This window comes from Nicotiana sylvestris, chromosome 8 (genome assembly GCF_000393655.2).
Source record: "Nicotiana sylvestris chromosome 8, ASM39365v2, whole genome shotgun sequence".
In the NCBI taxonomy this organism is placed as follows: domain Eukaryota; kingdom Viridiplantae; phylum Streptophyta; class Magnoliopsida; order Solanales; family Solanaceae; genus Nicotiana; species Nicotiana sylvestris.
The window spans coordinates 38,211,883-38,283,971 of NC_091064.1; the positions used below are offsets into that span (position 1 = coordinate 38,211,883).

A 72,089-nucleotide genomic window follows, 5' to 3' on the forward strand; every position below is an offset into this window, starting at 1 on the left:
TTTCTGATCTTTCCAACTTCTTACTGGCGCTTCAGAGGCTTTCTTCATCTGTTGAAACTGAGCGCGGAGAGTTTTATTCTCGCAAATCAGACTCTTCTTTTCACCTTTTGCTTCTTGTGCTTGTAAGTTTTTCTCAAAATTGAGGTTCCTCGGGCTTTCTTCTAAGGCATGAATAGTTGCTTTGTACCCCTTTTCCTTTTCACCCCAAGCCAACCGTTCTTGAATTTTGTCATCAAAGGCTTGGATATGCGGTCTTTTTATGGGCCTTCTGGATCGGGTTCTGGTGCACGAGATTTATCCACACGAGATCTTTTTTCAAACCACATAGCATAACCTTGATCTATCTCACCTTTTGCAGGATCTGGAACTTGGGTATCATCTTTCAAGTATCGACAACCATTCCAAATCCGCTAGATTAAAGCCTCAGGGAGTGTGGCTTCGGGGTGTAGCTCAATCACTTGCACACTCAAATTTTCATCATCAGGCACCACTTGGTATCTCCCTAGCTGTCTTAAAACTCTCTGTGGCGCATACGGTTGGACACTCTTCAAACCCAACAGTAACAAATAACTCTTTAAGGCCGACATGTGTATTACCTCTTTTACCGGGAGCCATCCCAAAGTCCACTCAATTTGACTTGCCATTAAAGATCTTAAATGGGATATCCAGGCTTCCACCCCTTCTGGAGATTTATAATCTTTTATTCTTTCTTCATAACTCTCAATGAAATTGTCCTTGCTTGGACCATACTGCATGAACTTGGGGTGATGTCGGAGATGTTCAGTCAACCACATTTGCAACAAAATATTGCACCCTTCGAAGAATATTACCCCAGACTTTCACAAAGTCAACGCCCGATAAATATCTAAGAGAATGATCGGGACAAGAGTGTGATGTTCTTTGGTAGTGAGGACTTGTACGACTCTGACTATGCGAATATCAATCGTCCGCTCTTTGTTTGGGAAGACCATGATTCCCAGAAAAACCACCATGAAAGTGAAGCGACGGTGAATCTGTCAGGTGTCCTTGTTTTGTTTGTTAGTAAGGCCCTTTTCATGAATTTCAAATCCATCCGGCTTTCCGAACCTTGAATATAGGAAGTTGAAATAACAACACCCTTTGACAACGTTGCTCTTTCTGATTTGATTACTGATATTCAGAAGACCAAAGAATCGATGTACAGAGGGAGCTTTTGGGAATATAAGATTCTGGTTTCTCAAATCTCCATCAAAACCGAAATATCCAGCTATTTCTTCTAATGTGGGAGTAAGCTCGAAATCAGAGAAGCGAAAGAAATTGTGAACAGGGTCCCAAAAAGTCACTAGTGTCATAATCAAATCATCGTGTGGTTTAACTTTCATAATATCTGTGAGACCTCCCAAATACTTAATGACCCATTTCTGACCATCTCCTCCTAATTCATACCACCACATCTGAAGCCGAAATAGAAACTCTTCTACATCTATGAATGGTGGGTTTTGGATGGTGCTCATTTTGTACCTGTGAGTGATTTTAATTTTAAAAACAAAAATCAAGACTCATTTTGAAAAAAATAATCATCAATATTTCTAAAAAAATTCATAAAAAGCACTTCGATGAAGAAGATTTAAAAGTTGTGTTTGCTAACCGGCCAAATTTTTTTTCAAAACAAACGACCAAAGGCGGCTGTTCTTGCAAAAACGGCCTTCCGGTGCCCTTTTGGGGGCATTCGGCATATTTTGGACAAGAATGGCATCACCTTACTTATGACAACACAACGACATTTACATACCCATGTTTTTATTTATTTATTATCTTTTTCTTCTTTTTTTTAAAAAAAAATAGCTGGGCCCGATGTGGGTTGCCTACGTATCTCACATCCGGCGAGAATCAAACTTAAGTAGTTCATAATAATAAAACTATTTAAAAAAAACACACACACAAAATTTCCTTCTTCTTTTTTTCAAAATTTCGGTAGTATTTTAAAATATTTTGGAAATTTTTTTTTCTTTTCGGAAACAGCTAATTTTCTTTCTCGGTCCTCACATTGATTTTCCTTCTCTAACTTTCCCTCTATAAGCCGGTCAACATGCAAATCCGAAACAAATAAATGCACAAGTAGCAAGTAAGATGCATCAGGATGGTCTTTTCGTTTCGGGTACACTTGTCCTAGACAGACCCAACCCCTGTGTTGAGTCTCCAAAGTCAAATGCACATGATGCAATCAAACGTTCCTACTAGGGATCTGGCATGAAGCTGAGTTATTCTAAGTGTAAAACCCAGGGTATATTGTTCTAAACCCGGCTTACCCAAGCGGACAGCTCGAGCCGAAGTGGAGGCTATGTATTGGGAGCATGAAAGTTTACCCAGCCTAGTTACTTGACCCAACTTCGTTCTATTTGGTATGACTTCTAACAAAAAGGTGGGCCACGACACGTGTGCACCATAAATTCAGAAGACTCAGAAAGAGGAAAGGTTTCGTAACAGTTTATATACAGTTCACCAATATCAAAGCGGTAAAAAACAACACTTAGCATATTAGGCCCAATCATGTAAATAAAATCAGATAATAAATAAAGCCAATATAACAGTTATTTTGAGCTCGAATTCTGAACCCTGAACCAGAAGTTCTGGGTTCGATCCCCAGCAGAGTCGCTAGAGCTGTCACACCTCCTTTTTACCTACACTCCCCGAGAGGGGTATAGGGGAGTTTTTTCCAATTTAAGTGACAATCAAAATAGGATTATTTATTTTATTCAGAGTCGCCACTGGGGATAATTTATGGTGTCCCGAGTCACCGGTTTATTTTACATCCCAAATCGAGGAAGGTTGACTCAGTTTTAAGTCTGCGAAACCAGAAGACCGGGTAAGGAATTCTGTTAACCCGGGAGAAGGTGTTAGGCACTCCTGAATTCCATGGTTTTAGCATGGTCGCTTAACAATTTATACTTGGCTTAAATTATTTAATATCCTACATGCATTTTACCTTTACCGCTTTTTTTTAAAAAAAATCACTTAATTATTCGTAATTAAAGAATTGAGTTACGCGTATGTATACTCTTTTGTTTTGGAGCGTCAAAAATCATGTCACGCGTACGTGTCCATAATTAATAACGTTTATTTATTTAAGAAAATTTTAGTTCAAGCTGAGCGAACGCATCCCTCGAGTCCTTTTTTTAGAGTTAAATTTCCAATTATGTTACGCGAGTGTATACATAATCACAATGCTAATCTAAATCGAGTCTAAAGCAAACTACGATCGTTCAAAATAACAAAAAAAAAGTTTGCGGAGGCCATAAAAAATTCAATTGATGGCACACCCCGATTTTAAAAGAGTTAGTATTAATTATCTGAGGGCCATGTGTTATTTAATAAAAATGGCAAATCTCAATTTCTAAAGAGTTAAAATTAATTAAGTGAGGGCTATGGGTTTTGGAATTTTATTCAACATGGCACACCTCATGCTATGTGAACTAATTTTAGTTAACGGCCCATTAGCACCCACTTTTATTATTAAGAAGGTTTGATTGAGGTTGCGCGAACGCATACTCCAAATTGGTTTTTAGAATCGTAATTATGTCACGCAAACGTGTACACAATCACACTTGATTTGATTTGCTTAGGAGACATAGTGCAACAACAGTAGCCCATAATTGCATCTCTCTTGAACACTCATTTGCAACAATACAACGTCTAACAATTTTATGCGTTGAGAACATATGCAACTCTTTCACCTATTAAAATGCCTACTGAAGTGCCCGCATACAGGTAATGACAGACCGCTTCACATATTAAAATGGATACTTTCATAAGGAATGCTTTGTTGGATATGTACTGTAAATGAAAACACTTATCACAAAATTTGATTGCAAGTTTTAAAATATTCCAACAAAAGCTTGAGGACAGTATTGTGATACTCCCCTTTATGACCAAAATTTAGTTAAATGAACAAAGAATCATGTCTCCAAAACCATTTCCAAGATCATTAAGACTAAAGCCACAACTTAATTGGATACTATAATTTCATAAGGATGTTAACATGATCATTAGAACCTATGTGCACCTAGCTTTGTTAAAATTCGAAACCCACCTCCACAGTAAACTTTATAAACCCAAACAAAACACAAGCTACTAATTAGGAAGTTTAAGATAGACAATAAACCCAAACGTCCGTTTCTACAACATTATACGTAGTCATTAACATCGTGACAAAACCAAAACCAAACGGAAACAGAACACACGCAACGATAGAGAACTCAACCGAACTAGTTGCTATTTGAAAACTGCAAGCCGTGATTAATGACACTCAGATTCAACATAGAAGCCCAAAAATCGCAGGTTCAAACTTATATTAAACTTGCCCAAAAAATAAGCAAATCCACCAGAAGCTAAAGAAGATGCAAGTAACCACAGTCACATGAATTTACCAACCACAAATTAACAAACACAACTGATTACATTAGAATAAAGAGAAAATAACATAATGAACCTGTTGAGGAGTTACTTTAATAATCATTACCGACAGCTGTTCTAATATAGAATCTCATACAATCACAGTATCTATTTTAACCAAACTTGAAGCTAAAGTCATATATTGAGGAAATATACTGTTGTAGTCCCTGACAGTTCCAAGTTACAACATATTTAGCTACCGTAGCCTAAACACAAAATTATCTATTAATTCATGCTTGATCAAGTTTTTTTTTCAACAGTCCATAATTCAATTACAACATAATAACTTAGCCAATCTAATTAAAACAACTAAACTATATTGAATCAAATGGCCAAGAATATAAACACCATGTAAATAAACAACACAGGTTTGATGTCATATTTCAAACTCTCATTTTCATCTTTATTATGAAACCTACATCCATCAGAATTCAAGAGACTATACCTGGAAATAAAGGAAAACAGGGGATGAAGTTCAGCAGTAGTTAAACAGCAAGAACAGCCCAGATGTTTAACCAGGAAAACAGTGAGTAACTCCGGATGAATCAATGTAAATAACAATCAGGAAAATCGCATAGTAATGCCTAAAATAACAAATAATTAAAGAAAAGACCTAATTTTGGGAATTCTTTTGGAGTAATTCGTGTGAGGAAAAAATCACGTGCTCACAATATATATATAATTTCTGTCGAAGTTTACAAATCCAAAACCCTCTCATTATTACTGATCACGCCCAACTATGCCTTATAAAAAGGACTAAGCGATCGTTGCAAATATAATCCGATTAACAAGTCCGGAGTCGAATCTCACAGAGAACTAAGGTTTAGTTACAACTGTTCACTCTCACCAAGAAGACAAGCTTGAACAATTCCTAACTAATAGATATTACGATTCTTGTGTTTAACTAATTAACTAATAAATTAAAATAGTAAATTAATAACTAAAAATACTAAGAGTTAGAGACAAGATTAAGGAGGTCTAGAGTTATGATTTTTCCAATTGTCGGAATTCTTCCCGCTACGTCTTCTATAATTTTGCCTAAGTATTCTCTACCGATCAGGAGTACTCAGACTGTCGTAACTCTCTCCCGAGTAATTACCACAATATACTAGACATATTCTCTCGAATTACGCTAGCTGGCCTTAAGTACAGCTCACTCAGATCGCACCAAGGTTTCGATATCCCTAATCCCACATTTAAACCCTCCGTGTTGGTCCCTCATATACGTTAGGAGTGATATTGTTCAACAACTACCTACATATGCACTCTCTTTGGAGTAACACACTAAATTGGTACAGTCGATTGAGAGATCTTCAACCAACCACAATAATAACGTAGTTGAACAAATAGAGAAAATACTACGACAAATCTATATTAACGTAACAAGAAAATCATCCTTCAATAGGTTCCATCAAAACTCTAAATAACAAATTAGCTATTCATAATAGTATGCATAACTACAATACTGGAATTCATAACCAATAATGAAATAGGAAGAAGGAAGTGAAAAAGTTGTAGAAGAATCCTCCGCCTTGCTCCCAATGTGTTCTTGCTTCCTTAGGTCGAATCTCTCTTCTCCTTAGCCTCCTTAGGTCTAAATTATGTCAAAAGTCCTCAAAATACTATTTTTCCATGTATATATACCAAGTATGGTTGGGCCCAAATAATTATACCTTCTCCTACGCGAAAACGAACACTTTCCCCAGACAGACGTGCACGGCCGCGGATCAACCGCGGATGGGCCGCGCATATTGACCAGTGTTCTGCTCCATTTGCGCGGCTAGTGCGCGGCCGCGCACTTGACGCACACTTTTCACCCTATTCTGTTTGGAATTTGGAACAACGTAAAACATGTAAGTTGTATCCCTTTGAGTTAGCTTTCCAACCATATATTGTAGATCCCAATTAGAGTTCTGAGCAAAACGTTATGTATATTTTACTAGACAGTGTACAATATGCCTATTCGATTTGTTGTTCGTTCTTAACTATCATCCATTGATTTTCGAACACGATCCCGACTGAATTTATTGGTCTTTTACTCAGACTTCAAAGCTCTAAATCACTTGAATTCATTCCATAACATCTACATAGCTCGGAATCACTCCTACAAGGCATAAAACACACAATTAGTGCAAAACACTAGTGATTAAAGCTCAAACTCAATTAAAGTACAGTAAATTAGAGTGTAATAAGCGACTAAAATACGTATTATAGCCTATCATCAACACCCCATACTTAAATCATTGCTCTCCCTCGACCAATCAAACTACACTTTATATAGACACGACATTTTAAAACAATTCTCCTAATTTATCACACCAAGAATACTTAAAATAGACTAAGCACAAAAGCGTAATATCTTCACCTCAAGATTTGACTCATAAGTACCACGCATTATTCACAACTTTACCACTTACTCTGATATAGAGGTCAAGGATTACCTTTCCTTCATGAATCAAGTGCCCTCACACAACAAAGAAAGTAGTTCCACACACTCACAAATTTAAGAACACTTAGGAATTTTAAATAGAGAGAATTCACTCACTCTCAGAAACAACATTCATATGCCACAAAATATGCACCATAGGCCGCTCGTAGTGTACTACTCTACTAATCGAGCTCATTCAGTCTAGGATCAAGTAGGACTTTATTTGGTTGTAATGTAGGCTGCGGGACGGGTAGGATATATTTGTATATAAGAGTGACTACACCTCCCTAAGCACTTTAATACATATACTTTAACATGCAAGCCTATGCTTATGTCAAACCATGACTCCACCTTCACATCAATATACATCAACTCCCAAATTATTTAAGCACAATTACATCAAGAGTTACCACTTGTCAATGAATATCTGCACACAATACAACTATTTTTTCTTTTCTTTTTCAATTCAATTGGCTTTTATTTTTTTTCAACACAGTGCACCTTTCTTCTTATTTCCTTAGTTCCACTCAAAAGCCAAACCAACTACCCCACACTTTAAATTTTGCATAGTTCATAATAATTCAAGTGCTCGTGAGAGGTTAGAGGGTTCAAATAGATGGTTAATTCAAACAAATGGCTAAGACTTGTAATGTGGTTACCAAAGAAACAGGATTATAGGCTCAAAGGGGTTAACTATGATACATAACAATTAGGCAGATAAACTATACATATCTGGCTCAACAAAGAAACGTTTATATCACTTCCAAGACTGAACAAAACTACTATTTCGCTTTGCACACACACAGGGCAAGTTCTAGGCATCAAATGCAATGCATAGAATAACACAAAACCTCACATACACACATGGCACATAACTCACTCAAGATTGGATTCATCAAGACACTCTAGTCAAAGCAGTTAAGTAAATTTAAAATCATACAATTTAAGGTACTTATACAAGAGTCAAAAACTGAGCCTAAGCATCACAACCAAAGTACTAACTATTCTCAAGGCATAACAAAGTCAAGAGATATTGCTTCAGGTCAAAACACAACACAATGGCTCCTACTCCAAAAAAAAACTAACTACACCCAGTTCAAAAAAAACCCTTGGAAAAGAACTGCGGCACAAAGAAAAACCAAGGGGTAATTGCTACACTATTTAACAAAAGAAAATCTTTTTTGTCTTTTTTCTTTAGACTTAAATCCCTCAAGAAAATTGTCTAATAGATCCATCGTCGGGAAAAGTCCAATCTTTTAAAAAAAATATTATTAATTAAACTAACACAGCTAAAGTAGCATGAAAAGTCACCCAGATAATCTCCTCGCCCCACACTTAAAATTGTACATTGTCTCCAATGAACATCATAACTGTAAGAGGGTAAGAGAAACTCCCTGGCAGGCCAAAGGCCGAAGCACTAGCAGCTCATGGGATACTCAGACTTCTTCCAGGCTTGGTCATTCGTGCGGGTACCTCACACTTAGTTCCAACCATCTGGTTTGTTGTTGCATCATTCCAATAGCTTTGCTTTCCATTCTCCTAAAAAGTCAAAAATCGACATTACAAAAATAATACAATTAAAAAAATAATAATAAAAATAAAAGAAAGCAATAAAGTTGGGTTGCCTCTCAACAAGCGCTTGATTTAACGTCGTGGCACGACGCGAATCACTTTTTGCTTCCACCTCGAGCTTATGAATTGAACCCCCAATTTGGCATCAAGTTTTCGGCTATGCTCTAGGGGTGGAGGAACAAATCTAATTGGCCCAAGCAATTACTATTCTATACTTCTTGGTTTTTAGATGAGGTATGTAGTCCTGTCTTTCTGGCAAGAAAAATTTCAGAATGTAGGCACCTTGTTCCTCATTCCTTGACTTCTCAATCAGCTCGGATGACTCTATTTCCATATCGTCATCCAAACACAATGTAGAAAAATGTTTGGAGTGAGGACCAATGCGCTCACTCACATGAACAATGTCCTTGGCTAACTCTAATCTCACTTCTACAATATCGACATCCTCAAATTGTAGTTGGCTAGGTTGTTGATGTTCTACTCTGACCTCATCAATTAGCACCTCAAATTCACGCTCTTCTTGGATCATATCCTCAAAATTGGCTTGCTGAGCATTAAAAGCTTCAACCACTTGACTCACTTGAGCCTCCAAGTTGCGAATAGTTGCCCTCTTGCCTTTCTATCTGCAAATTATTTCTTATTGTTTTGTTCCAGAAGGCACTTTAGCATATCCTTGATCTCCTTCAGGTCCGCATTCCCAGGTTCTTTGTTCCTATTAACTTCACAAGAAAAGGTAGAACCATCATAGTAAGGGGTTGGGGGAAGATAAAAAATATAAGTACAACCATGAAAGTGACCATTTTTACCACCACACACATCACACACATTCCACAAATAAGATTTAATTTGGTGCACATAACTCGCTCTCGGAAATATTTTGATAATTTTGATACGGGCGGTTTCCTTTCCAATATTTATGAGGATCAATAGTAGAATTATCTACACCTAAATTCCCATAATTCCAAGATGTCATGTTTCTCAAATCAATGGTTATAATAAAATTAAAAAAATACAAAAAAACAAAACAAAATAAAATAAAAGTTCAAACTCGCAACCTAGCAATATATACAGCTACAACTACACCGTTAGTTCTCCGGCAACGACGCTAAAATTCTATCTCGCCCAACTATGCCTTATAAAAAGGATAAAACGGTCATTGCAAATATAATCTGGTTTACAAGTCCGGAGTTGAATCCCACAGAGAACTAAGGTTTAGCTACAACTGTTCACTATCACCAAGAAGACAAGCTTGAACAATTTTTAACTTATAGATATTAAGATTCTTGTGTTTTACTAATTAACTAACAAATTAAAATAGTAAATTAACAACTAAAGATACTAAGGGTTAAAGACAAGATTAAGGAGGTCTAGAGTTACGATTTCCTCAATTGTCGGAATCCTTCCCGCTACGTCTTCTATAATTTCGCATAAGTATTCTCTACCGATCATGAGCACTCAGACTGTTGTAACTCTTGCCCGAGTAATTACCACAATATACTAGACATATTCTCTCGAATTACGCTAGCTGGCCTTAAGTACAACTCACTCAGATCGCACCAAGGTTTCGTTATCCCTAATCCTACCTTTAAACCAATCGTATTGATCTCTCATATACGTTAGGAGTGATGTTGTTCAACAACTATCTAAATATGCATTCTCTCCCGAGTAATACACACTAAATAGGCACAGTCGATTGAGAGCTCTTCACTATGTTGAAGTTATTACTTAAAGATGCTCTAGATCAATTCTAAACATTATCCTATGTGTGCACTACCTGTCACATGCCTATGGTCCAGGAGGCTTTGGACCTACTATTAGGTGGTTTTAGATTTTACTTAGGTTACTCAAAATGATAAAACTAGGTGACATACAAAATAGATAGGACATCACATAAAAACAATTAAGGGTTCAAAGTTAGCCTCCACACATAAACAACAAATGCACGCGAGCAGAATAGGCAATATATAGTTTTAGAATTAAGATGCATTAGAGTTGTTAAATCCTATAGACATGGTTTCTATGCGATTCTACTTTCTAGTATAGTATAAGCAGTGCTGCAACGTTAGACAGATGAACTCCCGATTGAAAAAGTTAAAACCCCTATAGGCATGATCTCTAAATTGTTCACGCAATGAGGCAATAAGACTGTTCGAAGGCTTAGAGTTAACAACGTTTGATTTATAGACATGTTTTCTAGATGGGTGATAATATCCTATAGTTAGGATTGACAATTGAACTTGATTTTATAAAATTTTGTCCTTATAGGCATGTCATCTAGGCGGGGTAGTGTAACGAAAATAACAGAAGTAGATTATTAAAATCCTATAGTCATGATATTTAGATGACCATTTAGTGAAGACATGTATTATCATATCCTATAGGCATGTTGTCTCATAATTAATCAAGGCGTTTGATTCCTATAGGCATGTTATTTAAGAGCGCACAGTAGTAGACGGAAAATCAAGTATAGTGATTTCTAACATGCTTGAGATAATATACGAGTTTTAGACAAGTTAGGTGAAGTGTGCGGGATTCCTATAGACATGATTTTTATTAGTGTGCAGAAATAAAGCAAGTTAAACAAAGTAGCAAATAAAGCACGTAGACCCTATAGGCATGTTTTCTGCCCTTTTATACCAGAATAGAGCACGCCCTTTCCCCCAATTTCACTAAATCCCCATTGTTTGTTTACAAAATTATTACAGGCCGAGAATGAAATAATACATACTTAAAGAGGACCAAATACAGGCTGAAACAAATACATGCCTCTAAAGCAATTGTAGGCCCAATATCAAAGTAAACCCAGGGTATTCCCAGGCCTTCAATAGAATTAGTCCCCAGACAAACAACAGGACCAAACTACAGGCTCACCAGGACAATACAATACTCCTAAATCTAATGCACATGTGCAACAACACATATGGTCAAACACCAGGCCCAACGAATAACTTACTTACCCAAATGGATGCCAAACTTAGCCATACATATGTCAAAAGTCCTCAAAATATCGTTTTTGCATGTATATATACCAAGTAGGGTTAGGACCAAACAATTATACCTCCTCCTATGCAAAAAAAGACACTTTTCCCAAACAGACGTGCGCGGCCGCGGATCAACCGTGAATGGGCCACGCATATTGACCAGTGTTCTGCCCTATTTGCGCGGTCAGTGCGCGGCCGCGCACTTGACATGCACTTTTCACCCTGTTCTGTTTGAAATGTAGAAAACGTAAAACATAAATATTGTAGCTCTTTGAGTTAGCTTTCCAACCATGTATTGTAGAGCCCAAATGGAGTTCTGAGAGAAAAATTATGTGCATTCTACTAGATAGTGTACAGTATACCTACTCGATTCGTCGTTCGTTCTTAACTATCATCCGTTGATCTCCGAACACGATCCCAGCTTAATTCCTTGGGCTTTTACTCAGACTTCAAAGCTCTAAATCACTTGAATTCATTCCATAATATCTACATAGCTCGGAATCACTCATACAAGGCATAAAACACACAATTAGTGCAAAACACTAGCAATTAAAACTCAAACTCAATTAAAGTGCAGTAAATTAGAGTGTAATAAGCGACTAAAATACGTAATTATAACCTATCATCAATTACACATATGCCCTCCTCTGCGTGGCGTGCTACTAATGCATCTTCAAGGACTAGAAACCTCTTTGACAACATATATACTACTGAATGAAATTGAGACTTGGATGCTAATATATAGTGTATTTGATCTTTCTTTATTGAGTCCTCCATGTTGTATTCTTGGCTTAAGATAGACGTTACATAACTCTCTACAAACCACCAAATGGTATTGTAATTGCGCCACATGTCACTCAAGAATTTTTTTGCAATCAAATTGTCACTGAATTCATTATATGAAGATCAACACCAAGAATGAAATAAAGAATTGTTAAATTACTGGATCTTTGTACTAGAATTCAATGTGGATTTTCAAGGAGTATGTGTGTATCATAATTATGGCACTTTTGTTGCTTCATGTCCATTTTTTCTCAATTACAATTTATTGAAAAATCCCTATCTGCTAAAGCTATTTTCTTAATCAAAATATTGAAGTTTATTATAGTAAAGATTAGAAATTCAAGTTAAACCTCTCATACGAGCCTTATCTAATTCTTAATCCATGGGATAGTCGATTTAATTATACATAAGTATAGCATATGTAGAAGTCGATGCACTAGCTGTTTTTCTCTTAATTAGAGGCAAGCTTGTAATAATTACTTTTTGGCATGTCTAATTATCTTTCTAATTCCAGAAATCATTCAAGAAATTAGTTTTCATGTATGAATATTATTCAAACCATGTAACTATTATGATCAGTGAATCAGTTTATTAGCTTAATTTGTGAGTGCCCTCTTTATTTTATCTTCTCCTTTTCCCCGTCCTTTTTCAAGTAATTGAAATGGGCCATTGTACTGGTTGAAACTGAGAATAGGAAAATACTGATTCACAACTATAGGTGTCAATGAAAAGTATCCAACTCTCCTTTAAGATTGTGCTCAAAATCAAATGGATGAGAAGCAATAGGGTACGCAACAATTTTTGTAAGCAATATCAATATTTGAAAATATGAGCAAATAAATATATTATTATAACGACAAATAGTGTCATTTTCTTTATTTATATTCAATATTTTTATTTTTCTTATTATCTGTACATACATATTTACAAAAAAAATTGACGAATCGATGTCACGTAACACCACCTAAGATAAAGTGCATGCGCCCCTAGATGAGAGTCGTACATCTTTACTTAGATGTTTGAGCTCGAATTTTGAAAACGATAAAAAAAGTAATAAGGAACACTTTCCTTTTTAATGAATTTTAATGACACATATTTAAATTAGTCGAAACTTCAATACTAATACCGAACAGGGCCAGAAAAAAAAAAAATACCCAACTTCATCACAAACACGCAAGAACTGCCTTAAAAAATGTGGTTGCCTACCCAACTTAATGGCTGCCACATACATGTATGTACTATATAAGTTTCCTAATTTATGAAGGAATCTCAGCATTTGAAAAACAATAACAAAAGGAGGTTACCTTACTTTCAAGCAATGTCTTTCTTTAGAAATCTATTTACGTACTAGTTTTAGGTCTTGCGTCATCGTCAAAAATGTATCAACTTGATTTGCATGGCTCTTGGCAATAATTTATCATTCTGTTAATCATTAGAAGAGTTAATTTATCTTTGATATCACAAATATAATTAATTTTTTGAATTATTTGTATTTTAGTTCCTTCAATTTCCAACAACAAAAACAAAGTTGATGCAAGAAGATATTATTGTCAAATGAAATTTATGTAAAATTACCTTTAGTCGCTCTCTTGACTGCACTAAAATTTGAAGTTTCACATTTCTTAATTGAAAAGACTAAGGGCCCGTTTGGCCATTGAAAAATATTCTTTTGTTTTTGTTTTTAATTTTTAATTTTTTAGAAATCAATGTTAAATCATGAAATTTTCGATTTTCACTTAAAGATGAATTTTAGAATTCTTTAAAAATTTTAAAAATTCTAGAAAGCTATTATTCAAAATTTTCACTTTAGATCACTCACAAAAATTCAAAAACAGCCCAAAATTATATTCATCTCCAAACACAACTCTAATTTTTAAATACCATCTTATGTCCAAACGCCCGCTAAAATAGAATGAACAGGAAGCTAATGTTCACATAACCTTCTAAAAAGGGGAGAAAAAGAAATTGATAATTATAAGTTGCCAAACTTCTAATAACCAAGTTATTCATAAAGAAATAATTTCCTGAAGCCAAACTAATTGGTGATTATGATTAAAATTCTAACAGAGATAAAATATGATTAGACAATTTCTTTAATCATGTTTAATTATTAGTGGTAGAGTTACCTAGTATTTATATTAATGAAAAATAATAAATACACGGTGAAATAATTGAAATATGCACGGATCCAGACATCATTAGTATATAAAATTAAAATATCATATGATTGCCCAACTTTATTTGGCAGGATTATCAATAATGTAACCCCATTTCAAACTATCATTTGTACACTATAGTAGTAATAATAAAGAATTTACTAGAATTAGGTCATGGATTAAAAAGTGGAAAGAAATAAGAAAGAGATTGTGACAAAAGCAGACAGATGAGAATCTTGAATATGGCTACCATCTAAAAATTTAACAATCCAAATATATAACATAAATATTTTAATGAACAAAATCACAAATATTATCCCTCTTCTTCTTCCTCTCTTCCCATGTCTGAACTATCTTAGTACTTCTCTGACTTGTACAAGTAACTCTATTCCTTATTTCTGTCTTCAGAAATCCCTCCCCCCCCCTCCCCACCCCCACTCCCCCCCCCCAAAAAAAAAGAGCTAAAAATTCAGGAAAAGATCATGTCTTCACCAAGCAAACGGAGAGAAATGGACTTGATGAAGCTGTGAGCTGTCTAACTAATTCTTTTTTGTGTATAAATTAAGTTTATTAATTTGGGGTTATTATTTGGTTTAATTTTTTTAGTTTTGGTTTCTTGGATTAGGATGATGAGTGATTACAAGGTGGAAATGATCAATGATGGCATGCAAGAATTTTATGTGCATTTCCATGGACCTGCTGAAAGTAAATATCCATTCTTTTTAGCCTATATATTAAAAAATTTAGCTCTTTCAGGTGTTTGCTATAAAGGGTCTTTGTTATTTGGTTGGAATTATTTATATTTCTTATGAGTTCTTGTTCTTATGTCCTAAAGGTAGTTTCTTTTGGTGTCTATCTTATTTCTTCAAGGGGAAATTAGACAAACAAATGGAAATTAACTTGGGTAAAATTGAAATGAGATATATTTGGCATAGTTAATGTGTAGTTGTGCTTTTTGGTTATGAATCTACTTAGGTTTCTCTGTCAATCTGGAATTACTTTTGAGTCCTTATGTTGACGTTGGATGTGTGAACAAAGTACCACATTGGTAGCTGAAAAGATTGAGAATTTACATATAAGGTTTTACATATAAGGTGTAGGGATCTGTAATGGTGTGAGACCTTTTGGAGAAAACTGTGCGGGTTTGACCCAAAACGGACAATATCACACTATGTTAAGAGTATCATTGGGCCGTTTTAGCCCAACAATTGAGTAGTTGAAGGATATCTTGTTATATATTATCTTTTTTCGCGTTTCTGCCGATTGGTAGTTCACTAATAAATCTTGAGGTTACATCTGCCTTTTAGTATCATTTCAATTGGATGTATGAACGGTTGGGGTGGGGGTTGGGGGGTTTGTTTTCTTCAGATTCTGTTTTTCTTGTTTGGACAATATTTGGTTGAACTTGAGAAATGTGTATTTGAAGTTGAAGTTAAAAAAAAAAAAAAGAGTATTTGGAAGCTTATTCTGGCTTTTGCAGGTCCTTATCATGGTGGAGTTTGGAAAGTGAAAGTTGAACTTCCCGATGCCTACCCTTATAAATCTCCATCAATTGGCTTTGTTAATAAAATCTATCATCCAAATGTTGATGAGATGTGAGTTGTAAAATTCTTGATTTCTGTAATTTTGTGTAGATAATTTCATCATTCTCATTTTGTTTAGCCAAAGTCTGAAATTTCCTGGATTATCATTTTTCAGGTCAGGCTCAGTTTGTTTAGATGTTATCAATCAGACTTGGAGTCCCATGTTTGGTAATCGGATTTAAGAATATGATTAATTCTTGAAATTTCTATGGCTTTGCCACCGATTTCGTCTTCAGCAATTATATATGGGTTTGAAACAATTTCCGCAGATTTGACAAACGTGTTTGAAGTGTTTCTTCCACAACTTCTCTTGTATCCTAACCCGTCGGACCCTTTGAATGGGGAAGCAGCTGCCTTGATGATGCGAGACCGAACTGCGTATGAACAAAGCGTTAAAGGTAAATTGAGTCATATCAGATGTTTATATGTTATAAAAATCAGTAGCAGCTTCAAGAGGACGAAAAAAACTTTTAGATTTGTTGAATTTTTGGTACTTTGTATGGTCTGTGCTTACTGCTTAATCTCTTTTAGGCATGTCGGGAGTAGGCTACTCTGATAGAGCTACAATCTAACAATTTTGTTTTGGTTTCTTGGGAATTGGTTATCCTTTGTTTGCTTGATATTTGCAGATTAATATATGGTTAGCATTCTATATTGGCAGTGTGCTCTGAAGTTAGCTTCCCTTGAAGATTTCATGGTTAGAACCGTGTGAGGTTTAATGAAACATATTGAGGTTACTGACTTTTAGTTTCTTTTCATAGGCACGTTTCAAATATTGGGAAGTTAGTTTTTTTATGCTATAAAAGTGATTGTGTTCAAATTGAGGTCTTGCTTAATTGTTCTTAAACCAATTTAAGAGAAAATTCTGTATTAGAAAGGAAGTGAAGTGGTTGAAAAAAAGGAAGTGAAGTGCAAGAACCAAATGAGATCCCTAGCCAAAGAACTATGAAGCAGATAACATGTCGCCTAAACGATCAATTATTCTTCCTACTTGGCACTTGCGCCTAAAGCAAGGTTAAACTTCAATTGGGACAGATCAGCCTTCTCATTTTCTCTGTCTTGTCCTTCGTATAATTTCTTAGTCTGTCTCAATGAAGATGTCCATTCGGTCTACAAGTATGGTTTAACCTGGTCAGGGGTCCTCATACAGCGTCTGGCAGATTTGCCCACATATAATGTGGAAAACTTTCTGGTATACGTCCACTTAGTGGTGACTTTGGTATGCATTATCTTGAGAATGAAGAGAACTCATAGTGAACCTGTTTCTAACGTTCCAACTAGCTAGTAGAGTCTGACCATCTCTAATCTGTTTTGGGTTGCTTCTAATCTGGTGCCTATGGTGTATATAACTGGAAACAGCTCAAAAAAACAAAAAGAATAGGGGGAAAAAAGGGAACCTCCAGCTGCCGCCGGCTTAAGTTAGACCTGCCTTCACTTTCTTTCTGGAGAAAGGTAACGTATAAGCAGAAGCTCACCCAACTGTGGCATCTTCTTGAATTGTTAAACCTCCCAATGCTACATTAACAGGCCCTAGTTTTTGACGGAAATACAATTAGTTAATTAGCTTTTTTACTTCATTTATATGGGACCAGCAAGTCAGAAACTTCAGCAGCAGCATCCACAAACTCACCTTACAGAAAGCAACTTTTTTCTTGGGGAAATTTACCAATAGGAAGTAGAGATGAAATAATGTCAGTCAAAACTCAAAAGAGTAGCAGAGCGAAACAGGTTGTGTTTAAATGATTAAATCTGCTATCCCAATTGTGTTCTCCCATGTCCTTCAAAAGTGTTGCTCTGCACCTACCCTACTTAGCCAGAACACTCACTGGGAGGAGGTTAGCTGAAGAAATTCTCGGAGACATGGCAGAACTTTCTCCTTTTTTTTAACAGTAGTATCCAGGCCAGCTTGCACACATCTCTACTAATTCCACGGGGTACCTGCCACCTTCCACCAGCACAGATATTAGTAACTCTGTCCACCAACGGTTGGACAGATAGGAAGAAACTACTTAGAATTTTGCCTCCGCTGGGATTTGAACTTGAAACCTCATGGTTCTCAACCCACTTCATTGAACAACAAAACTTTTCTTGCTTATGTAGGAGCAAACACATTTTGTTCTTCCGAGCTAAGATCTGTCCCAATAAATGCTAAGTATCTGCAGCCCCCAGGGCTTTGGTCTAGTGTAAGACCGTAGCACGTGATGTGTGGGTTAGATGCACGTCACGAGTTCGAACCTTGTCCTAAACAAAAGCTTGGTATTTAAGGAGAAGGGTAGAGGGGGAAGCCAATTATCCACCAAGTTTTCCGAACTGTGCACCAGTTGGCCCTTAGGGATTTATCCATTATAAAAAAATTATAAATACATATATGCTAAGAATCTGCATCTCTCTTCCTTTCATCTCTATCAGGTGGGTATTTTGCTGAGAAATTTGATAGGGGCAGAAATACCATGTCTGAAGAGCATAGATGAAAAAGGGGAGACTTTGATAGTATGCAGAACATAGTGTGCAACCCTAAAATCCTTGATGCCAATGGGCACATTTCCTGAACAAATCAATACATAATTATGGTGGTTGGTGAACTTAATTAGTCTGATCTGGGAGGTTATTTCAGGTAAGCTTCATTCCCCTTTGTGGTTTAGTTGGGATACGATCTGAAGCACTTGATGCTTCTAGTGCTTTTGCCATATCCTTCATATTTTTGGTCTCTTTGTAGTAACATTATTCCATGTGTCAGGATATCCAAGTTAGAAGCTATATTGCTACTTCTAATAGAATGCCATTCTTTCACACTTTTCTTTGCTTTCGTAAGTGCAGGCCATTTCTTCTTTCAGCGACTAGGCTACATAAAAATTGTTACCTGCATTCTAACATGAAATAGCAAAAAATAGGATGCCATCACATTCTTTAATGATGCATAAAATTGTAGATATTATCTTATGGAACTCTTCTCTCCCATCTACAAACTTCGTGATTAACGTTCATCACTTTTTTGCATTTGAGCTTTAACTTCTATTTGCTGATGGTATATGAGGTTATCTAAGAGGTAATTACATGTAGTATGTGAATTAATAACTCAAAACATAAGACAGGTAACCTTCAAATAGCAGGTTAAATTGCACTGATAGTGTAAAAATTCCATTGCGCTGTTAGTATATATAACTTAAATCCTGTCGCATTTCCTTGAGAGTTCTGCATATAAATTAGTACTAATCTGAAACATACATGCTTCTTGTCCAGAATATTGTCAAAAATATGCCAAACCAGAAGATGTTGGAGCTGCCGCAGAGGAGAAGTCAAGTGATGAGGAGTTAAGTGAAGCTGAATATGACTCGGATGATGAGGAAATGGCAGGCCCTGTTGATCCATAGTAATACCTTCATTTCCATTACTATCTGTATGTGTAAATGATGTTATTTATCCTGTTTAAAATCAAGTTAAACTTCATAGTTAAAGACTATTCATTGCAAGGGGGAAGAAATCCTATAAGAAGTTCCCCTCTTCTGTAAGTTTAACATCAATGTAAATAGTTTTTAATGTTTAATTTCCTTAATGATCTTTTCTGTTTGCTCCTTTAAAAGCACAGGCTATTGTGCTTATTTGGCATGATTGCCTTAGCCTAGATAAGGTACACTTAAATATCAAAAGCCAGTGGTCTTGGTTCTGTCTAGAAAAATATTTTAAGTTATATATACGGAGAGGGTAAAATTTTGTACATCATCAGTGCAGTTTAACAACGGAGAGCCTTTGGTGCAAATGGTATGAGAGTTGCTGACTAGTGACCACGAGGTCATTGGTTCAAGCGGTGGAAAAAAGCCTCTTAATGTAGTCCACATCCTTTGGTAGATCCCGTGCATAATGGTGCTTAATGCATCAGGTTGTCTTTTTATCTATGTACTTTTAGCATGTAGTTGCAAGTAAGCTCCAACATTTTTACAAGATCACACCAATAAGAACTTTATAGGTGACCTAATTGTGTGAAAAAATATATCGTCAGTGTAGAGAACTTAAACTCGTCTAAACAATGCAAATGAGTAGGAGCAGTATTATGACAGCTTCTGATTCTCAATCAAGCACTTGAACCTGGAAAATGCCAATCTCAGATGAAGGTAGGAGTGGCAAACGAGCGGGTCGGGTCGGGTGGGATATGAGCGGGTTAAAAATAGGTAATACAAAGACAGATAAATTATCCGACACAACCCATATTCAATGCGTATAAAAAATGGGTTAACTGACGGATAATATGGATATATCTATTATCCATGGCTTCTTGAATATGATGATCACTTTTGGGATAATTTAAACTCATTAGTTATCCACTGGTTATCCATTTTTTAAGTGGATAATATGGTTCTTATCCATTTTTTAATGGATAATATGGATGGATAATTGTTTTCTTTTAGACATTTTACCACCAGTAGACGAAGGCATTAATAATGGTAGACATTAAGAGCAGTGATTAACATCTGTTAATCTTCCAAATCATACTATCATACAAGTAGAAATAAAACTATTACAAATTGGTGTTAATAAATCACACTAAATGTTGCATTTCACCAAGTAACTGAAGTTAAGGAAAAGAAACATGTAGACTTTCTGCCCAAACTGCGTCAAAGCGAAGCATTAAGAAGTATTCTGATGATGAATGAAAAAAGCAAACAAACACAGAAAAAAATGAAAAAGGAAATCCGACCTACCGGATTCGAACCAGTGACCTAAGGATTTCAGCAGTACCACTACAGTCCTCCGCTCTACCAACTGAGCTAAGGTCGGTCTTGTGAGAAGCACTAATACCACAATTAAATATATAATATTTTCTTCCCAACGGTGCATCCATATTCGTATTAGTATTAAGAATGAAGATTTAGAGAATATTAAGCAAACTATCACTTAATCACGGTTGCTCACCTTATTCTTTATTTATTTGATACACCATCAAACTCGTTGATAGATACAATTCTTCCACCCTTAGTCAGAGATTTTAGGTTCGAGCTTTGAAATGATAAAAAAATCCTGGTAGGGAGCTCTTTCTCCTTTAATGGGCCTTATGCTGCACGAATTTGAATTAGTTAGGATTCCAAAGCAGATACCAAACAACGGATTAAAAATAATAATTTCCTTGGAGTTGTCCCCCACCCTCCCCCTCTCCCTAATGTTTTGGCATATAGGTCGGGAGTTCAAGCCGTCTTTTGACCCATTTGTAGTCTATTACAGTCTGCTTATGAAACTTTAACTTATTTAAGAGCACATAACATGATAATAAATCAAAGCCAACTTCCAGACAATAATGAGAAGTAATTTTGAGCCTCGGCGAATATGTTGAAATGGAGCTCGGTATATATGTGTAATGTGTATGAGGAAGAGGAAAGGGGGTTTGATCCTGAAATACCATTTGAATGCCAGCAGATTTTGCACATATGATGTCCGCCTATTGTCGCAATTCAGCTTCTAAGTAATTTGGATTTGGAACTGTAGTTGATTTAAGGCTTCACTTCAAATCTCAAATTAATATTTACTTTTATTATTTTTAGTGCGTACATACAACATTTTAAAAGAATTTTATTTTATACAAATAGAATGAACTTATTTGAGGGGCGACCCTTCCATAAAGCAAGTAAATCAACTGTTTTAGGCCCCATATTTGTGGGGGGGCCATTTTTGTTACACCTAATAGGCTATGTATAATTTTAAAAAAAAGGTTCTGTAAAGTGAAAAAGTTTGATTTCTTTCTTTAACAAATATAGAGAAGAAGGATTTGCAACTGCTATGATTTCTGCCAAGAAAATTGCATTTAAAATGAATATCAAACTCGAATTTCGTAAGAAACGTATGATATATAGGAAGTAACAATTTGATGAGAATGTTGATACTAAAATCTCAAAATCTTTCGAAGAGTCCTTTGGAGTTGATTACTTCATACATAGTAGACAATGCTATTTTTTTCACTTCAAAATAGAATTGAACAAATATGAAGCATATGTAATATTTTCGGTTTTCTATTTAGCGATAAAAATTAAGATCACTAGATGATGAAAATTTGAAAAAATATTGCATTAATGTTGAATGTTCCTTAAAGAATAATAATTAATTCGATATTGATGGTTTAGACTTATTTTCGGAATTAAAAATATTAAGAAAAATAGTACAATTAGAATATAGCAGTTTAATTGATATACTCGGTCAAAAAAAATTGATTCTTTTTTCAATGCCTATATTACTTATGGAATAATGTTAATAACTTTTGTTTCCATCGTTTTAGCAGAAAGAAATTTTTAAAATTCAAATTGATAAAATCTCACCTAAGATCAACGATGTCTCATTAAAGGTTTAATGGATTAGCTATATTGTCAATTAAGAAAGACTTATTAGGAGCTACTGATTATTAGAAAATTATAAATAACTTTGTATCTAAGAAACGTTAGAAAAATAGATTTCAAATAAATAAATAATTTTTTTCTTAAAACAAAAAGTTAAGGCCCCTCGTAAAGTTTGGCTTTAGGCCACAAAACTCGTCGGGTCACCCCTGACTTATTTGGAAGCGCTGCAGATTTTAGTTAGGAATTTTTACCCATTATAGCAAAGGTTAACACCTTATTTATTTTAAATAAATACCATTTAAAAAAATTATATTCTATAGATATCTTTTAATGTTTATAGCAAAATATCTAATTTTGGTTACCTCCTATCCTTAAGCCACTAAATACGCTATTCAGTTACACTATTTTCTTTCTCTATCTACTTTGATACATGCCATTCTCTTCCCCCATTCCCTGAACACATGATGCTCAAGACTTTGAGTGCTTCCAAGCAATAGCGTTGCTGATCAGGCGACAGAACCACTCTTTTCGGAACCGAATCGTCGGAGAAATCAAAAGGCTTAGTGGCCGACGACGACAGGAGTTTACCGGCAGTATCCATCGCCGATCTCCGCCTTCGATTCTGAATGAAAAGTCCGCTACCTTTGGCTCCGGATTCGCCTTTTTTTTTTGCTTTGTCTTCTTCTATTTGGGAATTTAGAGTTCTTTTCGACAGAATCAAACCAACTTCATCAATCCAGAGCAATTCCACGTGACATCAGGCCAGAACTTTATCTTTCGCAATGATGAAGAAAATTTTTGTTAATATATTTCAATGTAATTTCAACGTATTATACTGTATTTCATGTATTTCATTGTCTTTTTTTCCATTGTAATTCAATGTATCTCGCTGTATTCCATGTATTTCATTGTATTCTCTGTCTTTTTTTTCATTGTATTTCAATATATCCCGTTGTATTTTATGTATTTCATTGTATTCACTGTCTCGCTATATGCCATGAATGTATTCATATATTTTTTTAATTAATATAATTTATGTATTCAGATGTATTATATAATTTCTCTGAAGATTGCTATGTTTTTGGGATATTTTTCGGTTGAGAATCTTTTTTATAACTGAAAATATAATTTTTGTGTGTTATAATTGAGTTTGTTGAGTTATATTAGGAGTCTATTATGTTAATTGATTTACTTTCCGTTTAAAAATAGTGTAATCCCATGTTTCACGCCGTGAATATAGTCGAATACAATAATCTGTCCAGCTGTAATCCCATGTTTCACGCGATGAATACAGTTGAATACACTCGAATACAACAACTGATTAGCTTGACTTCCCTGATTCACGCCTATTTTTGCTATTGTATTCATGAATACAGTAGTTTAAATACATCTAATACATCTTATAACAACAGAAAACGTATCTACAATCCGTTGAAATAATATTATACTCGATGATGACAATATAATTACAATGAGGTAATTATAGTAATACATACAAAGGACCAATCTAATTTCCTTGAAGATAAGTGCAACAGATAACTACAAAAGATATATACAAAATATTATGTTTAACACCCCCTCAAGCGATATGTTGGTAGGAATAACACAGAGCTTGTCACGGAGAAGCATTAACCTTGGAGAGAGAAGAGGTTTTGGTTAATAAATCAGCAAGTTGATCAGCCGTATTTACATATTGAACTTGCAATGCACCCGAAGCCACCTTCTCGCGAACAAAATAAATATCGATTTCTATGTGCTTGGTACGAGCATGCTGAACTAGATTATGAGATAAATAAATGCTACTAATATTGTCACAGTAAATAGTAGCTGGTGATGAAAGAGAGATGTGAAGATCTCGAAGGAGAGAATACAACCAGGTAATTTCAGCAGCAGCATGAGCAACATAGCGATATTCAGCCTCGACACTTGAGCAAGAAACAACACTTTACTTCTTAGAAGACCAAGAAATGAGGTTTGCTCCAAGAAAGAGACAATATGCGGAGGTAGAGCGGCGCGTCGTAGGACAACCAGCCCAATCCGCATCACTGTAACAAGTAAGTTGATCCATAGAACCACCACGAATGAACAAGCCATGAGATAGTGAGCCATTCAAATAATGCAATATGCGTTTAACAACTGTATAGTGAACTTCTAACGGAGTGTGCATGAACTGGGACACTTGATTGACTATAAATGCAATATCTGGACGAGTAAAAGTGAGATATTGAAGTCCACCTACAAGACTCCTATATAGAGTGGGATTAGAAAATGGAGGAGAGTCAGATGTGTGCAACAGTGTTTTAGAAGAAAGGGGAGTAGAGACAGATTTTGAAAATAAAAGATTTGCACGACGAAGAAGATCTTGAATATACTTGAACTGATAGAGAAAATAATTAATCAATCCTAAATCATTCATAGCAAATTCAGACTTAATGGATTGAATTAAAGAACGAAGTAAAGAAGAAGAGGAAGCAGTGAGAAGAATGTCATCTACGTATAAAAGCAAAATAGCAATTTCTGTTTTAGATTTATAAACAAAAAAAGAACAGTTAGACATACTATTTTTAAAACCAATTCGGAGCAAAAAATGTGGCAAAACGATGGAACCATGCTCTAGGAGCTTGCTTTAAGCCATAAAGAGCTTTGTTCAGCCGACAAACATGATGAGGAAAGTTTGGGTGAACAAGACCAGTAGGTTGTTTCATATACACTAGTTCGTTAAGACTGCCATGCAAGAAGGATTTTTAACATCTAGTTGATGAACTAGCCAACCTTTGGAGGCAGCTAGAGCAATAACAGTACGAATGGTGACAGGTTTCACCATAGGACTAAAAGTTTGATCATAGTCTAGTCCATATTGTTGAGAGTATCCTTGCGCCACCAAACGAGCTTTAAAGTATTCAATTGAACCATCTGAACGTTGTTTTACTTTATATACCCAATGACAACCAATAATATTAGCATTAGGAGGAGGTAAAACTAACTGCCAAGTGTTGTTGGCCATGAGTGCATTATATTCTTCTGTCATTGCCTTTCTCCAATTAGGATCCTTATTAGCTTCCTTGAATGAGGTAGGCTCGGATGGAACAGATATGACATGTCAGTTAGATGTATTGTGGGATAACAGTGAGGGAAGAACTCGAGGCTTAAGGTTTCCAGTTTGAGAACGAGTAACCATATTATGAAGTCTAGAAGGAGTAGGAGTTGTGTGAGGTGAGTGACTTAATGTAGGATAATTAATTAAAAAGGGAGAAGGATGAGATTGAATAGCTTGCGGTCGAGTCTTTAGAGGAGTAAAAGAAGATAACAAATGAGAAGATGGTGGAGAAATATTATGAGAAAAATATAGGGGAATAACCAACTGGAATCTCATGAAGATAAAGAGAAAGAATAGTCCCAAAATTATTTGAATTAGAAGTTACGAGTCTAGAAGATGTAGAAGGATGTAATTGCTGGACTCTAGGATTGATACGTGAGCACAAATAATATCTACTTGGAGATAGACCTGAGGAAGTTAAAGGTGATACTGAAAACATTATTCAAGGGAGAGAAGCATGAAGTAGCTGGAGACAACCTAGAATCTAGCATGTTTGGAGTTCTCACGTGAAGGTGTTGGAGATACACAAGAATTCAACAGCTTTTGGACTTGGAGATTATTATCATCTAATGATTGAGAGGTCCTAGATGGATAAATATTAGGAGAAGATAAAGGAGTTGTTGCAGTACCAAACGGATAAGAAATAACAGGAGAAGTAGTTGGATTACGCAATAGATAATTATCTCTAGGATTTAACATTGAAGGAGTGGAAATAGGCAATGGATAAGAGTTGAAGTCTGTTGGAGATTTAAATAAAGATTTTGAAACACAAGGAGGAGAGGGTGATTGTAGAAGAGAGAGGTATGGAAAGGACTCCTCATTGAAGCGGCCATGCCTGGAAATATAAACTTTATTAGTTAATGGATCAAGACACCGAAATCCCTTATAATTTAACGGATAACTAAGAAAAACACAATGCTTAGACCGAGGACTTAATTTGTGACTTAATTTGTTACGTGAATAATCACTAAGATTAGGATAACATGAGCATCCAAATACACGTAGATGATCATAGGTAGCAGATTTTCCAAAAAGGATTTCATAGGGAGTCTTGAATTGAAGTTTGGGAGATAGAAGAATATTCAAGAGATGAATAGTAGTGTGGAGATCTTCGACCCAAAATTTAGAAGGAAGAGAGGCCTGAAAAAGGAGAGTAAGAATCATATTTGCAATAGTGCGATGCATCCGTTCAGCTTTGCCATTCTGCTGATGAGTATATGGGCATGATATGCATAAAGATATCCCATTTTCATTAAGAAAGTCACGGAAAATACCAAGTTTAATATATTCTGCACCTCCATCACATTGCAAAGCTTTTATCTTTGTGGAAAATTGAGTTGAGACATAAGAATAAAATGATTTAAATTTTAAAAAAGCTTCGGACTTCCGTTTTAAAGGAAATACCCATGAGAATTTTGAAAAATCACCAAGAAAGAGAATATAATAACGAAAACCTGTAAAAGATGGTACAAGAGAAGTCCATATATTACTATGTATCAACTCAAATGGAGAAATAGTGAATGACTTAGAATCCATAAAAGGTAATTTATCAAGTTGACAAGCACTACATAAGAAATCTAATTGTTTAAAAGAAGTACAAGAAACTTTATTTTCTCTAACTAATCTAGCAAGAATGGCAAAACTTGGATGGCCTAGTAGTTGATGCCAAAGATTCGGAGAGCGTCGCATTGCTGCAAAAGCTTGATAAACTGCACGATCCCTGGAAGAAATGGAATAAAGAGGACCTTGGCTATTGCACGTAGAAGAATTTGTTTCGTCTTGAAGTCCTTAACAGAGAAACCAAAACCATCAAACTCAATGGAGTAGTTATTATCTAAATTGAATTTACAAACACTAAGCAAATTACTTGAGAGATCAGGAACAATAAGAACATTTTAAAGATAAAAGGTATTAGAAGAAGTAGAGATAGTACCATGACCAGTGTAGGAAATGGGAAGTTGAGTACCATTGCCTACAACAACTCGATCGCTACCATTGTAAAGAAGAACTAAGGATACATTACCAGGATTAGGGGTCATATGAAAAGATGCCCTAGTATCAACGAACCATTGTGCATCACCAGACATTCCACAAGAATGAGTTGAAGCTGATTGGAGGTCAAAAATAAATGCTTTGGAACTAAGAGATGGACAATCACGAGCAGTATGATTATGCTGAAAACAAAGTTGACACTGAACAGGAACATGCATCGGGGAAGAAGGGAAAAAAGAATAAGGAGCATGCTCGAGAATAGATGCAGAGCGAGGGTGAGGGCGTGGAGAGAAGTTTTGAGACGGGAAAGAAAAATTCTTGTTAAACCCAGGACCGTTACGGCCTCTACCACGACCATTATTAGAGTTTCGATCTCCATAATGGTTCTTACCATGACCACGACCATGAGAAGTATAATGTTGCTTTGCAACAAGAGCAGTAGCAGAAGAGTCTGCATTTGAGATTGAGAAATTAGTTAATTGAGCCTCATGCAGAAAGAGCAGAGAATGTGTCTCCGTAAAAGAAGGAAGTGGTATTCTAGTAAGTGCTAACAGATATATAATCAGGAAGAAGGCCAGATAAGATTTGAAGAACAAGATTAGTTTCGGAGATTGGATTTCCAATGGAGTTTAGAGAATCTGCAATAGTTTTAAGTTGGAAATTGAACTTTAAGTTGAAGAGTTCGAGAACTAACTTGATCATGAAACAAGCGCTCAATTTATAGCCAAGCTTCTCTAGAAGTAAGAGAGCAATTGGGACGAAGAATAACTTGAAGAATTTCTCGAGAGATAGTTGCTTAAATCCAAGATAAGACTATAAAATCAAGTTGAATCCAATGTTAAAAGGCAGGATTGACAATAAAAGTACCATCTTCTTTGATAATGGTAGAGGATGGACAAGGAAAGCTTCCATTAATGAAGCCATAAACACCATGGCCCTTGAAAACTGGTAAAAAGAGTTCCCTCTATAATAAATAGTTGGTGAAGTCGAGTATCGTAGGTATTAAGTTTTTGATATTAGAGACTGAAACAACAATGTTGGGCGAGGGAGACAAAGAACAGTCAGTAGAGACTGGTGACGAAGTTGTGGAAACTGATGAAGCAGAAGAAGACATGAATCTGATTAGGGAAGATAATGTTGGAGGAAAGAAGAAGCCTAACAGCTTGTTTGGATGGTTGTTACCTGTTGTATCGTATCGTATTGTTACTTTAAATATAATGTTTATTTTAATTGTTACTTAAATTTTATTGTATCGTATCGTTAAATCTGTCGTTACGTAACGATGAAATGTGCCACTTTATGTAACGACCGATTTGATGTGGTCGCGTCATTTCCTTGTATTTTTCCCTCAATCACCTTTCATTATTATTAAATAATTTTATTTTATCATTTACCCTACCTTTTTATATACCGTCTCATAATTTTTGTTTATAATATTGCAAGTTTATTCATCATATTACTGGTGTGTGATACCATAAAACGACAGCAAAACGATACAATCCATCTAAACATTGTATTCATCAAATAATACAGTACAGTACAATACAATACGATACGATATATTATGAAACGATATGTAACAATCATCCAAACAAGTTGTAAGCGTCTGATACCATGAAACAATATTATACTCGATGATGACAATATAATTACAATGAGGTATTTATAGTAATACATACAAAGGACCAATCTAATATCCTTGAAGATAAGTGCAATAGATAACTACAAAAGATATATACAGAATATTATGTTTAACATCCGTAATATAGCAAATGGTATCTATAGATAACTAATTGCCACTAAAAAATTATGCTTTATGAAAATTTCTCTTTTAGTTACTAAAGAGTGTCTTTACAACTAAGTGTAGACCAAATACATTATTTACTTGCAGTTGAGCTGTTAACACAGGCCAGTATAGCTTACATGCTACCATGACACAACACCAATATGAGCACAACCAAGATTCACAAAAAAATTAATTCCCATTATCACTTGTTTTTCGAGGCGGATCAAAAATTTGAACTTTATGAGTTCAAATTTGAAATTCTACCATATCGTGTCTAATTTACTCGGTTCAAACTCTATCTTTTATACTCATTCCATTTCAAATTAGATGAGCTACTTTCTTTTTTAGTCTATTTCAAAATAAATGACACATTTCTAAATTTGGAAATAATTCAACTTGAAACTCTTCATTTTACCCATTTTACCTTTAATAAGAAACTTTTATAACCACACAAAAGCCGTCAAAATGGGCTTAGCCCATGAGGCCAGCCCAACCCAGCCCGCTAGTTAGGTAGGGTTGGGCTAGAATTTTTTTAGCCCATTTAAAACTGAGGCTTATAACCCCGACCCAAGTCAGTCCGCTGGCCCTTGAGGCTTGACCGAGGCTGGGCCTGGGCCGACCCGTGGGCTAAAAATTAACAAATTAATTAACTATTAACTATTAAATATTGAAAAAAGTAAAAACTAAAAAAAACTATTAACTATAATCCCTATTACCCAACCCTAGATTGCTCATTTATCCTTCCATATCAGCTAGAATTTACATTTTCGACATGCATGTAATATGACAAAATTAGATTTTCTTTTGCTTAATTAATAACGAACTCGAAAAGTTTTAGCAATAATAATCAATTTTCAAAAGAAAATATTACTTTAAGTGGCCAATGATCAGTTTGGATTACTTTAATATACTATTAATATTTAAACTGCTCTTTAGTATAGAAGAAGATTATTTTTGAAAAGGGAAAATTTCACGTAAGAACAACTGAACTCCCTCCTTTTTAATTTTATAGCCCATATTTTAATTTACAACCAACTAGCCCAAAAATAATAGGCTAAGATTCAACATCCAATTCCAATAGATTCTAGAAATTACTGTTTAATTTTTAAAAAAGATTGCTCAAGCTTTTAAGTTAATTTTTGATTCAGTAACTGTGACTCAAATATTAGTTTAACAAACCAAATCTATTTGGATGGTGAAAATTAAGTTTTTAACAAGATTAAACATGTGAGTTTAAATTTCGAATTTGATTTTGTGAGAAATTTGAAGTGAGTGTTATTTAGACTTGTTAGAAATAGTATAAGGAGGTTGTATATAAAATTTGAAGTCACTTAATGGAGATTTGGACCGGTTTTGAACAAGAATTGCAACTAAAAATCATGGAAGAAGTTCGTCTACGGACGCTTGTATAAAGGTATATAAAAGTGTATAATAGTGTATAAGATGTGTTTATACACTCATATACACTATTATACAAGATTATACATAATTATACAAAAAACTGACTTCGTCTTCTTCCTTGCGTCTTTTCTAAAATTTAACTCAAATCTTGCTCAAATCTACTCCAAATTACTTCAAATTTAAATTTTGAATCTTTTTTGATATTTTCAATCAATTGGAACAACACTCAATCCAAACAACTAACAAACTCAAAAAATCTTATTTTCGAAAGCAAAGCTTTGAATGGCCTTCAATGGTGGACTTCTACTTTTCAATTTTCTTACATTGCAACTAGATGACACAAGGTAACAAGCATCAATGGCGGACGACCCTTTGAAGCATATGTAGAAGATGTAAGAAGAAGAGAGAGTGAAAGCAATGGTTGTGAGAATACATATTTAACTCCATAGCTTTTAGAAGCAATGACTGTAAGAACACAAGTTTTGAATTTGCTAGTGCTTTCAAAATATGTACAATATGAGCTAGGTTGGGTAAAACTTAAAAACATGAGCCATTTTTTGTTATGGTGTGAAGTCATGTGTATTTTCTTGTAATTCTTTCTTTTGAAAACACCAAAAAAAAAAATTGACCACTAGCAAATTTCAGGAAATTTAAAAATTTTATGGTCTATAATGATGAAATCAGCAAATGATATTAATCCTAACTTAAAAAACCTCAGTATTTAAACTTATTGAAGCAATCCCTGAATATGAGAAAAATGAAAGAAATTATCTAAACAAACAGAAGTTATTTACATGATTAATCGATTATGTCACGAAAAAATATTTACGGATTTAAAGAAATTCTTTTTTCTTAAAAAAAATTGAAGGGCCGGCCCGCCCTAGCTCGTGGCCTTCTTAGGGCTGGGTTGGGCTGGCCATTTTAAGGCCCATTCATGTGGCGGCCCGGCCCGTCCTAGCCCTCCAAATTTAAAAGCCCGCGAGGCTTGGGCTGACCCGTTTTGACAGCTCTAGTCATGGCCCCACAAAGCGTTTACCCCTTAATGTTTTAAGATCACAAGTTTCAGAAGTCTTTTTTTTTCCTTAAAGACCATATCGAATCAAACTAGCTCGTCTAAATTGAAACAGAGGGATTACTTATTTAATTGAATTTTCAGCACATATACACGAGAAGAACCCGTAGCTTCTTCGTTGGCTCCGCCCCTGCGTTGTTTCAGTGAATGCTCACAGACCAGAAAACTGACGATAATCGTGGGTTGAAATTGTGCAAGAAGAGGAGAGCGGCGAGAGTGGGAGATGAGAGAGACGACTAATTTTGACTCCAGAGCAAAAAAGTATTAAATGAGTCTGAAAACCCTTTTATGAAGTTTTAATCCTACACCCTGAAGTTTCTAAAATTCTAAAAAGGGCGTCGACCTACTTTATTCCCGCCATTAGCAATTTCACGCGCCAAAAAAAGTACACATACTACCATGTCCATGGCACAACACCATTATGAGCAAAAACAAGATTCAGAAAAAAATTGAATTTCCATTATGCAGAAACATTATTTCAGTAAATATTTCCAGGTTAATACATATATTTCCTTGTACCAGTTTGACTACTAGTATATATCATTGTAAAAGGACATTAATCAACTGGAACAGGTTGCATGTTCTCTGCCTCTTTCCTAAGCTCTTGATACAAGACAGATGACAAGTACCTCTCTCCAAAACTTGGATGTATAGTCTGAAATTCCAAACCAAGAAATTCAAGACAATCAGTTAACATATGAAAATTGAGAGAAAGAAAAAAAGAACATTGAGTAAAGTGGATCAAAGTAGCTTATATAATCATACCACAATGAGTTTGCCTCTGTTTTCTGGTTTGTTGGCGAGTCTAAGCGCTGCTACTGTATTAGCTCCTGATGATATTCCAACCTATCCGACAAAGGTTCATTTTCTATAACATAAAGCAATCATAACAGACTTGTACTACTCATACTACAACAACAACTACTACAACTATTATTACGCCTCAATCCCAAGTAAGTTGGTGTCAGATATATGAATCGTCACTGACCATGTCGCTCCATATAAGCTCATCTACTTGTACTATTCATATGATGCCATTTAATACGGAAAAAAGATCCATCACATTTCATAAAAAATAAGAGAGTGATATAGCAGAAACTAATTTACCATTAGCCCTTCCTTTAATGCCAATTCCCTAGCCATATTTACTGCTTCTTCACTTGAAACCTGCAATACACCAAACATAGTTCATGTATCAATTACTAAAATGACTATTTATAGTCAGAAGCGGACTCACGATTTAAACTTGATTCATTGTACTTCTAATTATGGGTTTAGAATTTAATATTTGTTGAAAGTTTTGTTATCTTTCACATATATATCTATGTTCCGACCAGAAAATATTGGATTCAGTTGAACCGATATCTATCTGGATGTAGTTCCATTTAAGCAAAACTCTGAACCGCTATCCGCTATGCATGGAATGAAATTAAGAACTCAACATACCATTAGAACTTCTTCCATTACATCCATGTCTAGGATATCTGGCTTAAATCCAACCCCATTACCAGTTATGTGATGAGGACCTGTATAGAAAGTTATAGAACATTTAGAAATCTTTCTACAACAAATACTACTCATATGCCACAGCAAATGAAAAAAGTTATATAAAAGAAAGGGGCAGAATTTGTTTCTGAAATGTTATTTGCAACCACTTTCTTGTTATACTCCCCTCTTGAGTATGCTGAATAGCAAAAGATAGAAAGTCAAGTAAATTACCTGGTTTTCCACCATTCAATACATTGCTTTCTGTTGGCTCAATTCCATATATCTAGCAAGACAGGAGAATATATAAGTATGATGGTACACTACTGATTAAGCTCATAGGAGCATTCACAAATAAAAAGATGATATATATTTACTTTGACATTAGGATTTTTGGATTTCAGATACTGTCCAACACCAGAAACAGTGCCTCCACTTCCTATTCCCATGACAAAAATATCAACATTACCCTGAGTATCTTCCCATATTTCGGGGCCAGTTGTCTCAAAATGAACCTGTGTACAATGTCAATGTTGAAATGGCCTATATTAGTACAATGTCTCTAAAGTTTCGTTAACGTCAAGACATATATAAGATGATTTGCTAACGACAAGCTATGATTGACACCAAAGTATAACAGAAGGTAAAGGCAGCTTGGTGCACTAAGCTCCCGCTATGTGCGGGGTTCGGGGAAGGGCCGGACAACAAAGGTGTATTGTACACAGCCTTATCTTGCATTTTTGCAAGAAGTTGTTTCCACAACTTGAACCCGTGACCTCCTGGTCATATGGCAGCAGCTTTACTAGCTACGCCAAGGCTTCCTTTCATGTATAACAGAAGGTAGAAATAAGACATTTCATATCGTAAAGGTGGCATTTTTGAACATTTCCTTTAACAGAAAATTTAAAAAGCAGATTTGAGAGCAAGTAAAATGGAGAGGTACTTGGGTATTAGCAGGATTGGAGAATTGTTGAAGCATAAAAGCATTAGGTGTAGATTCCAAAAGATCATAAGCCTTCTTAACAGTTCCTCCCATTCCTTTAGTTGGATCTGTGATTACTAAATCAGCTCCAAATGCTCTCATACAGACCCTTCTCTCCAAACTTGTGTAGGAGGGCATTGTTAAAACCATTTTATAGCCTTTCATGGCCGCCATAAACGCCATACTTATTCCCATATTTCCTGATGTTGGCTCAATTAGTGTTGTCTGCATATTATACATAAAATGGATAAGAAGCAAAATCTATGCAAACAACAACATCAAGTTAAACAGAATGATTGACAAACTAATGTATAAGCGGAAGTTCTTGTTTTCTTCTACTTTTGGTCCATATTATCTGCCTTTTAAGATTTATGTATACATCAAGTTACGCTGAACGATTGACCAACTAATGTATATGCGGAAGTTCTTGTTTTCTACTACTTTCGGTCCATATTATCTACCATTCAAGATTTCTGTATACCCATTTAAAGAAAGCCATTTAATTAATAGTCTTAATCAATGAGTTTGTCTAAAATACCGATGGTGTTTGAACAAAAGTAATAAATGCTTCTTGTTCAAATATTTTGGAACCAATTCAGTTCGAAAGAAATGACTAATATTTGGGACTAGAGAAGTACTTAACACTCTCTTTACTTTAGAAATTCCCAAAATATTTGATACATGCTACATTTTCAAATACTTAACTAAACTTTTCAAGATTTAAAATTTTGATGTGAGATTCCCTCTAAACTAACTTTTTAACTATTACATGTATTTTGGTGGACTAATCATTAATATAATATACCAGTCAAACTAACATCCTGAACTTCGTAGGCAAAAATGAATGAAGTAATTTTGAGAAGAAAAAAGGAAAAAAAGAAGAAGCATGTTTACTTACTTTCCCAGGTGAGATTAAGCCTTTCTTTTCTGCATCATTAATCATAGCAAATGCCGGTCTGGTCAAAATGGAAAAAGAATTTTAATATCAAAATAAGAAAATATAGAAATGAAAGAGGGCTTTTAGTTGTCTGAAAGTCACAAGCCCAAAAATTTACCGGTCCTTAATGCTAGAAGTAGGCTGCATCATCTCTTGTTTAACAGCAATATAAGCACCACATCCTTCACTCACTTTGTTAAGATAAACTAATGGTGTTTTCCCAATGAGCTGAATTGCAAAATATATTACAAATCCATCACATAAGCTTATCATGAAAAGAAAACAGTTCCATCACATAAACAAATGATGTCCTCACTTTCTATTTAATTGTGGGTGGAACTGCATCGTCCATAGGGGTTCAATTAAATTCGTTTCATCAGAAATTTATACGCTAAAGTTGGAGCCTGGGAGCAGTATGACCTATAGGTCACGGGTTCGAGCTGTAGAATCAGCCACTGATACTTGCATCAGGTAGACTGCGTATATTACACTCCCTTGGAGTGCCACCTTTCCCCCGACCCTGCGTAGACCCACGAATGATATTGCATGTTTAAGACCATTAATTTCAAAAAATTTATAGTTACACAAGTTATACTCTTGTCATATCAATTGATATAAACATTCTTTCTTTTTAAGTCAGTCCAAAAAGAATCACATCTTTCTATATTTAGAAATAATTTAATACTAAAATACCAATACAATCATTTTATTATGATGTAGTTACAAAAGTACCCTTTTTGACCCGAAATATGTAACCGGATGCAGCTCTCACTCTCCCTTGTTAATAGTAGGAAAGTGATGAAAACAACTTAGCTTAAAAACTAAAATACAAAATTGCCAAAACTGACCTACTGACAAAAATTGACAAAGAGGAAAGGAACAATTAATAAAAGAGAAAAATATTAAAGGAAACAGAAAAATCACGTAAAATTCAGAATGAGAACATTGGAAGATAGATGCAAAGTTCCGACAAAGCGCGCCGAACAAACACAACCACCTAATTCATTTGTTTTCTGTAATATTTTATTAGAATTATTATTTATTGGTCATCTGAAAAAGAATAAATTAACTGCTAAAACATACGTATAAAATTACATCAAAATATAAAGTTTTTTTTTTTCAAATTATTCCTGCAATTTACCTAAATTCATAAATAGCTCATCTGTCCAAGGTCGAGTCATTCATAGCCGTGGATTCTACGGGATCACATTATTCATAACATAATAATTTCAAACAAAAATAGAGTGCGAGAAAAAGAGGAGAAAAGAGAATTGGCTTCCTCCCCTTTGTTTCAATAGCAAGTAAAGTGAATTGACTATACTTTCACCACAAAAAATTATGGTAGGATCAAGGATGGATAGGCTCTTAATAAGAGGTTCCAATTCGAGTATTTAGAATTATTTGATAGGAGGTATTTTTTCTTAATATATTTTACGCAATATAAATTAAATTAATTAGGGCTCCAATATAATTATCGAACAATACGTTTGTGAAAGCCAAAAAAAAAAAATTGACAATACTTTCATAAATTTTAAAAACAGGAAAAGCGGTGGTGTCATCATTTGGGCGAGAGATCCAAGAGAAGGAACACCACATGCTCACAAGGACACAAAATGTGAGAAAATTTTATTTTGTGCCAAATATTTTTTTTCTCTCACGGTTTTGTGGATCCAAATTTTTATAGATCCAAAACTGTAAGATTAGGGTCTATAAATTTATGAAAGAAAAAAAATCTCACATAACTAATGTCAATTGCACGAGACACACAATAAAACTTCTCCAAAACATGGGAGAGTGGTGTCATCATTTGGGTGATTTTTCAACTGTAACTTTATCCCTCTCATTTTATATGGGAGAGTGTGTATGACTGAACATATTATTTAATTAAAAACAAATAATATTTTTAACATAAATTTAGTTCAAATTTAAAAAAAATAGATAATTAAAATTGTGTTGAAAAATAATTTTTGAAAATAAAGTTGTATTTGGACATACATTTTACTTGAAATCTAAAAAAATTCTCAAATTTAAAAATGATCAAATTCCAAACAACAATAACAATCCAATAAAATTCACAAGTGCGATCTGGGAAGGGTAGATTGTACGCAAACCTTATTTCTACCCGAATAGATAGAGAAACTATTTTCAAGAGACACTAAGCTCAAAAATGACCAAGTTGGATGAACAAACATTATCTTCAAAATTTTTTTTTAAAAAAACCAAATTTTATGTCTAAACCGGAGCTTAAACAAACTTGTAAATTATCAAAATAATCTAACGACTAAAATTAAATCGGTTAGGTAAGAGTTACGTACCCATTCGCAATTTTTCATAGAAATAATGAATGATACTTCTCAATTTCACTTTGTTTGTTATAATTTAACTCACTACGAAATTTCAGAAAGAATAATATTTTTTAAAAAATTGTGATCTAAAATATGTCTAGTACGACTATAATAGCTTTATGGTACGAAAATAATATACTATCACATTCTTTTTAAACTGGACTAACAAAAGAATATTGTCAAATAAAATGATACTGGACTAACAACAACAACAAATCCAATGGAGTCGTACTAGTAGGGTTACGGGAGGGTATTTCCGATAGGCTCTCGGCTCAGGAAGATAAAATGATGCGGGAAGAGTACATAAAATTGAACAAAAACCAGAAAGAAGAACAAATAATAATTCAAGAAATTTGCAATACTAACTTGAGAAACTTCACTTTTGATATTGGTTCCAGGAAGGTGCCTGGGCAGATCTCTGAGTCTCTGAACAAATGATGATTGAGAATCTGTTGCTAAGGCCTCTGTTGAAAATAATCTGTTGTTAGCTTTCATTACATCAATAGATCTTCTCTTGAGGAAGCACGCCATTGATGAAATTCTCAATACTTGGAAACTGTGCACTTAATACAAACAAAGTCTGTCAACAACTTTGTCTATGCACCTCAAAATTTGAAAGATGGGACACCCTTTTATAGTGGACAGATGGACTCTCCTTGGACTTCTTTTGTTTTTCTTTTCTTTCTTTTTTCTATTTTTAGTAAAAATATTTATAATACTTCATAAAATCAGACTCAGAATTTTTACTTGTTTAGTTATTAGTTTTTACATTGTTAATTTTAATATATGAAATGAATTTTTAAGCTAAATTACAACGTTTAAATCAAAGTCATTAAACTTAATGGAATCGTATCTTAGTCTCTAGCTCTACCATGCTTAAATTTCATTTTCATGATGAAATTCGACTGTCCCTTTTTTAGTGATGAAAAAAATTAACATTTCTTAAATTTCACTTTTCATTATGAAGTTTGACGGAAAGTACATTAAGAACTTTATTGTTTTGAATAGAGTTAATACCCTAAATCCTCCTAAACTATCATATTTTTGTCAAATTTTTTAAATTATTCGGTGTTCCCAAAACACCCTGAACTATATTGACACATTTGGATTTAACACATTAAATTAAATATTACTTTGGCGAAAACTCCTAAAATTAATCAATCATCCGAGAGTAATACATCATGAATAAACATAAGATAATATAGTTAGACAAACGAACCTTTAAAAGTCCAGCATGAGATTTTAATATATAGGGGGATATAGTTCAGGGGGATTTTGGAGATACCAAATAGTTTAAGTAGGTAACTGACAAAAAAGTAATAATTCAGGCAGGTTTTAGGCTAAGTTAAATAGCCACGTGTAGTGCTACGTGTCACGTTTTTAAATAATTAGGAGCGTGTACTACACGCACCTCTAAGAATGCAATGAGGGCTTTTTAATATGAAGGAAAATATAGTTCAGATGGGTTTTGGGGACACCGAATAGTTTAAGTAAGAAACTGACAAAAATATGATAATTTACGGGGATTTTAGGGTATTAACTCTTTTGAATAGAATTAATATCCTAAAACCTGCCTAAACTATACAACCTTTGTCAGTTATCTACCTAAACTGCCGTCTGTCCCCGAAAACCCCTTGAACTATATCCCCCTTCAGAATAAAACTCTCTTATCGCATTCTAACTAGTGCGTATAATATATGCTCCAAATTATTTTTAAAATATGCCATGTCGCAATCTACATGGATATAAACAGACTTAATTAGAATTTTATTTGGGTCAACAGTAAAAATAAAAAAGGGGCTGGGTTAAAAATAGTGAAAAAAACTTATTTTCTCTTTGTTCTCATCGGAGTATGGCTACACCTTCTCTCAGTAGCGATTTTCTCCATTAATCTTGGTTCTAACCTCAATTGCTCTGTCTATTCTTGCTATTATTCGAAAGCGGTATAGAAGATTAGGGAGCTTTGTCTTTCAGATGAAAAAGATAAAAGGGGAGAATTTCAAATTGATTCAGATGAAGAAATGGAGAAGAAAAGGAAAAAAATGGAGAAGGAAGGTTAAAAAATGAGGAAGGTGAAATATAAAGAGAAAGAGGAGAAAATAAAAAAGAAATATAAATTTTAAAAAAAAATGGCTAATTAGTTGTTAGACACTGTTAGGTTGCCATTTTAATGGATTTTTTCGACATTCACACGCTCTTTAGCGATTTATTACACATATTATACCATATAAGCAACAAGGGGGTTTAACTATGAAGGGGAATATAGTTCAGGGGGTTTTCAGGAACAAGTTATAGTTTAGGTCGGTAACTAACAAAGGTTGTATAATTTAGGAGGGTTTTAGAGTATTAACTCTTGTGAATATGTTATTGTATTCTTGTAACTATAAATATGTGTCAACAAAAATAATAACAACAATATCTGTGATGACCCAAAAAGAACTGTGATGACCCAAAAAATCATCACTTATTTTAGAAATGAATTATGCGTTCCGAGGTCTTAGAAACCTCTTTCAGCATTACTTCGATTTGCGTGCGCAATCCGGTCGCGTAGCCGAATAGACATTATGTGAAAATTTGTGAAAAAATGATGAATTTTGATAGTAAAATAAATTAATTTGACTTCGGGCAACATTTTGGGTAAACGGATTCGGATCAGTGATTTAACGGTTCCGGAGGGTTCGTAGGAAAATATGGGACTTGGGCATATGCCCGGAATCGAATTCCAAGGTCCCAAGCCCGAGAAATGAATTTTTGAAAGAAATTATTTTGTTGAATTAATTATGAGTTTTTGAAAGAGAAATGTGTTTGAAACCATGGGTATCGGGCCCGTATTTTTGTTCCGGAGCCCGGTACAGGTCTTATATATGATTTGAGTCGAGTCTGTAAAAATTGGTAAGAAACGGATTTGAAATGATGTGAATCGGACCTTATTTGAGAAATTTGGCAAGTTTGAAGTTCTTAAGAAATTTCATGATTTTGATGCTAAATTCATAGTTGTTGATTTTATTTTAGCGATTTGAATGCACGATCAAGTTCGTATGATGTTTTTAGGTTGATGTGCATGGTTGGTTTGGAGCCCCGAGGGCTCAAGTGAGTTTTGGATAGGCCACAGAGTGGAATTTTGACTTAGGATGTTGCAGATTTTGAACTGATGTATTGCAGGCCTACAGGCTTCGCATTTGCGAAGGCTATGTCGCAAATGTGAACTAGCCCAGGCCAGCATTGCCTCGCAAATGCGAGGTCCCCATCGCAAATGCGATTCCCCCCAGCTACTGCCTTAGTCGCAAATGCCACTCTTGTATCGCAAATGCGATTTCGCATTTGCGAGAGGTCTATCGCAAATGCGAAGAAGACCGGAAAATCTACTTGGTCGCAAATGCGACATTTTGTTTGCAAATGCGAACATAGCAGAGGTCGGGGTTTGCAATTGCGAACCCTGGTCACAATTCTCATATCTGCAACCTGCAAATTTTATACTTAGCCGAAAAGTTTTCATTTTTCACACTTTTTCAAAACCAAAACACTTTTAGGCGATTTTTCAAAAACAAGTCTTCTTCTAAATCAATTGTAAGTCAATTTTAACTCGTTTTCTTCAATCATTAACATCTTTTCACATGATTTCAACTCAAAATCAATGATTTTTATGGGGAAAATTGGGTGTTTTAGGTAGAACCTAGGTTTTTAAAAAAATGGGGATTTGGACCTTGATTTGAGGTCCAATGTCAAAACAAATTATATATTTGGGTTCGTGGGGGAATGAGTAATCGGGTTTTGGTTCGAACCTCGGGTTTTGACGATGTGGGCCCGGGGGGCGATTTTTGACTTTTTTGGGTAAAACTTTGGAAAACTCATTTTCATGCATTGGAGTTGATTCATTTAGCGTTTATTGATGTAATTAAGTAACTTGTGGCTAGATACGAGCAAATTAGTGGTGGAATCACGATTTTACATGTTATTTTGATGATGTGATCACACGAGTAGGTCCATATGATATTTTTGAGTTAGTATGCACACTTGGTTTGGAGTTCCGAGGGCTCGGGTGAGTTTCAGGTAGGTTCCGGGATGTCTTAGGCTTAAAACCAGAAGTTGCAGGTCTCTGAACCCACCAGTGCAGTCCACAAGAAAATGTGTACGACCGCGAAAGGGGCCAGTACGGTCCGCGGTCGACCTTATGCGGTGCACGGTGGAGGGCTGTGCGGCCGCAGTCGACTTTGTGTGGTCCGTACAAGGGCAGTGGACTACAGTATCCTCAGGAAGGACTGTGCGGCCGCGGTCCATTTTTTGCGGTCCGCACAGGGGGTCTGAGAGGGGTATAAATAGACGGAATTTTCAGTTATTTTTCATTTTTCAAAACCCCAAAAACATAAAAGGCAATTTTTCAAACAACCTTTCTTCTCCAAAACGTTGGTAAGTGATTTCTAACTCATTTTCTTCACTCCTTAACATCTTTTAACATGATTTCAACTCAAAATCAATGATTTTCATGGGGGAAGTTGGGTGTTTTGGGTAGGACCTAGGTTTTTCAAAAGTTGAGGATTTGGACCTCGATTTGAGGTCCGATTTCAAAATAAATCATATATTTGGGTTTGTGGGGGAATGGGTAATCGGGTTTTGGTTCGAACCTCGGGTTTTGACCATGTGGGCCCGGCGTCGATTTTTGACATTTTGGGTAAAACTTTAGAAAACTCATTTTCATGCATTCAAATTGATTCATTTAGTGTTTATTGATGTAATTAAGTAACTTGTGACTAAATACGAGTGAATTGGTGGTGGAATCAAGGGGTAAAGCTATAATTGAATCGTGATTGTGTTCGTGGCATCGAGGTAAGTGTTTGGTCTAACCTTAGCTTGAGGGATTAGGAGTTGAGTCTTAATTGCTATGTGGTAATTGTTGAGTACGACGTATAGGCATGGTGACAAGTATCTATACGTTGGTGTCTAGCATACCCGTGAGTCTTTATATTGTGATTATCATGACTCCGTTGTATCTTTCATGCCTTAGTGATGGTTTCTAATTGTTGTAAAGTTTGTGGAAAGAATTGTGACCTATGAACATTGAGGAGCGTTGGCTCAAGTTGTATAATGAATTGTAAATGTATAAGTGACAATTGAACTTTTAGAGCATTAGCTCGAGTTGTGAAATGAGTTGTGAAGGTATAAGTGATAATTGAACTTCTAGAGCATTGGCTCGAGTTGTGAAGTGAATTGTGAAGTAAAAGTGATAAAGAGAAGAGATCATTATGTTGTCACCCTTGCTGGCTGTTGTTGATTTATTTGTTATCTCCCTTGCCGGGATGTAGATGTTATTGATGTTATTCCTTTGCCGGGATTTAATTGTTGACTTGTTGCTCCCTTGCCAGGATTCTATTGCAAATTTCCTTTATTTTCTTGCCCTATTATTTGTGATTATTGTTTGGGTGAGGAAGAGAGTTAAAGCACGAAGGGTGATGTCGTGCATTGTTTGTATTATTGTGAGGAAAGAGGGTAAAGCACGAAGGGTGATGCCGTTCCGCACGATGTACCATTCTGTGCCTATTATATTGATTTCATGGTGAGGAAAGAGTGTAAATCACGAAGGGTGATGACGTGCCGCATGATGTACCATTCCATGCCTATTGTATTGATTCTTATGATGAGGACGAGAGTAAAAGCACGAAGGGTGGTACCGCGCACTTGTCCTTGATTTCCCTTATTCTTGCTGATAATTGAGTTATGTTGTCCTTTACATTTATTTACTAATTTTCTGTTGTTATTTGATTTTATTTCGAGGTTATACATTCCCTTACCCTATTTGCCTTGTGATTGTTGTTTGGGTGAGGAAGAGCGTAAAATACGAAGGGTGATGTTGTGTATTGTTTTGGTAAGAGAGTAAAAGCACGAAGGGTGATGCCGTGCATTTGTCTTTGATCTCCTAATTTTTATTGATAACTGTGTTATGGTTTCTCTACACTAAATTGTTGGTTTCCTGTTGATACTTGTTGTACCCCGCAACATGATTTTCCCTTACTATTTTCAATTAAACTGTGGTGATCCTCATATTTATTTGTTGCTCTTCTAATACTATTCGATGTTTCCCCACATCATGTTTTCCCCCTCCTATACTTGACTTATATGACTATTTCTTTCTGTACTTATTTTCTGCTGTATATAGTTAAATTGCACAGGTTTATTTGGTAGTCTGATCCTAGCCTCGTTACTACTTCACCGAGGTTAGGCTAGGCACTTACCAGCACATGGGGTCGGTTGTGCTGATACTACACTCTGCACTCTTTTGTGCAGACCCCAGTGTTGTGGACTTCAGACTGCAGTGAGATTGCTGATTCTTGATCATCAGACGACCCGAGGTAGTCCTACAGGCGTCTGCAGGCCTTGACATCTCCTTCTATCTACTATTCCTGTTTTTTCATGCATTTCTAGAGACAGTGTTGTATTTATTTCTTTCAGACCCTTTACTTGTAGTATTCTGAGACCGTATGTGAAACTGTGACACCAGTTCTGGGTAGTCGAGGCTCAAACCATTGTATTGGATTCCTGTTCAGCTAGCTTATTGATTTTTCTTCCGCATATGTTAGATTCCGCTGTTTTAATATTATTACTTCGCAATTGTTAATTAATATAAAATGGGTGAAAAAGGTATTGTTCAGACAATTGGCTTGCCTAGCTCACACTAGTAGGCGCCATCACGACTCCCGAGGGTGGAAAATCTGGGTCGTGACAAGTTGGTATCAGAGCTCTAGGTTACCTGGGTCTCACAGTCCACAGACAAGCTTAGTAGAGTCTGAAGGATCGGTACGAAGACGTCTGTATTTATCCCCAGAGGGTACATAGTTAGGAACAACTTCACATTTATTATTTCCTGTCGTGCGATTTTGTTCTCTCAGTGCTAAATTGAAACCCCTACTCTTGTCCTTTCGCGAATGGCGAGGTCACGTACCGCTTCTTCAGTTGAACAACAACACATATCGGTTATAGATCAGATAAGTCTTCGGAAGCTTTGTGAAGGTTGGATAGGTTTCACCAAGCTCTTCACTACTTTCAGCGGTGCATCTATTGAGGATCCCCAAGACTATCTAGATAGCTGTTATGAGGTTCTCAGGAACATGGGGATAGTTGAGACCAATGGGGTTGATTTTGCTACTTTTCGCTTGTTTGGATCCGCCAAGACCTATTGGAGAGATTATTGATTGGCTATACCAGTTAGGTCATCAACTTTGACTTGAGAACGGTTCACACAACTATTTCAGGAGAAGTTTCTCCCCATCACTCAGAGAGAGGTCTATCGGAGGCAGTTTGAACATCTCTAGCAGGGTTCTATGACTATTACTCAGTACGAAATCATATTCATCGACTTGGCTCGTCATGCTCTTATCATACTTTCCACCATGAGAGAGAGTAGGGAGGTTCATTGAGGGACTCGTCCAACCCGCTCAGTTAACTAGAGGTGGAAGTAGAGGTACTAGAGGTGGAGGTATAAATATTAGAGGTGGACGTAGAGATGCTAGAGGTAGAGGTAAAGGTATTAGAGGTGGAGGTGGAGGTACTTTTTTGGTTTGTGGTAGAGAAGCTTCGGTTTTATTTTGCGCCATATCTGATCATGCCTAGTGATTCTTTGAGTGATCCTATTTATGTGTCTATGCTGGTGGGTGATTCTATTGTGGTAGATCGAGTCCATCGTTCATGTATAGTTGTGATTGAAGTCTTGAGACTCGTGTAGATTTGCTTCTTTTGGACATGATCGATTTTGATGTCATATTAGGGATGGATTAATTATCACCTTACCATGCCATCTTGGACTGTCATGCCAAGACTGTGACCTTAGCTTTGCCAGGTTTACCTCGTTTAGAGTGGAGAGGGACTCCTGGTCATTCCACCCGCAGTGTTATCTCGTATGTGAAGGCTCGGCGTATGGTCGAGAAGGGGTGTTTGGCCTATTTGGCATATGTTCGTGATTCTAGTGCTGAGATCCCTTCTATTGATTCTGTGCCCATTCTTCGTAAGTTTCCTGAGGTTTTTCCTTCAGACCTGCCGGGTATACCGCCCGAGAGGGATATTGACTTTTGCATTGATTTGGCTCCGGGCACTCAGCCCATTTCTATCCCGTCGTATTGTATGGCCCTGCCTGAGTTGAAAGAGTTGAAAGAGCAGTTGCAAGACTTGCTTGAAAAAGGTTTCATTAGGCCTAGTGTTTCGCCTTGGGGTGCGCCGGTGTTGTTTGTTAAGAAGAAGGATGGATCGATGAGGATGTGTGTTGATTACCGGCAGTTGAACAAGGTTACAATCAAGAATAAGTATCCATTGCCTAGGATTGATGATTTGTTTGATCAGCTTCAGGGTGTCAAGGTATTTTCGAAGATTGACTTGAGATCTGGCTACCATCAGTTGAGGATTAGGGCATCTGATATCCCTAAGACAGCTTTCCGCACTCGGTACGGGTATTATGAGTTCTTGGTGATGTCATTTGGGTTGACGAATGCCCCAACAACTTTTATGGATTTGATGAACCGAGTGTTCAGACCTTACTTGGATTCATTTGTGATAGTCTTCATTGATGATATTTTGATATATTCCGCAGCCGGAAGGAGCACGAGTAGCATCTTAGAGTGGTTTTTCAGACCTTGAGGGATAGTCAATTATATGCTAAGTTCTCGAAGTGTGAGTTCTGGTTGAGTTCAGTTGCATTCCTGGGTTATATTGTATCAGTAGAGGGTATTCAGGTTGATCCGAAGAAGATTGAGGCAGTCAAGAACTGGCCTAGACCAACATCAGCTACAGAGATTCGGAGTTTCTTGGGATTGGCAGGCTACTATCGTTGGTTTGTGGTGGGGTTTACATCTATCGCAGCCCCGATGACCAGGTTGACCCAGAAGGGTTCCCCCTTCGGATAAGCATGAGGCGAGCTTTCAGAAGCTCAAGACAGCTCTAACTACGACACCGGTGTTGATTTTGTCCACAGGTTCAGGGCCTTATACAACTTATTGTGATGCATATAGTATTGGACTTGGTGTAGTGTTGATGCATGATGGCAAGGTCATTGCTTATGCTTCGCGGCAGTTGAAGATTTATGAGAAGAATTATCCGGTTCATGATTTGGAGTTGGCAACCATTGTTCACGGGTTGAAGATTTGGAGGCAATATCTGTATGGCGTGGCATGTGAGGTGTTCACGGATCACAAGAGTCTGCAGTACTTGTTCAAGTAGAAGGAGTTGAATTTGAGGCAGAGAAAGTGGTGGGAGATATTAAAGGACTATGATATCACCATCTTATATTATCCGGGAAAGGCCAATGTGGTGGCCGATGCTTTGAGTAGGAAGTCAGCCAGTATGGGCAGTCTTGCTTATATTCCGGTTGGTGAGAGACCACTTGCTTTGGATGTTCAGGCTTTGGCCAATCAGTTCATGAGGTTGGTTGTTTCTGAGCCCAGTCGTGTGTTAGCTTGCACGGTTGCTCGTTCTTCTTTATTGGGGCGTATCCGTGATCGGCAATATGATGATACCCATTTGTGTGTCCTTAGAGACACGGTGTAGCACGGAGGTGCCAAGCAGGTTACCTTAGGTGGTGATGGAGTCTTGAGATTGTAGGGTCGAGTTTGTGTGCCTAATGTGGATGGGCTCCGAGAGTTGATTTTAGAGGAGTCCCATAGTTCTAGGTACTCTATTCATCCGGGCACCGCTAAGTTGTATCAGGATTTGCCGCAGCATTGAATAAGGACATCGTTGCATATGTGGCTCGGTGTTTGAATTGTCACCAGGTCAAGTATGAGCATCAGATGGCGGGTAGTTTGTTCTAGAAGATTGAGATTCCTGAGTGGAAGTGGGAGCAGATCACTATGGACTTCGTTGTTGGACTCCCACGGACTCAGAGGAAGTTCGATGCAGTGTGGGTTATTGTTGATAGGCTGACCAAGTCAGCATATTTCATTCATGTGGCAGTCTCCTATCCTTCCGAGAGGTTAGTTGAGATTTATATCTGGGAGATTATTCGTCTTCATGGTGTGCCCGAGTCTATTATTCGGACCAAGGTACGCAGTTTACCTCACATTTCTAGAGAGCAGTTTAGCGAGAGTTGGGCACACGGGTTGAGTTGAGCACAACGTTTCATCCTCAGACGGATGGGTAGTCCGAGCGGACTATTCAGATTTTAGAGGATATGCTCCGAGCTTGTGTCATTGACTTTGGAGGCTCGTGGGATCAGTTTTTGCCTTTAGCAGAGTTTGCCTACAACAACAACTACCAGTCGAGTATCCGGATGGCTCCTCATGAGGCTTTATATGGTAGGCGATAATCTCCGGTTGGATGTTTTGAGCCGGGAGAGGCTCGATTGTTGGGTACGGATCTGGTTCAGGTGGCCTTGGACAAGGTCAAGATTATTCAGGATAGGCTTTGTACAGCTCAGTCAGGCAAAAGAGTTATGCCGACCGCAAGGTTCGAGATTTGGCTTTCATGGTCGGTGAGCGGGTATTGCTTCGAGTGTCGCTTATGAATGGCGTGATGAGATTTGGTAAGAAGGGCAAGCTTAGCCCTAGGTTCATTGGTCCGTTTGAGATTCTTCATCGAGTGGGAGAGGTGGCTTATAGACTTGCATTGCCGCCGAGCTTATCAGCCGTGCATCCAGTGTTTCATGTGTCCATGCTTCGAAAGTATCACAGCGATCTATCCCACGTGTTAGATTTCAACACAATCTAGTTGGACAAGGACTTGTCTTATGAGGAGGAGCCGGTAGCTATTCTAGACCGACAGGTTCGTCAATTAAGATCGAAGAGTTTTCCTTCTGTTCGTTTTTAGTGGAGAGGTCAGTCTCCTGAGGCATTGACCTGGGAGTCCGAGTCCGATATGCGGAGCCGTTATCCCCATCTTTTTCCCGACTCAGGTACTTCCTTCTTATCCGTTCGAGGATGAACGGTTGTTTTAGAGGTGGAGAATGTGATGACCCAAAAGGTCATCACTTGTGTTGCAAGTGAATTTAGTGTTCAGAGGCCTAAAAACCTCCTTTTACCCCACCTTGATTTACGTGCGTGGTTCGGACCTATATCCGAAAAGCCTTCTATGTGAAAATATGAGAAATAGAAATTTTTTAAAGTTAAAAACTTGATTATGGTTGACTTTGGTCAACATTTTGAGCAAACGGACACGGATTCGTGTTCTGACGATCCCGGGAGGTCCGCAGTAAAATATGGGATTTAGGCGTATGCTCAGATATGAATTTCGAGGTCCAAAGCCTTAGAAATCAATTTTTGAAAGAAATTATTTTACTGAATTATCTAAGAAATAAAGAAAAGAATTAATGTTTGAAACCATTGTTATCGAACCCATATTTTGGTTCCGGAGCTCGGTACAAACTTGTTATAGTATTTGAAAGATAACTGTGAAATTTGGTGAAAAACGGAGTTTGTTTGACGTGAGTGGACTTCCGATTGAAGAGTTATGAACTTTGAGAGTTCTTGATGAAAATGTTGAGTTTTGAGGTTTAATTCATGATTTTACATGTTATTTTGATGATGTGATCACACGAGTAGGTCCATATGATGTTTTTGAGTTAGTATGCACATTTGGTTTGGAGTTCCGAGGGCTCGTGTGAGTTTCGGGTAGGTTCCGGAATGTCTTAGGCTTAAAACCAGAAGTTGCAGGTCTCTGAACCCGCCAGTGCGGTCTGCAAGAAAACGTGTGCGACCGCGGAAGGGGCCAGTGTGGTCCGTGGTCGACCTTGTGCGGTGCGCGGTGGAGGGCTGTGCGGTCGCAGTCGACTTTGTGCGGTCCGCACAGGGGCACTGGACTGCAGTATCCTTAGGAAGGACTGTGCAGACGCAGTCCATTTTGTGCCGTCCGCACAGGGGGTCTGAGAGGGGTATAAATAGATGGGATTTTCAGTTATTTTTATTTTTCAAAACCCCAAAAACATAAGAGGCTATTTTTCAAACAACCTTTCTTCTCCAAAGCGTTGGTAAGTGATTTCTAACTCATTTTCTTCACTCCTTAACATCTTTTAACATGATTTCAACTCAAAATAAATGATTTTCATGGGGGAAATTGGGCGTTTTGGGTAGAACCTAAGTTTTTCAAAAATTGGGGATTTGGACCTCGATTTGAGATCCGATTTCAAAACAAATCAAATATTTGGGTTTGTGGGGGAATGGGTAATCGGGTTTTGGTTCGAACCTCGAGTTTTGACCATGTGGGTCCGGGGCGATTTTTGACTTTTGTGTAAAACTTTAGAAAACTCATTTTCATGCATTCAAATTGATTCATTTAGTGTTTATTGATGTAATTAAGTAACTTGTGACTAGATACGAGTGAATTGGTGGTGGAATCAAAGGGTAAAGCTATAATTGAATCGTGAATTGTGTTCGTAGCATCGAGGTAAGTGTTTGGTCTAACCTTAGCTTGAGAGATTAGGAGTTGAGTCTTATTTGCTATGTGGTAATTGTTGAGTACGATGCATAGGCATGGTGACGAGTATCTATACGTTGGTGTCTAGCATGCCCGTGAATCTTTATATTGTGATTATCATGACTCCGTTGTATCTTTCATGCCTTGGTGATGGTTTCTAATTGTTGTATAAAGTTTGTGGAAAGAATTGTGACCTATGAACATTGAGGAGCATTGACTCAAGTTGTATAATGAATTGTGAAAGTATAAGTGACAATTGAACTTTTAGAGCATTGGCTCGAGTTGTGAAATGAGTTGTGAAGGTATAAGTGATAATTGAACCTCTAGAGCATTGGCTCGAGTTGTGAGGTAAAAGTGAGAAAGAGAAGAGATCATTATGTTTTCACCCTTGCCGGGCTATTGTTGATTTATTTGTTATCTCCTTTGCTGGGATGTAGATGTTATTGATGTTGTTCCCTTGCCGGGATTTAATTTTTGACTTGTTTCTCCCTTGCCGGGATTCTTATTGCAAATTTCCTTTATTTCCTTGCCCTATTTTTTGTGATTATTATTTGGGTGAGGAAGAGAGTTAAAACATGAAGGGTGATGCCATGCATTGTTTGTATTATTGTGAGGAAAGAGTGTAAAGTACAAAGGGTGATGTCGTGCCGCACGATGTACCATTCTGTGCCTATTATATTGATTTCATGGTGAGGAAAAAGTGTAAAGCACGAAGGGTGACGTCGTGCTGCACGATGTACCATTCTATGCCTATTGTATTGATTCTTATGGTGAGGACAAGAGTAAAAGCACAAAGGGTGGTGTTGTGCACTTGTCCTTGATTTCCCTTATTCTTGCTAATAGTTGAGTTATGTTGTCCTTTACGTTTATTTACTGATTTTCTATTATTATTTGATTTTATTTCGAGGTTATAGAATTCCCTTACCCTATTTGCCTTGTGATTGTTGTTTGGGTGAGGAAGAGCATAAAGCACGAAGGGTGATGCCGTGTATTGTTTTGGTGAGAGAGAGTAAAAACACGAAGGGTGATGCCGTGCACTTGCCTTTGATTTCCTAATTTTTATTGATAACTGTGTTATGGTTTCTCTACACTAAATTGTTGGTTTCCTGTTGATACTTGTTGTACCCCGCAACATGATTTCCCCTTCTTATTTTCAATTGAATTGTGGTGATCCTCATATTTATTTGTTGCTCTTCTGTTACTATTCGATGTTTCCCCACAGCATGTTTTCCCCCTCCCATACTTGACCTATATGACTGTTTCTTTCTGTACTTCTTTTCTATTGTATATAGTTTAATTGCACAGGTTTATGTGGTAGTCTGGTCCTAGCCTCGTCACTACTTCGTCGAGGTTAGGATAGACACTTACCAGCATATGAGGTCGGTTGTGCTGATACTACACTCTGCAGTCTTTTGTGTAGACCCCAGTGTTGTGGACTTCGGACCGTAGTGAGATTGCTGATTCTTGATCATCAGGCGATCGAGGTAGTCTTGCAGGCGTCCGCAGGCCTTGGCGTCTCCATCTATCTACTATTCCTATTTCTTTCATGCATTTCTAGAGACAGTGTTGTATTTATTTCTTTCAGACCCTTTAATTGTAGTATTCTTAGACCGTTTGTGAAACTGTAACACCAGTTATGGGTAGTCGAGGCTCAAACCGTTGTATTGGATTCTATTCAGCTAGCTTATTGCTTTTTCTTCCGCTTATGTTAGATTCCATTATTTTAATATTATTACTTCGCAATTGTTAATGAATATAAAATGGGTAAAAAAGGTAAATTGTTCACACAATTGGCTTGCCTAGCTCACACTAGTAGGCACCATCACGACTCCCGATGGTAGGAAATCTGGGTCGTGATAGACTTATTCAGCCGATTCGACTTCAGATGGCCAGGGAGACTAGGAGTGAGATTTATTTCCAGGAGGCAGCCAATTTGGCCAGGAGAGTTGAGATGGTTCTATCGCAAGGAGGTGGTCAGGGGTCTGACACGAGGCCTCGTCATTCAGGCCGATTCAGTGGTACCTCGTCTGGAGGCAGAGATTCATATGGTAGAGGCCATCCTCCTAGGTCTTTTCAGTCAGCACTTCAGGTTTCTCACGGTGCTTCAGGTGGCTGTGGTCCTCATATGCAGTATTCTGATCAGCAGTCCTACAGTGCACCACTAGCTCCTATCAGTGCACCGCCGCTTTAGAGTTTCCAGGGTTGTCAGGCCCAGCAGCCAAGGGCTTGTTTTACTTGTGGCGACACGAGGCATATTGCTAGATATTTCCATCGAGCACCAGGCAGTTCTCAGCAGCAGGGTTCCTGTGCCATGGTTCAGGCACCAGGTGTTCCACAGCCCACCCAGCCAGCTAAAGGTGGGGGTAGAGGTGCTAGAGGTAGAGGTAGAGATATTAGAGGTGGAGCTCAGGCCGCTAGAGGTGGAGGCCAGCCAATAGCAGGTCGTCCCAGAGATGTAGTTCAGGGTTGTGGGGCCCAGCGCTGATGTTATGCTCTTCCAGCCAGGCCCGAGGCTGAGGCTTCCGATGCGGTTATCATAGGTATTGTTCTGGTTTGTAGCATAGATTCTTCAGTTTTATTTGATCCGGGATCTACGTACTCCTATGTGTCATCTTATTTTGCACTGTATTTGGTCATGCCTAGTGATTCTTTGACTGCTCATATTTATGTGCCTACATCGGTGGGTGATTCTATTGTGGTAGATCGAGTCCATCGTTCATGTGTAGATGCGATTGGGGGTCTTGAGACTCATGTAGATTTGCTTCTTCTTGACATGGTTGATTTCTATGTCATATTAGGGATGGACTGGTTATCACCTTATCACGCTATCTTGGATTGTCATGCCAAGACTATGACCTTAGCTTTGCCGGGTTTACCTCATTTAAAGTGGAGAGGGACTCCTGGTCATTCTACCCGCAATGTTATCTCTTATATGAAGGCTCAGCATATGGTCGAGAAGGGGTGTTTGGCCTATTTGGCCTATGTTCGTGATTCTAGTGCTGAGGTTCTTTCTATTGATTATGTGCCTGTTGTTCCTGAATTTCCTAAGGTATTCCCTTCAGACCTGCCGGGTATGCCACCCGACAGGGATATTGACTTTTGCATTTACATGGCTCCGGGCACTCAGCCCATTTCTATCTTGTCGTATCGTATGTCCCGCTTGAGTTGAAAGAGTTGAAGGAGCAGTTGTAAGACTTGCTTGAAAAAGGTTTCATTAGACCTAGTGTTTCGCCTTGGGGTACGCCGGTATTGTTTGTTAAGAAGAAGGACGGACCGATGAGAATGTGTATTGATTGCCGGTAGTTGAACAAGGTTACAATCAAGAATAAGTATCCATTGCCGAGGATTGATGATTTATTTAATCAGCTTCAGGGTGTTAAGATATTTTCAAAGATTGACTTGAGATCTGGCTAGCATCAGTTGAGGATTAGGGCATCCGATGTCCCTAGGACAGCTTTCCGCACTCAGTATGGGCATTATGAGTTCTTGGTAATGTCATTCAGGTTGACAAATGCCCCAGCAACTTTTATGGATTTGATGAACCGAGTGTTCAGGCCTTACTTGGATTCGTTCGTGATAGTCTTCATTGATGATATTTTGATCTATTCCCGTAGTAGGGAGGAGCACGAGCAGTATCTTAGAGTGGTTCTTCAGACTTTGAGGGATAGTCAGTTGTATGCTAAGTTTTCGTAGTGTGAGTTCTGGTTGAGTTCAGTTGCATTCCTGGGTCATGTTGTGTCAGTAGAGGGTATTCAGGTTGATCCGAAGAAGATTGAGACAGTCAAGAATTGGCCTAGACCAGCATCAGCTACAGAGATCCGAAGTTTCTTGGGATTGACGGGCTACTATCATCGGTTTGTGAAAGGGTTTTCATCTATCGCAACCCCAATGACCAGGTTGACCCAGAAGGGTGCCCAGTTCAGATGGTCGGACGAGTGTGAGGCGAGCTTTCAGAAGCTCAAGACAGCTTTGACTACGGCACTAGTGTTGGTTTTGCCCACAGGTTCAAGGCCTTACACGGTTTATTGTGATGCATCTCGTATTAGACTTGGTACGGTGTTGATGCAGGATGGCAAGGTCATTGCCTATGCTTCACGGCAGTTGAAGATTTATGAGAAGAACTATCCAGTTCATGATTTGGAGTTAACAACCATTGTTCATGCATTGAAGATATGAAGGTATTATCTGTATGACGTAGCATGTGAAGTGTTCACGGATCACAAGAGTCTGCAGTATTTGTTCAAGCAGAAGGAGCTAAATTTGAGGCAGAGAAGGTAGTTGAAGCTATTAAAGGACTATGATATCACCATCTTATATCATCCGGGAAAGGCCAATGTGGTGGACGACGCTTTGAGTAGGAAGTCAGCCAGTATGGACAGTCTTGCTTATATTCCGGTTGGTTAGAGACCGCTTGCTTTGGATGTTCAGGCTTTGGCCAATCAGTTCATGAGGTTGGATATTTCTGAGCCCAGCCATGTGTTGGCTTGCATAGTCGCTCGTTCTGCTTTATTGGAGCGTATCCGTGATCGGCAGTATAATGATCCACATTTGTGTGTCCTTAGAGACACGGTGCAGCACGGAGGTGCCAAGCATGCTACTTTAGGTGATGATGGAGTTTTGAGATTGCAGGGTCGAATTTGCTTCCCTAATGTAGATGGTTTCCGAGAGTTGATTTTAGAGGGGGCCCATAGTTCCTAATACTCTATTCATCCGGGCGCCGCTAAGATGTATTAGGATTTGCGGCAGCATTATTGGTGGAGGAGAATGAAGAGGGATATTGTTGCGTATGTAGCTCGGTGTTTGAACTGTCAGCAGGTTAAGTATGAGCATCAGAGGCCCGGTGGTTTGTTTCAGAGGATTGAGCTTCCCGAGTGGAAGTGGGAGCGGATCACTATGGACTTCGTTGCTGGACTCCCACGGACTCAGAGGAAGTTTGACGCAGTATGGGTTGTTGTTGATAGGCTGACCAAGTCATCACATTTGATTCCTGTGACAGTCTCCTACTCTTCTGAGAGGTTAGCTGAAATCTATATCCAGGAGATTTTTCGTCTGCATGGTGTGCCCGAGTCTATCATATTGGACCGAGGTACGCAGTTTACCTCCCATTTCTGGAGAGCATTTCAACGAGAGTTGGGCACACGGGTTGAGACAACGTTTCATCCTCAGACGGACGGGTAGTCCGAGTGAACTATTCAAATTTTGGAGGATATGCTCCGAGCTTGTATCATTGACTTTGGAGGCTCGTGGGATCAGTTTTTGCCTTAGCGGAGTTTGCCTACAACAACAACTACCAGTCGAGTATCCAGATGGCTCCTTATGAGGCTTTGTATGGTAAGCGGTGCCGGTCGCTAGTTGGATGGTTTGAGCCAGGAGATGCTCGGTTGTTGGGTACATATCTAGTACAGGATGCCTTGGACAAGGTCAGGATTATTCAGGATAGGCTTCGTACAGCTCAGTCCAGGAAAAAGAGTTATGCCGACTGCAAGGTTCGTGATTTGGCATTCATGGTCGGTGAGCGAGTATTGCTTCGAGTGTCACCTATGAAGGGCGTGATGAGATTTGGTAATAAGGGCAAGCTTAAACCTAGGTTTATTGGCCCGTTTGAGACTCTTGATCGAGTGGGAGAGGTGGCTTACAGACTTGCGTTCCCGCCGAGTTTATCAGCCGTGCATCCAGTGTTTCATGTGTCCATGCTTCGGAAATATCACGGCGATCCATCCCACGTGTTAGATTTCAGCACTGTCCAGTTGGACAAGGACTTGTCTTATGAGGAGGAGCCGGTAGCTATTCTAGACTGGCAAGTTCGTCAGTTGAGATCTAATAGTTTTCCTTTTATTCGTGTTCAGTAGAGAGGTCAGCCCGCCGAGGCATCGACCTGGGAGTCCGAATCTGATATGCGCAGCCATTATCCCCATCTTTTCCCCGACTCAGGTACTTCCTTCTTATGTCCGTTGGAGGACGAACAATTGTTTTAGAGGTGGAGATTGTGATGACCCAAAAGGTCATCACTTATTTTAGAAATAAATTATGCGTTCCGAGGTCTTAAAAATCTCTTTCAGCATCACCTCGATTTGCGTGCGCAGTTCGGGCGCGCAGCCAGATAGACATTATGTGAAAATTTGTGAAAAATGATAATTTTGATTGTAAAATGAATTAATTTGACTTCGGTCAATATTTTGGGTAAACGGATCCGGACCCATGATTTGATGGTCCTAGAGGGTCCGCAGAAAAATATGGGATTTGGGCGTATGCCCGTAATCGAATTCCGAGGTCCAAGCCCGAGAAATGAATTTTTGAAAGAAATTATTTTGCTGAATTAATTATGAGTTTTTGAAAGAGAAATGTGTTTGAAACCATTGGTATCGGGCCCGTATTTTTGTTCCGGAACCTGGTAAAAGTCTTATATATGATTTGAGTCGAGCTTGTGAAAATTGGTAAGAAACGGATTTGAAATGATGTGAATCAGACCTTATTTGAGAAATTTGGCAAGTTTGAAGTTCTTAAGAAGTTTCATGATTTTGATGCTAAATTCATAGTTGTTGATGTTATTTTAGCGATTTGAATGTACGAGCAAGTCTGTATGATGTTTTAGGTTGGTGTGCATGGTTGGTTTGGAGCCCCGAGGGCTCGGGTGAGTTTTGGATAGGCCACAGAGTGGAATTTTGACTTAGAATGTTGCAGATTTTGAACTGATGTATCGCAGGCCTGCAAGCTTCGCATTTGCGAAGGCTATGGATCAAATGTAAACTAGTCCAGGCCAGCACTATCTCGCAAATGCGATTCCCTCCAGCTACTGCCTTAGTCGTAAATGCGACTTTTGTATCGCAAATGCGATTTTGCATTTGCGAGAGGTCTATCGCAAATGCGAAGAAGACCGAAAAATCTACTTGGTCGCAAATGCGACCTTTTTTTTTGCAAATGCGAACATAGCAGAGGTCGGGGTTCACAATTACAAACCCTGATCGCAATTCCCATATTTGCAACCTGCAATTTTTATACTTAGCCGAAAATTTCCCATTTCACACTCTTTCAAAACCAAAACACTCTTGGGCGATTTTTCAAAGACAACTCTTCTTCCAAATCGATTGTAAGTCAATTTTAACTCGTTTTCTTCAATCATTAACATATTTTCACATGATTTCAACTCAAAATCAGTGATTTTTTTGGGGAAAATTGGGTGTTTTGGGTAGAACCTAGGGTTTTCAAAAAATGGGGATTTGGACCTCGATTTGAGGTCCGATGTCAAAACAAATTATATATTTGGGTTCATGGGGGAATGGGTAATCGGGTTTTGGTTTGAAACTTGGGTTTTGACCATGTGGGCCCGGGGGCAATTTTTGACTTTTTGGGTAAAACTTTGGAAAACTCATTTTCATTCATTTGAGTTGATTCATTTAGCGTTTATTGATGTAATTAAGTAACTTGTGGTTAGATACGAGCAAATTAGTGGTGGAATCACGAGGTAAATCAATAGTAGATGCTTGAATTGTGTTCGTGGCATCGAGGTAAGTGTTTGCCCTAACCTTAGCTTGAGGGATTATGAGTCATGTCTTATTTGCTACGTGTTAATTGTGGAGTACGACGTATAGGCATGGTGATGAATATCTATACATTAGTGTCAAGCATGCCTGTGAGTCTTGTATTGTAATTGTTATGACTCCGTTGTGGTTTATTGCGCTTCACATACTATTATCATTATTGTTCCCTTGCCGGAATGTTATTATCATTACTTTTCCCTTGCCGGGATATTATTATCATTATTGTTCCCTTGCCGTAATGTTATTGTCATATTATTGTTTCCTTGCCGGAATATTTGTTTTGATATTATTGTTCCCTTGCCGGGACCCTTTTGTGATTGGTGTTGATAAAAGAAATGGGAGCGGGTTGCACGCCTGCAACAAGATATGTGAAATGAGAGCGGGTTGCATGCCTGTAACGAGATACATGAAATGGGATCGGGTTGCACGCCTGCAACGAGATGTGAAATGAAAGTGAACTCTGCATTTGTTTTCCCTATCCGTGTTAGTAATTGGATTTTGGTTTCTTTATATTCTCTTTATATTCTGTTGTTATCTGTTATTCCCCAAAGCATGTTTCCCCTGTCCAATTTTAATTGCAATTATCTGCTTCTATTTCCGCTGTTTATGATATATTTGCACAGGTTTATTTCGTAGTTTGGTCCTAGTCTCGTCACTACTTCGCCAAGGTTAGGCTAGACACTTACCAACACATGTGGTCGGTTGTGCTGATACTGCACTTTGTACTCTTTTGTGCAGATCCCAGTATTGTAGACTTCGGACTGCAGTAAGGTTACTGCCTTCAGTCTAACAGGCGACCCGAGGTAGTCCTGCAGGCGTCTGTGGGCATTGGCGTCACCTCCTACCTTTTCTTTATCCTGTTTCCTTTACTCATTTTAGAAACAGTGTATATTTCATCTTTCAGACTTTGTATGTAGTGTTCTTAGACCGTTTGTGAAGCTGTGACACCAAATTCTGGGTAGAGCTGTATTTAGACTTCCGCAGTTTGTATTAAGATAAACTATCAGATTTTGTCTTCCGCTTAATTATTTTCGCTAATTGCATGATATCGATTCATCACTGATAATGGTTTAAAACTAGAAAAGGTTAAGTAATTAGAATAATTTGGTTTGCCTAGCTTTCATGAATAGGCGCATCACGACTCTCGAGGGTGGTAAATTCGGGCCGTGACAATAACATACCCAATGTAATTTACTATATTAACAGTACAAGATATGTTGTGATAGCAAACTAAGGGAGTACTTCTTTTATATTCTCTTTTGCTATCTTGGATTTAGTTTTCTAAATATTTTGTCTTGCTATTACTTGCTATCAGTATTTCTTCCATCCTTTCTTTAGCGGAGAGTCTATCTGAAACAAACTTTCTGCCCTTCTAAGGAAGGGGTAAGGCTGCGTACATCCTACCCTTCCCAGACCCCACTTGTGAGATAACATTGGGCTGCTGTTGTTAGAAAATGTGTCATATAGTATAAAAAGATATCGTGTTCACAAATTGAGTTAAATAATGTTCAAATAATTATTGGTTTAACACTGTCCAAAATGAATAACTCTTGAGATTGAGGTGGTTATAAACCACAAGTAACAATAAAAAATTTAAACAAGTAAAATTAATTGCAGGAAAATTGAGAGTTGAGCAACATAATACTTATCAATGGGAGAAATAAGGATCATGACAAGACATGTGCAAGATTGTCATCAAGGATCTAATTCTGTTTAAAATTCACTTCTAAAGTTTTATTGATTCTCATGAATTCAACAATTAATTGGATTATTCTTGAAACTAAGATTATTTTCTTGATGAACCTAATCTCTAGGATATAAACTAATGTGAAGCATCGTGAACATATGCAAGAAAACGTTAATGGTTTTATTTCTAGAAAGACGCCTCTCTAATATCTCCCTGTCTTGGTTCAATCAATGACTCAAAAAGCTCTTTCAATCTTAGAAGAATCACAAATTAATTTCACACAAAATACTGCAAAGCTATTCACCAAATATTCCTCTTTCGATTTAATAAAACTCCATTAACAAATTCAAAACTAATGAATAACTTCGCAATCAATTAAAAACTCTGTTAACAAACTATTGAATAACTTCGCAATCAATTCAAAACTCCATTAACAAATTCAAGCAAATAAACAAGAGAAATTCATAAATAATGCTCAAGCCACCATATATATCAAAACCCTAAGAGAAAACTCCATCGATGTATAAGAAGTCATCACAAATAAATTTAGAGAACTAAAAATATTACAACCACTTTACAATCCAAATTTTTAATCTTGAATTGATAGTAGATTGATGACGCTACTAAATAATTGCGAAAAACCATCCATGAATACCGACCAAAATCGGTCAAAAAATTGAAAAATCGACCGATTTTCGACCGAGTTTAATCCATCGAAATAACGCTGGTCGGTAATAAATAGTGGCCGAAGTCGGTCGCAATTTCCGACGGATTTAAGTCAGTAAATTAAATTTCACAAATGACCAAAAAATAAAAAAATATGCCGAATAACCGACCGAAGTCAGTCGGTATTTTTAATTATGTAATTACAAAATGAGCAATCTGGAAATCGAATTGGGGTCTGTACTATGGTAGGATACTATTCTACCACTAGACCATTGGAACATTTTGGTTTAAGATATTCGTTTATTTTATTTGTACTCTTTAATTGTAATTTTTGCACAAAAATAACCGATCGATTTCAGTCGATTTTTTGAATATTATTTTAATTTATTTTACATGAAAAACAGACCAAAGTTGATCGATTTTTTAAAAAATAAATTTTGTGGGATGCCAAAATAGTTTTCCGGATTTTTGCACCAAAAAATCCAACCGAAGTTGGTCCGTTTCGTGAATAAAAATTGAAAAATAAAATATTTTTAAAAACGATCGACTTTGATCAGTTTTTTGACCGATCGAAGTCGTTCGGTCGGCCACGATCGGTTTTGACCAATTTCTAGTAATGTGAATTCTTGTGTCTTGAATCCTCCAATACTCTCTCAATCCTCCCTAGACTTAAAGGTCCTTCCAAAATCGTATTTTTCATGTATTTATACTATGTACCAACTAATTTGGACCAAAATAACCTTAATAAGGCGAAACATGAGTTTGGCCGAAACATGGATTGTAGACTCGTGTGGCGCCTTGCGGTAGACCAAAATTTTAGAAACTTGACTTTTCTCAACTTTGACACAAACTTGTCTTTCCGCGTCGCGGCCCAGGGTGCCCTGAACGTCATGGTAGTCTATTTCCAAGCGTCAATTTTTTTTCCACTTTTTGCTTAAGTAGACTTGGTTCTTGAACCCGAACTAGATCCCGGTTGAACTAATAAACTTTTACTCAGGCTTTAAAGATCCAAAGTACTCCCTCTGTTTCGAAAGGATTAACACTATTTTCTTATTTGTTTGTTTCAAAAAGATTGATATCTTTCAGTATTCTCATAATAAGAATCATTTATAGCCGCACAAATGCTATGGCTAGTTTCAGACAACAAATTTTAAAGTTTTACAGCCAACACTATGGCTTATTTAAGTCCGCATATTTCAAAAGTCTTCCCTTCTTTATTAAAGCTTGTGCTAAAACTAAGACAATTATTTTGAAACGGAGGGAGTATATGTTTTAACTCCAAAAAATTGCTCCTTAGCTCGTAATCAAGTCCTATATCACAAAATCACATAATAAGTATAAAATACTCATATTCTAGATCAAACAACTGAAATATAGCAAATAATAGATTAATAGTGGCAAAAATAGCCAAACATACACATTTCTAGCCTACCATCAATTTGCAATTACATTAAAGTTTTTTATTAATCATTGTAAGTTAACACAAGTCGTCAGGTCCTACAATCATTAAGTACACTATCGACTTCTAGCTAACGCAATTCCGTCTCACAAGCAAAAAATTCAGCAAAAGCTATATAGAAGAAATTTATTAAATTAGGGAGAGAACTTGGTAGGAGGCTTTTTCACAATTCATAAACTCTTGAATATCTCTACAAGAAAAAATAAGTAGTAGCACCTCTATTTATAATACTACAAAACCAAAAACATATTCCAATATAAAATTGGTAAACAAAACCTAGCTAGACATGAATTAAATAAACTTTCAAATATCAAATCCTAGATAACCTAGGAATATTAATTAATCTTGGTTTAGTTTCCAACAGCTTCCCTTAAACCAAGATATTCAAATTTGATCATGCCCAACATCTTCTTCTACTTGATGAATAACTCCAATTTTAGTGGCTTTGTGAAAACATCAGCAACTTGCTCTCCAGTCTTGCAATACTCAATAACTATTTCTCTGTCTTGAACCAAGTCACGAGTAAAGTAAAATTTGATATCAATGTGTTTGCTACGCCCATGAAAAACTGAATTCTTTGTTAACTCAATTGCAGACTTGCTATCACAAAAATGGTTGTAGGACTGTCTTGCTTGTGTTGAAGAAATACAAGTATTCTTCTTAACCACAATGTTTGTGTAGCACTACTTGTTGCAGCCATGTACTCTACTTCAACTGTTGATAAAGCAACAACTTGTTGCTATTTGGAAGACCAAGAAAATACACCAGAACCCAAATAAAATGCATAGCCAGACGTACTTTTTCTTTGTGTTGTATCACCAGCTCAATCACTGTCTGTAAATCCCACAAGACTACTATCATTAGTCTTTGAATAAAATATACCATCAGTTTGCGTACCTTGAATATATCTCAAAATTCTCTTTGTTGCTTGCAAGTGGGATTGTCGTAGAGTCTCCATAAATCTGCTAATTAATCCAATTCCATAAGTAATATGAGGCCTTGTAGAAATCAAGTACCTTAGACTCCCTACGGATTTTTTAAAATATGTAGGATCAACAAAGTCACCAGTCCCATCTCTAACCAACTTCTATTTTTCTTCAACAGGAATCAAAATTGGTTTGACTTTATCCATATTAAATCTCTTTAGAATATCACTAACATATTTTTTCTGAGAGATAAATAATCCATTATCTAATTGAGATATCTCAATGCCAAAAAAATAAGACATTAAACCCAAATCAGTCATCTCAAATTGGCTAATCATTGCCTCTCTAAACTCAAAAATTAATTTAGGATTATTGCCAGTAAAAATTAAATCATCCACATATAAGTACACAATGAGAATATCTTCGCCAGGCTTGAATTTGATATATAAAGTATGCTCATATGGACATCTCTGAAATATATGTCTAATAAAATAAGAATCAATACGAGTGTACCAAGCTCTAGGTGGTTGTTTCAATCCATATAATGCCTTCTTCAGCCTATAAATTATTTTCTTCATCCCTTTTCACATAACCAGCAAGCTGCTCAACATACACTTTTTCTTCAAGTACACCATTTAAGAAAGCATATTTTACATCCATTTGAAAAATTTTCCAACAATTATTGGCAGAAAGAGAAATTATCATATGAACAGTATCAAGTCTAGCAACAGGTGCAAATACCTCGAAGTAATCAATACATGCCTTCTGCTTGTATTCTTTAACAACTAATCTCGCCTTAAAACGATACACTTCTCCAGTTGGTTTGAACTTGGTCTTGTATACCCACTTGACACCAATTTGTCTTTTTGAGGGTGGTAAAGTAGTCAATTCCCATGTATTATTTTTTTCAATAGTATGAATTTCGTCATTCATTACATGAACCCATCGATCATCTTTAACAGCTTCCTCAAAAGTAATTGGATCACAATCTGCAAATAAGGCAAAATTTAGAATATCTTCATCGAATAAATCATTATCATCGCCAATAACATAATCTTGCAAACGATCCGGTAATTAGTGTTGTCTTTGTGGGGGACTGGACGTCTCTGCTTGAACACGATCTACTACATGTTCCTTTTGATGTCTGCTAGAACTTCTTTCCTCTATGACTGAAATTATTGGTTGAGACCTAGATGGTTCACGATCCTTCTTTGACCAATCCCAAGAACTCTGCTCCTCAAAAGTAATATCTTTGCTACTAATCACTTTTCTTGTGTTTGAATTAAACAACTTGTAACCCTTTGTCTCATGACTATAAACAATAAAAATATATTTTTCAATTTTATCAGACAATTTCTTTCTCAAAGCATCAGGAACATGAGCATAAGCAAGACAACCAAATACTTTTAGATAAGAAATATTTGGTTTCTTACATGTTCAGACCTCTTGTGGAGTTTTTCCAAAATTAGACTGTGTAGGACACCTATTTAATACATAAATTGCATAGGAAATAGCTTCTGCCCAAAAACCTTTCGGAATATTTTTGGAATGCATCATAGATCTCACCATGCCCATCACTGTTCTATTTTTTTCTTTCAGCCATACCATTTTGCTGAGGTGTATATCTAGCTGTCAATTGATGCTTAATACCATACTTCTTCAAATAATCATCACAAACAAGAAATTCAGTGTCCCCGTCAGTCCTTAATATTTTAATAAAACACCCACTTTGCTTCTCCACATAAGCTTTGAAGCTCTTAAAAATATCACATGCATCATATTTATTTTTCAAAAAATATACCCAAGTCTTTCGACTGAAATCATCAATGAAAGTAATAAAATACTTACTATCACTATTAGAAGAAACTTCAACTGAGCACAAATCTGAATGAATTAACTGCAATGGTGCATTAGCTCTCCAAGCGAAGCCTTTCTAAAGGTTCTTTGTACTTCTTTCCCAAAATATACGACTCACACTTCTTGTCAGGAAAATAAATAGAAGGCAAGCCATCAACCAAATTCTTTCTTGTAAGAAATTTCAAACTCCCAAAATTCAAATGTCCAAAACGTAGATGCCACAACCAAGTATCATCACAATTTATAGAACTAAAGCAAGGTAAATCATCTCTATTGAGATAAAGAGGCCACAAACTACTATTGTTCATGTTAAATTTTGCAATTAGTCCAAATTTATCATCAATGATTGTGTCAATCATATAATTAAAACGCAAGTCATACCCCTTTTTTGATAGTTGCCCCAAGCTCAATAAATTATGATGAAGACTCGGCACATAAAATACATCTGATATAAAATTAGAAGAGCCATCTTTCATAGTAATGCGAATTTTTCCCTTTCCAACAGCATGCACCTTTGCGTTATTTCCAAGTCTCACTGTACCTCTAAATATTTCATCCAGATTAATGGATAATTTCTTATTTCCACTCATATGATTGCTGCAACCCGAATCAATAAACCATTCATTCCCCTTAGTTTCTTCAATCCCAGAACTAGAAAACAATAATGTCTCTTGTTTATCCCCCATTATTTTCAGCCATCTTAGCATGTACTTCTTTATTACCAGATTTATTAGACTAACATTCGCTTTCATAATGTCCAAATTTACCATAATTATAGCACTGAATCTTAGATTTATCACGTCTTTGAAAATTTTGATGACCTTGTTGTTTCTTCCAAAAATTGTTACTATTTTTTTGTTGATAAAAAAAAATATCTCTAACACGGATTCGAATGTTACTTCTACCACGACCTCTACCTTTGAAATCTGGCATCTTTGATTTATTTCTTTAGTATAACTTATCTCCTCTTTTGCTTTAGGTTGATTCACCTTTGCTTGCAACGCCTCCTCCATTATTTCGGGTGCGTCTTGAGTCAGGGACATCTCATATGTCACCAATTCACCTTCTAAATCATCAAGTGTAAAAGTGATAAGATCTTTGGTAGCCTCAAGAACCACTTTCTTCGTGTGAAATTTTATACTCAAGGACTGCAATATTTTTTCAACCACTTTAACTTCATCTAGTACTTCTCCATTGGTCCTCATGTCGTTGACAATATTAGTAATTCTTTAACGGACTCTGTTGGTTTTATTTGGGCTAACTCGTACTGTCTCCTTAGCTCTTGCAATTTGACTTTCTTTACTTCGGCGGAATCTCGATATGAATTCACCAAGATTGGCCAAGCCTTTTTTGTTGATTTTGCATTCAAAAATTTGTTAGATACACACAATTCAACCTTGCTGGTGAGATAGTAACGTGCCTTATAATCCAATTGTCTATTTTTCTCTAATTGCTTAGCTGCATCACTTGTCAATGTTGTACCTTCTGGGGGTTCCTCAAATCCTGTTTCAATAATGAGCCATAATCTAACAACATTGAAAAAACATTTCATATATTGATGCCAATCTTCAAAATTATTTTTGCCATCAAACTTGAAAACTTGGCAATCATGTAAATATGGAGTATCCATAATTTTTTTAGGATCTCCACCGACTTTGACAGAATCTCACACAGGCTCGGATACTAATTCGAAGGATTGAAAGAACCCGTAAAAGAATTCAGGTACAACCAAAAAATTCAGCAAAAGCTATATAGAAGAAGTTTATTAAACTAGGGAGAGAACTTGGTACGAGGCTTTTTCACAACTCATAAACTCTTGAATCTCTCTATAAGAAAAAACAAGTAGTAGCACCCCTATTTATAATATTACAAAACCAAAAACTATTCCAATATAAAATTGATAAACAAAACCTAACTAAGCATGAATTAAATAAACTACCAAATATCAAATCCTAGACAACTTAGGAATACAAATTAATTTTGATTTAGTTTCCAACACTAACGCAACTCCGATGCAATTCCGTCTCATACCTCCAAACAAAATGAAGTCGGCTATATAAATTCCCAATAAACATATCGCTTACAAAAGTATCCATTTGGCTAAGGCAGGCATAAATCAGTGCATGCACCTCTTATGCCGCCGTGCACTATGGTCATTGGTCAAAGGCCAATTCCAAGTTTTATTTCTACCCTTCGTACATAGATTAAAAATTACTACCTCATTTATGACAATGTTCACTATGATGGTACATGTTCTCTTGATACAGAATAATGCATCTTTTTAGTTTCCCAGAAAAATTATCACTTAAGTGCATCCGAACAATTAGACCAAACATATTTCAACTTAACCTATCCTTCCGTGAAGACTTCTCCCCCGCACAAAAAAAAAAAAAAAAAAAAGAAAAGAAAAAGAAAGTGATGCTTTCAAAAGCTTGTGTGCATGTAATGATGCAACCAAATGGAAACTTCCAAAAACTCGTACGCAACCATTAGTATAACAAGTTATCTTTCGATAACTTATACGGATGTAATACTAATAATGATAACCAAAATTTAACTACCTAAAACTTGTGCATAAAATGTAATTTATCTTGCGAAAAATAGTACTATGTGTTTAATGATGTAACCAAATTTTAACATTTCTAAACCTTTTCCTAATTTTCAATATACATAACTCAAATTCATCTAATAAAGATTTTTTGTTTCAAAATAAGACTCCTTCCATAGACCAGATTCATATGTATGACTTCATTTGTTGCACATGTTTTGTCTATTGATAATCTTATTTTGTGTTTTAAAAATGTAAAGCCGTATGTACTGATACTTGTAATCAGCTTCAGCGGCACGTCCAAATCAAGGGGGGCTGAACATGTCATTGTCGTTTCCCCTCGTCCGCTATTAGTCCCTCGGCACAACTGAATAGTGATCGGCTGCTGGCTCTATTTTAAGGGCAGGTCCTTTGCACTTGTCCTACTTCTCTTGGACTATATTTGGTTTTCTGCCAAATCTTCGCATCATATATAGTTGGGTTTTAATATGAATTCCACTAGATAAACGATGGTTATACAAACACAAAAGAATATTCACTTGGAAATTTTCTTTGTGAAAGTTGAATATTTATGCGAGATTGAGGCGGCTCCAGTAATTGAACTTTATGGATTGGAATAGCATGACTCATTTAATTTAGTGGGTTCGAAGTCTATTATTTATATTTATTTAATAATTTTCTAGCACATGTGTAGGGTCTAAGCTAAAGCTACTCGGTAGAATTTGGATGAACTGTAGGTCCTACATTACATCCCACCGGCCACTGCTAGTGAGAGAAAACTAATATTCTACTTGAAATACGCCTTCACACTAGTATTTCAATCAATATCTCACTTAAACTTAAATACTGAAGTTCGATTTGCAAACAAAATTCAGTATTTGAATACTGAAATTTATAACCGAACGGGGCCAACAAGTCTTTTAAGATTGCCAGAACAAGTGCTGGATTTTTACATTTAAAAGTTTCAACATCCAATATCAGGTATCGGAATTTTATCTGTCGAGAATTTTTGAATTTTGTGATCATCATGGGGTTTGAATCTTTAAATGTTCAAACTCTTGTAATCGTTCCTAGAGTTCCTCCATTTCTTAATTAAGGATATTTTCTTTCAAATTTTATTTCAATATTAAAGAAGAGGTATCGTCCTATTACATTTCAAATAGTAGCTAAAAACTTATAGCATGCCCGAAAAGTGACTACCCTATTTAATTTTGGGAAACTTACACAAATGTCCCAAATAAGTCTCAACTTACCTATCTTTAGTCATTAGTCATAAACTTACCAAAACTAGCCAAGTACATATAAAATTAAACAACCAAATAAATAAAGTTCTTTCTCTAAAAAAATTACATGCAAAAATCACCTTTCATATTTTTAAGCGTGATTAGCGATATTAGATGTAAGACGGAAAGGAAATTTCATGGTTGAGGTAGCAAATAAGGTGATGAAATACAAAAAAAAAATACAATATTCCAAAAATCTAAGCAAAAAGGGAACCTTTTCAACGGGTATAGTTGAAATTCATTGAAAACATATAGATAAGTCAATATACAAAATTTGAGGAAGATTGAAGGTTATTTGGACTGGTTTTGTACCAAAATTTGTAATTAAATAGAGTTAAAAAAAATTCTTCGGCGACACATGTATCTCACGCACAGCTATACATGGATATACATGTGATACACAATTGATACGAATATGATACATATGTAATACACAAATGATACATAGTGTGATACACATATCATTTTTTTCATATTCAGTTTTTACTTCGAATTTTCATTCAAACCACCTCAAAACTTTACTAAATCATCCCAAAACTGAGATTCAAGCTCCTTAAGATGTACCCAATCTATTCTAATAACATGCACTCAAAAATAAGCAAAGATTTGACATTTTTTGCTACAAATAGTTACTTGGCTAATATTAATAATTTTTGGCTAATATTAATAATATTTTATTAATTGATTAATTTTTATAACGAGCTACTTATAAATGAACATAGCTGGTAATTTCCTGTAATTTTTCTTGGTTGAAGTCCCCAGCCCAACCCACTTCTAAATCACTAGAGTAAAGAAAGAGCCGAAGTGGTATATGGTGCTTTGGCGGATTCTGAATGTTGGTACCCTTGACCCAAATGAAATTTCATGCACGATCCATACATGAGAGTGAACAAACCATTTAGAATAAATTAAATCATCATTGGGACTTGAAAGTGATAAAGAACATGCACTTTATTGAGCGACAGTCATATAACAGTATATGAGGTCAGACGCAAATTTAGAGCTATTTTCATTGAGTTCTAACATTTAAGATATTTAGCACTAAATTTATTGCTTATACTTTTAAATGATGAGTTTGAATATAATATTTATTAAAATTTTAATTGACTTCTCTCTATATATATATATATATATATATACTTTACATTGAATATATTAGATTCGGATAAACATGAAGGCAAAGAGCCATATCCGCCCCTACATAAGTCTTCTTGACAATGCTCATTGTTAACGTTCAACTTCCTTCATTGCTCGTTCCTTACTAGGAGAATTATGATAGCTCAGTTGATTGACTTCCTCAATTTTTATCTTGTTTGTGGAACTGATTTTCCACATTCTAATTCCTTTTTTCATTTTCCCTTCTCCTTATGTATAATGAAAAATTCTTCTAGGCACCACCGACCCCCTTTTGACTACTTCTTTGAGATCTTTGTAGAATCCTATCTGTATGGGCCAAAAATTATCTTAGTTATGATTAGACCATATCAGCATTAAGAAGGTCCTGGGCTACCACGTCCCACCAGTATGACTTTGGCAAAAGCATGCTCAAGGTCAAAATGGTCTCATAAGAGATGAAGGGCGGGTCAAGGAGCCAACGTAGATCAAGGTAGAGGACGAACACTCATCTTAAACAGAGTAATAACGCCTAGTTTTAGGATAAGACTCTAAAGAGATTATCCCGGTGGATATTCTCTGTACCTATACTATTAGGATATTTAGGCACATGTTCTCTTATAAATAGAAAAAGACATAGTGATAGGGGACATGAAATATTTATTTTGTAAGACAACACATTGATATTCTCTGTAGAACTTTGCTTTATTGCACACAGACAAAATACACCATTTTTCTTGAGATTCTTGTCTAACTTTCCCCCACGATCCAAGAACGATCTGAATATTCTAAGGCCCATCAATCATTTATCACTGTCAGAAAGAATATCCGCGTATCTCATTTTTTTCGGGTGACTAACATGTTCTTATTTACTTAAATGCCATTCATGCTATTTATTATTATTTAATGCTATCTCCTTCCTTTTTGGGTCATTGAATATATTGCTAGTGTTATCATCATTTATTGCTATTTAGATAATATACGTATTATCTTACTATAAAATCGGTTAATATATCTTTTGGACATTAATATTAGATAAGATTGACTATATTTTATTAAATCTAATTGTATAAACCCAGATTTAAATTTTGGATCAAACAGTTTGCGCCGTCTGTAGGGACATTTTAGCTAATCTTTTAATTTCCATTAGATCTACAACCTACGTGATTTGCTAACCTAACGAGCCACAAATCTTTTCTCCTTTCTGCTCGTATAAAAATTTCTATGGCAGGTAACCAAGAAAACGGAACTAGGGCGACAAGTGACATCTCCAGTAACCTCATGAATGCTATCTACGAGAGCTATGAGACACTAGGCAATGATGTGACGTCCAATGCCTCCCCCAGACATGAGATGTCGCCTCCCCCTCAATGCAGCACAATGAAACCAAATGGAAAAGGGGCCTCCCCATCCACAGAAGAAGGGACACCACCTGCCATGAAAAAGCTCCTCGAGGCATGGCTGGCTGATACCTTAGTAAGCGTGCTCAACAAATAAGCTCCATGCACAATTGTAGAAACCACGAGAGCCTACATGGTACAACGAGGAGATGAATAGGGTGATCAACCAGACCCTCCAATGCCAAGTATACTCACAATGTTACTGACAATACAGGTGATGACGTCCTTGCCGCTGTTTTTTAAAAGAATGGAAGAAATGGAGAATGAGAACAAAATGCTCAGAGACCAAATGAAAGAACACCAAGCTACTGCGAAAAAGGATGATATATTGAAGCTTAAAGTATATATATATTTATATGTATATCGCCTCCTGTTTTACTCATGTTTCGTGGATTTCGGATGTAAAATATATTGCTTTATGTTAATTCGTGATTTTTCATATGTAGGAATTATCTGGAAGCAATAGGGGGCGAAAGTTGCGAGATTAGAGCCAAAACGGAGAAAAAGTAGAAAATGGTGATTTCTAGCGCCACATGCAACGTGGGGCGCCACATGTGGCGCAATTTACAGAAACTCCAATTTGCCTGTATCAGGGCTAGTGCCCCACGCTACCATGGGCGCTGGTGACGGGAAACTTCTCTAACTTTGCCCAGGATAAGGTTATTTTAGCCCAAGACCTACCCAACGCGCATAAAAGCAAGACTAAGCATATTTTGAGGGGGTGACGCCACTTTGAAGGAAAAATACACACTAGGAACATCCGGGAGCGATGATATCTCAGTTTTCTTCATCTTTTCTTAGTATTTTCATTTATTCAACACTTGTGAAACACATTTTGATATTATCATAAGTGGCTAAAACACATAGTTCTAGGGTTGTAATTTAGCCATGAATATTGTTGTTTAAAGTTTACTTAACCTTGCTTACAATTCACCAATATATGGTTGTTTTTTCAATTTTGTGATTAATTGCTTAATTATCTGGCCAACTGTTAGGTTCTATTTACGATCTATGCTATGATTGGGAAAGGCATGTTTAGATTAGAGAAGAATTAAAGAGAGCATGATCTTAACTCTGAGGGAGCGGATTTGTGATTAAGATAGGAATATACCTAGTCACCGTGCTTAATTAAATATCGTAATCTTAATGCGTTCTTAATAGATTTATTAGCAACCATGAGTGAATTGTATCATAGGGAGATTTAACTAGAGCACAATATGATTGGTGAATCGATCACAACCCTGGAATATTCGTCTCTACTGAATACACAACAACCATTTGCTGCTAGATAATTTAGTTACTAGTTAGAATTATTGTTTAATATAATCACACTTTTGAACTCTGAGTGACTTGACTGAATAACAATCTTGGTAAATTTAATGGGTAGTTAATACAACTCTCTGTAGATTCGGCACTTGATTTATCATTTTATTATTTGTACGATCACGTATACCTACGAGTGTGTTTGGGAGCAACAAGTTTTTGGTAACATTGCCAGGGACTTGAATATTGAATACTTTCTAGTTATTACTTTAATTGTTTATTTCCGCAAGTCTGATGTTTCTTAATTGTTGCGCTGCTCTTAGGAACTTTGATTGAATGCGAAGGGTCATAAGCCAGGATAGACTTCAAGGCTTTGACCCCGAACTTGAGAGAATATTTCACAAAAGGTTGAGGGAAGCAAGGACATAGATAATCTTTAGGCACTTCTTCAATTTCTTGTGGACATTTCAGAGGAGCAACATATGGCTGTTCAGGAGGTGGCGATGCCCAGCATTGCTGATGTCACCTCTAGCATTGCAAAGCAGAATCACTAGGCACTTTGAGCTAAAATAGAGCATGATCTAGTTACTACATGCGAATGAGCAGCTTATAGGTCT

General features: G+C 36.6%; 3 protein-coding genes and 1 non-coding gene across 4 annotated transcripts; 1 reads left to right on the top strand and 3 right to left on the bottom strand.

Annotated features, from left to right (window-relative positions):
• Positions 1-14,650: 14,650 nt before the first annotated feature.
• On the top strand, positions 14,651-19,490 carry LOC104231968 (ubiquitin-conjugating enzyme E2-23 kDa-like). Its single transcript, XM_009785057.2, has 6 exons — positions 14,651-14,877; positions 14,977-15,056; positions 15,832-15,946; positions 16,050-16,102; positions 16,204-16,332; positions 19,175-19,490. The coding sequence occupies exons 1-6, from the start codon at positions 14,834-14,836 to the stop codon at positions 19,303-19,305; spliced, it is 552 nt and encodes a 183-aa protein (XP_009783359.1). The 5' UTR covers positions 14,651-14,833; the 3' UTR covers positions 19,306-19,490.
• Positions 19,491-20,621: 1,131 nt separating this feature from the next.
• TRNAY-GUA (transfer RNA tyrosine (anticodon GUA)) lies at positions 20,622-20,707 on the bottom strand. The gene is given in 2 exon segments: positions 20,622-20,657; positions 20,671-20,707. It is a non-coding gene; the product is annotated as a tRNA-Tyr (tRNA).
• A 3,489-nt stretch (positions 20,708-24,196) lies between these two features.
• On the bottom strand, positions 24,197-25,279 carry LOC138874925 (uncharacterized mitochondrial protein AtMg00810-like). Its single transcript, XM_070153724.1, has 2 exons — positions 25,024-25,279; positions 24,197-24,768 (listed from the first exon to the last, which is right to left on the bottom strand). Exons 1-2 carry the CDS (start codon positions 25,277-25,279, stop codon positions 24,197-24,199), a joined length of 828 nt encoding a protein of 275 aa, XP_070009825.1.
• Positions 25,280-32,036: 6,757 nt separating this feature from the next.
• LOC104231967 (bifunctional L-3-cyanoalanine synthase/cysteine synthase 1, mitochondrial) lies at positions 32,037-37,965 on the bottom strand. The gene is made up of 10 exons (XM_009785056.2): positions 37,715-37,965; positions 35,122-35,231; positions 34,965-35,022; positions 34,028-34,291; positions 33,462-33,599; positions 33,319-33,370; positions 33,046-33,125; positions 32,707-32,766; positions 32,365-32,445; positions 32,037-32,254 (listed from the first exon to the last, which is right to left on the bottom strand). Exons 1-10 carry the CDS (start codon positions 37,877-37,879, stop codon positions 32,156-32,158), a joined length of 1,107 nt encoding a protein of 368 aa, XP_009783358.1. The 5' UTR covers positions 37,880-37,965; the 3' UTR covers positions 32,037-32,155.
• Positions 37,966-72,089: the final 34,124 nt, after the last annotated feature.

Excerpts from the sequence above, each read along its gene's own strand:
- LOC104231968 (XM_009785057.2), top strand. The coding sequence starts at position 14,834 with ATGTCTTCACCAAGCAAACGGAGAGAAATGGACTTGATGAAGCT. Across the intron at positions 14,878-14,976 it reads GAAATGGACTTGATGAAGCT|GATGATGAGTGATTACAAGG; the intron begins GTGAGCTGTCTA and ends TTCTTGGATTAG. Across the intron at positions 15,057-15,831 it reads TTTCCATGGACCTGCTGAAA|GTCCTTATCATGGTGGAGTT; the intron begins GTAAATATCCAT and ends TGGCTTTTGCAG.
- LOC138874925 (XM_070153724.1), bottom strand. The coding sequence starts at position 25,279 with ATGACAGAAGAATATAATGCACTCATGGCCAACAACACTTGGCAGTTA. Across the intron at positions 24,769-25,023 it reads TGCTCTAGCTGCCTCCAAAG|AAATTGCTATTTTGCTTTTA; the intron begins GTTGGCTAGTTC and ends AATCTAAAACAG.
- LOC104231967 (XM_009785056.2), bottom strand. The coding sequence starts at position 37,879 with ATGGCGTGCTTCCTCAAGAGAAGATCTATTGATGTAATGAAAGCTAAC. Across the intron at positions 34,292-34,964 it reads GCTTAATCTCACCTGGGAAA|ACAACACTAATTGAGCCAAC; the intron begins GTAAGTAAACAT and ends TATAATATGCAG. Across the intron at positions 33,126-33,318 it reads ATTGAATGGTGGAAAACCAG|GTCCTCATCACATAACTGGT; the intron begins GTAATTTACTTG and ends CTTTCTATACAG.